At 40.5% G+C, this 71831-nt stretch overlaps 5 protein-coding genes across 6 annotated transcripts; 4 read left to right on the plus strand and 1 right to left on the minus strand.

Annotated features, from left to right (window-relative positions):
• Positions 1–1087: 1087 nt before the first annotated feature.
• LOC310946387 (chromodomain Y-like protein 2) lies at positions 1088–28782 on the plus strand. The gene is made up of 7 exons (XM_083912833.1): positions 1088–1193; positions 14364–14970; positions 18175–18392; positions 26921–27093; positions 27186–27396; positions 27536–27679; positions 27768–28782. Exons 1-7 carry the CDS (start codon positions 1170–1172, stop codon positions 27924–27926), a joined length of 1536 nt encoding a protein of 511 aa, XP_083768959.1. The 5' UTR covers positions 1088–1169; the 3' UTR covers positions 27927–28782.
• Positions 28783–34173: 5391 nt separating this feature from the next.
• cmc2 (C-x(9)-C motif containing 2) lies at positions 34174–35922 on the minus strand. 2 transcript variants are annotated; one of them, XM_083940563.1, is made up of 5 exons: positions 35649–35922; positions 35389–35453; positions 34624–34694; positions 34464–34535; positions 34174–34351 (listed from the first exon to the last, which is right to left on the minus strand). In XM_083940563.1, exons 2-5 carry the CDS (start codon positions 35423–35425, stop codon positions 34268–34270), a joined length of 264 nt encoding a protein of 87 aa, XP_083796689.1. In that variant the 5' UTR covers positions 35426–35453; positions 35649–35922; the 3' UTR covers positions 34174–34267. The 2 variants fall into 2 exon arrangements, with proteins under 2 accessions (XP_083796689.1, XP_083796690.1); XM_083940564.1 differs by lacking the exon at positions 35389–35453 and having other exon boundaries at positions 34624–34740.
• A 2091-nt stretch (positions 35923–38013) lies between these two features.
• cenpn (centromere protein N) lies at positions 38014–41533 on the plus strand (the record flags this gene model as incomplete). The annotated part of the gene is made up of 10 exons (XM_083920096.1): positions 38014–38184; positions 38906–38951; positions 39077–39136; positions 39428–39501; positions 39633–39806; positions 39908–40009; positions 40579–40633; positions 40785–40894; positions 41071–41194; positions 41421–41533. The coding sequence occupies 10 exons, from the start codon at positions 38014–38016 to the stop codon at positions 41531–41533; spliced, it is 1029 nt and encodes a 342-aa protein (XP_083776222.1).
• A 4121-nt stretch (positions 41534–45654) lies between these two features.
• On the plus strand, positions 45655–52135 carry atmin (ATM interactor). The gene is made up of 4 exons (XM_083912348.1): positions 45655–45859; positions 49217–49342; positions 49685–49884; positions 49981–52135. The coding sequence occupies exons 1-4, from the start codon at positions 45830–45832 to the stop codon at positions 51761–51763; spliced, it is 2139 nt and encodes a 712-aa protein (XP_083768474.1). The 5' UTR covers positions 45655–45829; the 3' UTR covers positions 51764–52135.
• A 6135-nt stretch (positions 52136–58270) lies between these two features.
• LOC310949207 (protein phosphatase 1 regulatory subunit 3E) lies at positions 58271–60749 on the plus strand. Its single transcript, XM_083916562.1, has one exon. It carries the CDS (start codon positions 58286–58288, stop codon positions 59207–59209), a length of 924 nt encoding a protein of 307 aa, XP_083772688.1. The 5' UTR covers positions 58271–58285; the 3' UTR covers positions 59210–60749.
• Positions 60750–71831: the final 11082 nt, after the last annotated feature.

Consider the following 71831-nt stretch of genomic DNA (forward strand, 5'->3'; position numbering starts at 1 on the left):
AGAGGCATGTGTGAATGACAGAAAGAAAAATAAGAATAATCATGAATTGTTTCCCACACTGCATAATTCAGTTGATCTTTTTAAATAATTATTTTGGTATTAAAAAATGTGTTTCTTTGAATATTCCAGACATTACTATCATCATTAAAAAATCATTTTATAGTGGGAACCAAATACAAAGATTAAGATACATGTCAGCTCATTATAATCCATAGTATGTTTACAGTAAGTGTCAATCTTTACTAAACCAATGAAGAGCTTCTTAACATTAAAGTTTGAGTCACATCGTTTAAAGCCACAAATAATCACGAGGTCATGATGAAGTCATTATGACATGCTGACACACGTGGTGCCTTACCACATGAATATAAATCTTTAAACTACAGCCTACCATAAAGCTTTGGTGCACAACTCTAATGATGTTATGATGAGCAGCCCAACTGTTGGGTGAGGTCATTTTTATTAGATGCAACAGGGTGATTGTAAAATTTGAATCATGTACTTTTGCCTGTCAGCACTTTAGGCCCTATATATTTTTAAATGATTAATACATTGTGGTTATGTCTATAAAAATATAGTCATGGTGGCAATTGGGTGGTGTCACGGGTCAATGAAAGGGGCGTAAACATCAACATCAATAAGCATTTTTTGTTGTTGTTGTTGCAGCTTCTAGTAAGTCACCGTTCATTATAGTGACAATGCATTTGTTCTGGATGTTTCCTCGTGACTCTAAGTTTACCAGTAAAGTGGACAGGTAGAGTGGTGGGTCATATAGGCTGGAAGGGAACTGTCTGGTCCGGTGTCTCTGGAAACAAGACACACAGCATACCATCTCCCGTTGAGTTGTTGGATTGCAACAGAGGGCGCATGCAGACCATCCGGCTGTGCATTCTTAGCTGGAGACTTAATTTTCAGTCCTCCACTTGGGTCTTTGGTAAACAGCACCGCCCCGATGGTTGTTTGTTTTAAGTGTGGAACGATCCATCGCAGAGCGCCGGGCTCGATTGACACTGTCTGCTGATCTGCTACTGCGGATTGCTCAGAATAACACGGCTGCTCGCTAATTCCCGTCTATCGGGGCTTTCGCCGAAACACCGAGAGAGTATAGGGTCCAAAAAAAGCCAACAAGGCAGGCAAGAACGCCGCGCCGCCGGAGTCCGCACCCCAGAATGGCTTCAGGAGACCTTTACGAGGTATGATAGCACCATGCCCATGGAAAATGCTCTGTAATATTGACGAATAATGGAATTAGGAAGTAAAGGGGAGGGCGTCGCGTATGTAAAAAGCGGTGTACTAAGCCCTTTAACAGGCGAAACTAACCCTCCTCATGCTTTTGCGAAGACAAGGTTGGTTAATGTATGCTTAACACTTTGCGTCGCTTCTGATGTACTTTGACTGAATTCTACACGACTGTAGTGGAAAGATAAGATGTCATTTAAGGGCTGAACTCCTCAGTGTGTCGCCGAGTTGAAAGTCGTGGTAAAGTGACAGCAGCGCTGAGCGGACATGGTGAAGAGCTACAGACGGGAGTGATGTTCTGAAGGTGCGCATACATGCCAAAATATATTTTGTCATCACAGTCTTTTACAGCGGTGTGTGACTGTTTCACAGGCTGTGTTTTTGGCACATATATGAAGTCACAGTAGTTCTATCGAGCGGTATGAGCAAGCATGTGTGAGCTTCTTCCACGGTTGATGTGCGAATTTGTGAAATTATGACTCCCTGAAAAAAGTTGCCCGAATCGGGTGGCAGGAAGGTCACGCTGCCCTCGTGCGCAACATCACTCTGGAACCGCTGCCAGAATTCGCATGAAGCTTAGTTTCACTGAATCCGGCACTTACTGTCATTATTAGCCTTTGTATGCTGACATGGTGTCATATGTTTCAGGTCATGGTGGTGACAGAGAGAAATGGGGGGTGGATGTCTGATGAATTTCAGTGACAAACAAATATAGTTAGACAAAACAGCCCCCTTTTAAAGTTCAGTAGACATTTTAAACATGCGACAAAAAATATTTATCTGGAAAACCAACAAAAACACTTGGATCCTCTCATGAGTGTTTTAAGGTAGATAACATTATCTGCTCAGAGCACTGACAAACTATACACAGTCAAGCAGGACATCTCTCCGAAGACAATAGATAAGTGAGACACACCAGGTTGGTAATTGCCTTTTCACAAACTGTTTTGTTGTGGTTAGCCTTGCCACATGTGTTATTTATTGTTATTGCTCTTTATCTAGGAAACATTTCATTTGGAAAATGATAACATAGTGCTGACAAAAGAGTATCCACATACTTAATTTGATATATTAATAAGTTCTTAGTAATGCATCCCATTATTTTACTTTGACAATACACTGTATTATCCAGTGTATTGGCACAGTACGATCCATCTTTCACCTATGAACATGTTGCTACAGTATTTGTGAGCACAAAATACATCATCTGGTAATGCTAACAATAGTTTTTGGAAGAGCCAAAATTAAGCTCAAAGTGTTTGACTCCGTCGCCATCTTGGTAGTGCCCGCCGCCACCCAACTCCAAAATCCAAAAATGGGCAAAGAGGTGGAGCGTGGATGGATCTGAAGTGAGCCAAGTGAAGCCTGCAGTTTATTGCTTATATAACTTTAATCCCTAATATAATTTTTTTTAAATTTTCATTTAACTACTACGGAGCTGTTGTTTTATGCTGCATTCAAGTAATATTATTCAGCAATTACAAGCGGTAAGTGGGAAAAACCATTCAGGTCAGCCTTTAACTTTGTGTTGGTGTTTGAATGTGGCATATATCAATGAAGCAGTACTTATCAATATAATACTTTTTAAATTATTTTATTTATGTACTAGTGGGCTTTGATGTGTAACCAAGCGGCAACTTACAGAGCTGAAAAATAATGCCAACATGGAAGTGCCAAAAATAACAAATTTGAGAAGTTTGCACACATTGGGAGTGACGGCACCAATAAACTAGATATCAATGTTATGTTGATGGAGCTGTAAGAGATTGTTTAAAAAGTTAGAAGATACATATTTAGGAAAGAATGTGTCAGGGAATCAAGATGGTGGGGCCTGGGCTGATGGGGTGAACATGCAGTGACCTCCAGGTCTGATTGAGACCATGGTTGGGTAAAATTCTGTGGGGAAAGTGGGTAAGGATTAATGATCTGTCCAAATACAATATTCAGCCTGTAAGCGGTCTAGTTGTGAGTGTCCCTCAAATGCACTGTCACTCTGGGGCCGTATACACAAAACATTTAATCTTAGTGGTAAGAGTACTCCTTAAGAGTAATTTCTTTAAACCTATTCCCAAAGCCTCTGAGACCAACTTTTACTAAGGAGTGGAAGGGACTCCTAAGCTAAGACTAGAGGGCAGGGTCAACCTCGTTTCTATGTATGACATCATATTCATACCTTCTACACCCACAGTGATTGGCTGAGAGGGAATGAGTCCCTAAGAGGGAATTTATCATAGAAAAACTTCAATCGGGAAGTGAATTAACTTAGACTTAGAATTAGACTTCTCTTTATTGATCCTTTGGATGACTCTGGCAAAGAAAATTAAGATTCCAGCAGCTTACAAAAACACAAGGGAGGTATAAAAAATACAGTAAAGGATAACCAGTAAACTCTTAGTAAATAAACACAGAAAGTATAAAAAAACAAACAGTAAGCAATACACTCTTAGTCAAATATATGTGAGTTAGATGTAAGAATACAGGTCAAATAAAATCATCACAGAAAGTTAAACCAGATAAGTTAAATGTAGAGGAAATGTTTAAGATAAAACATGTATGACTGTATATGACAGAAATTAGCAGCAAGATTAAATTATTGCACTTAAGTGATGGATAAAGTTTTTGCACAAAAAAGAATAAGATAAGTATCCAGGTGTGTAAGAGTAGATTATTAATTGCACAGTGAGTGGCTCCCACTCCTTCCCTTCTGTCCTCTTTATTTTCTGCTCCCCCCAAGTGAGGAGTTGTAGAGGATCATGGCCTGAGGGACAAAGGAGTTCTTGAGCCTGTTGGTCCTACACTTGGGCAGGAGCAGCCTTCCACTGAACCAGCTCCTCTGGTTGCTGATGACGGTGTGCAGGGGGTGGCTGTCATTGTCCATAATGTCCAGCAGTTTGTCCAGTGTCCTCCTCTCTGCCACCGTCACCAGCGAGTCCAGTTTTATGCCGACCCCAGAGCCAGCCCACAGTTTATCCAGTCTGAAGGTGTCCTTCTTGGATATGCTGCCCCCCCCCCCCCCCACAGCACACCACAGTGTAGAAGAGGACACTGGTGACCAAAAAACATCCACAGCAGTTTGCTACAGATGTTGAAGGGCCGCAGTCTCCTCAGGAAATACAACCTGCTTTGTGTCTTCCTGTACAGGTGGCTGGTGTGTGTTGTCCAGTCCAGTTTATTGTCCAGCCACAGCCCGAGGTATTTGTATGAGTCCACAGCCTCGACCTCAGCTCCCTCTAGCAGGACTGGTCGCGGTCTTGGTCTGGACCTCCCAAAATCAATGACCAGCTCCTTCGTCTTGGAGGTGTTGAGCTGTAGGTGGTTAGTGTGGCACCAGAGAGCAAAGTCCCCTACCAGACTCCAATACTCCTTCTCTCTGTCACCCCTGATACATCCCACAATGGCTGTGTCATCGGCGTACTTTTGTATGTGACACAGCTCCGAATTGTAGTGTCAGTCAGTGAGGCAGTCTCTGACCCAGTCCACCAGATAGGGGTCCACTCCCATCCTGTTCAGTTTGTCCTGAAGTATAGGGGGCTGGATGGTGTTAAAGGCACTGGAGAAGTCCAAGAAGAGAATCCTCGCTGTGCCGCTTCCCTTATTCAGATCTCCCTCATGTTGTTCTCCCTTAGCTTCTGCTCCACCATTCTCCTGTAGGTGTCCTTAGCTTCCCTCACACAGTGTTTCACCTCCTGCTGTGCTGCCTTCATGGCCTCCCTGTCCCTGCTCCTGAAGACAGCCTTCTTCTTGTTGAGGACAGCCTTAACTTCCTGCGTTACCCACTGCTTGTTATTAGGGTAACGGCAGACAGGTTTGACAGGGGAGACCACGTCTGCGCAGAAGTTCAGGTACTCCGTCCGATGGTGCGAGTGTCACAGGCTATTTTTGGACCAGGGGGGTGTACAGTGGCTGTAGGTGAACCAGGTTGTGATCAGACTTCCCCGTTGGGAGGAGGGTAGTTTCTCTGTATGCATCCCTTACATTAGCACTACGTGCGGCCTGTATTGTTCATTTATCGTCTGGTGCAAAATCCTACTGACTGACAGCTGAGAGATGCCAAGATCGTCTGCGTTGCACAGCTGCATTTTTCCCGTAGCCAAATAGCAGAGAGTTGTACCAACTTTAATTTGCGGAAATATTTGCTGTTTTTTATTCGTTGGTGATGCGATGGCATCCCTGACCACTTCTACCATGTTCATAATGCCATCTTAATTAAGGTGATTTTTAAAAGCTCACTATGATTTAATCTCTTCAAAATGTTGACTGCAGCAACCATGTTAGGTCGTTCCTGATTAACTCTTAGTGACTTAGGAGTCCTTGAGAGGACACTTATCTTAAAAAGTTAGGAGTCCTCAAATTAGGAGTGAAAAGCCCCTTATTTTTAAGAGTTACTCCTAAATCAGCAAGTTAGGACCTACTTTTAGCCTTAAGATGTTTTGTGAATACGGCCCCTGATCTATTGCATGCCTCATAGACCTATTAGTAACCTAGGCCATTGTTCTCTTTCTTAGTAGAATGGTAAACTAGCAAGTTGTGTTCAATAGCTATCATGACACCAAACCATCTACAATGTTTATGTGAAAACCTTTTCCCAAAAGGCTTTCTGCCAACTTTGTAAAATACATTTAGGCAGATGAAGCACCACGAATAAACGTGACACTGTCCATATCAACAATGTAGTTAAGAAAATAACAGTTACTGGGGTCAACTGCTGTTTAGAGATGCTCACTGCTAACACTTTATTTACTAAGTACATTCAACAATTAACCCTTGACCCACACATTAGAATGGTTTAAAATTCCTGTTAGAAAAACAACTTCACCCTCAAAATTACCATTTGTATATCAGTTACTGACTGAGTGTTGCCTTAAAGTCATGACAAAATGTTGTTATTGTAGCATGCAGGCACATTGTTAGACCTGGGCCCCGGATCTCTTGGGAATATCCCCGGACCTCTGTGCTATCTAATGAAAAAACCCAACATCTTGATAATGAAACTAGCCCAGTACAGTAGACTTTTATGTGGTTGGATTACCAGCCACATTGTAGCAGTGAAAACCACAAAATGTGATGTGATGTGTCCACACTGACAAGTGTCTGCAAAATCAAACTTAAAGCAGACTGACTTGCCTGTGTTTCGGTTTAATGACTGGGCCTGTTAACTGGAGACTTTCAGCTGAGTGCCTCTGCAGTCGCTGTAGTGACTGCAGATGATGAAAACACGATTATGTTTTTAAGAGAGATACTCAAAGACTGTATAAAAAGGAGATACTTTGACACCAGGGTGACCGGTACGTGGCTGGTGGTGCACCGGGTCACTCGTTAAACCTAAACACCGGTCGGGAGAGAAAACGTCTGCGGAGCAGTGATGTCTTCTAGTTTGCAAAGTTTCAGGAGACCAGCAGTGAATTCAACCTGGTCCACTTGAAATCGGGTTGGTGCATGTCAGTGTTTCTGAGGCTATAGACTGTTCTAATGTCTCATTCTGGCTGCTAGTGTCTGTGCTGACCTTTCCTATCCTTAACATAAACATTAACCTACTCAGGAGGCGTGCCCCGACAGGAGTCACACATGACCATTGGTCTTTCCTTTTCTTCTTAAACTACGTCACAATTGCATGTTCATCAGCCCAATTTAAAAAATGTCTTGGGGGAGAAACCCCCAAACCTTTGTCTGACAGGGGGTCTTACTTTGTTTTCACTAGCTAGTGACACACCTGGTAGCATGCCTCCACGGTAAAGAACACTTTAGCTACTCGCCCGTACTTGTCTCTTCAATACTACTGCCATCTACTAAAGGAACTAAATCTTTGAGTGAATCTCCGCCCAATAATTGATCAAAAGAACAAAAGATTGCAATACATGTAAAGGTGAAAAGTCTAAATCCATTTCTTCACTGTACTTGTTGGTGGTGGTTACAAACAGTCATGAATTTGACAGTGTTTCTCTGCTGCGGACACTGAAGCTCTATGTGATGGTGCGTCTTCTCCAGCCGTGCTGAAATTTGATACAAATATCCATGGTGCCAAGAGGATTAATCTTAGGGCGCACTCACACTGTCCTTCCGCACCGCGCCCCGGGCTTTAGGGTACTTGTCCCCCCTCCCCTCTCCCCCCGCGCCCCAGGCCCGTTTGTACTCACACTGCCTGGGCCTCGCGCAAATGCTTCTTGCTGTCCATACGTCATCACGCCGTAACACGCATTGATTGCCATCATCGCGATGCGTCGCTTTGTTTACAAATCTTTCCATAGACCTCAGAGTTTTTGTGCGTCTTGTCGACTTTTTTTGAATATTTTCATCCGACCAAATCTGCAGTAAACACTCCACCTCCGCATCAAACCAACGTGAACCTTTCGGCACCATTGTTGTTGTTGTTAAATGTCCGCGCATGGTCCCTGCTTCTTTTTTCTATGTCCGAACAGGCGCACATAAATTAAGTCAGAACCGTCGTAGGCCTCGTGCTCGTACATGTGCGCGCGCTCGTGCTCATACATGTGCAAACGGGCTCTACAAAAGCCCACCTCTCTCAGGCGGGCCGTGGACGGCCCGCTGACCGCAGTTATGCGCGGAGCAGGTGCACTCACACTGCTCAAACGCACTAGGCTTTAGCTGAAAAAACGGTTTTGGCCCGGTGCGGAAGGACAGTGTGAGTGCGCCCTTAATGACTTTAGTGATCCCCTGACTTTTCATCTATTGGTAAAGGCAGGTCAGAGTTTTCATTTATCTGCTCAACACTGATGGATTTATAATTCCCAAGGGATAAATCCTAATGATTTTGGTGATACCAGTGTAACTAACTTAGCATCCTTTTCCTCTAGATTTGTGGAGTTTTAGAACCCTTTAGGGACTTTTTTAGAGTCAATTAAATTCAATTCATTCAATTAATGTGTGTTCCTAACGATCAGAGCCCCATTGTTTGTCCGGGGGAATACCTTCTCCTTTGTTTATTTCATAATGATCCAACTTAACGATTAAAGTTTTTTTTTTTTTTTTTCAAAATACCCAGAGTTGCATAAAGTGACTTTATTCCACAGACTGGATCCTCTCTATTCATGATGCTTAAGTTCAGCAATCTATACAACAGTCTTCATACATTTTTTTTGTAATTAAAAGAAGAATTATTCTCATATTTCTGCAATGATAGCATCTTGAAAAATAACGATGGCTAATGAGAAAGTTGTTAGAGTCGAGAGCTTGACTTTCATTCTTTTATGAGCATAATAAGAGCGATGCCCATCAACAGCACTGCCCACCAGTGAGCCTGGACAACAGAGGATATATTACAGGATATCTAAATACAGGCTATACACAATAATCTAAAGAAGATTATTGCTGCAAGGACACTCACCACTATCCACTCTGCAATATTTTCATAGAGTTCTGCATTGAAGATGCTTTCTTCAGCCTGGCAAGAGGCTGTGGCGTCATCTAACGACAAAGCGACTTCTCAAGCAGACTTTAACTGCTTTTCATTGAAAATAGATTGCACTGGCCACTAGCATGTTGACATTTGTCGTTCAGAGGGAAATGAGGCAATAATCATGTTCACGGGGAATTAATAGAACATAAAGTGATAACACAAATCGGAGAAGAACAAAAAAGTTGATTGTCAAGTTCAATTTCAAGTTTGATGAACAGACGCCAAAACTCCACGTCAACTGTTTACTTGCGTTACAGTAATCAGATATTGGGTTCATTAATAGCCTAGTTGCTTAATTTTTCGTCCTAATGTGCTTTATTTTTCCCTACTGCAACCTTCCTTGTGGTTCTTGTAAATTCCACTAAATACAACTTTTTCAACTTTTATTTAGAGTTTAAACATTTTTCCATGCGAAGGACAGTCGCAAATTACATAACATTAATAAATCCAATGGAATATGTATTTATGTCTTCTCCTATTAGTTCCGCAATCATCCCTTAATATGCAGTGAGGAGCGAGGCACACCTTGCAGACACTCACTACAATGATACGCAGACTGTGACTGTAACCTGGTGTGTCTGTTTAATACTGAACTAGATGTGTGATAATTAATTTTGTAATTATTTTTACAGTGCATTGGAACAAAAGCATAAAGTCTTTTCTTTGTAATCTGATAACACACCGATGTCAACTGCCTTCGGCTGGATGTTTCCAGGGAATTTACTGTAGATGTTGGTTGTGCATGTAGCTTGGTTGTTACTTCCTGGTCTTGCTGCAGTTGAGTGATGCAAACTGGGCTCCTGTGCAGACCCAGCATGACTGATAGGTGTGGTCAGACGTGTGCTCTATTGCATATGTAACTGTTACCATAGGCAACAGTGATGTCACATATACCTTACACACCAGTCTTGACATCTCTGAAAGACCATTGTATGTTTTTCATACTATGCGTTGGGTTGGATGATTCTGAAAAGGCATTTGGCAGCTGAGGGAGGATATGCCCACCTCAGTTTTCCCAGCTCATACTGAAGGGTTACTAAAACCTCTTTGGCTCTTCTATCTGCCTCCTCTACTTTCCTTCTCCTTTTCTTTGCATGTGTCTCTGCTATGCTGTTATATGGTAACGTTTGACATTGTCAAATCGCCTGTTCATTTCAATGACACCCCTGAAGCTCACCAAAAGGCTGTTTACTCCTGTTACTATACTCAACACTTCAGAGGAAATGATGAGCAGTTATTACCACAGCTACATTAAACCCCTTTTAAAAAATTTACAACCATCCAGGGCTATCAGGTCCCCTCTGAGTTTTTTTGTTGTTACACAGAACCAGCTGGGAAGGCATTATCGGAAACTGATAGGGAAAGGGTATGCACTTTCTTAACATACATGGCAGGTGATTGGATGAACCATCTGTCTATCAAACTCTTGCCGAAGTCAGTCGGAAGAAGAGAGAATACATCTGCTCCACCAAAAAAAGTATTCAGTGCTGTTCTCTAATTAAAGAAAAACTCTCCAGTTCTGATAAAACTGACAGTATTTAAGCATCTAAGCTAACCTCTTTAAGAGCCACCATTGTTGTTTTGAATGAGTGGTTACCTCTCCTGTCATCATCACCCCCGCTCTCTCCTCCCCCCTTAACTGCCAGTAGCTTCACACAGGGCACTGATTGGCTTCTAGCCGAGTTAAAGACGCATTACTTGGAGCCTGACAAGATGGATTTCCATGTGTTATTTGAACATGATTCACACATGATCTTCTGTTATCGCGAGAATTCAGCTGCTGTGCAAGGTAATTAACAAGCACGCTTCTGATGGAATTTAGTTATCAGTAGGAAACAGACACTAAAGCAGGATATATTGTAGATACAAAGGGTTACAGGGAATCTCACTGTAGATGTGTTGGTTCAGTGTGAGCTGAAGGTTTGCACTTGGCATGTCTTTGCCCGCTGTGTGTCACTGAATAGGAGAAGAATAAGTTCTTGAAAATCCTTAATTTTGTACTTTGATCAATCTCTACTGGCATCAGAAACTTACGAGAGGAAAAAAATAGTATTTATATTTGCAACCAATACGAGGGCCAGCCCTTTGAAGACTTTGAGTCACTGAGTGATAGAGTTACACCATTGGTGGAAGTGAGTGTGTTGACGTTCCACAATTGAGAGTTTTCCTTAGATTGTGGTGGCATCTGGGTTGTGGTTGCTGTTATGAACAAATCAGAGACCCAGTGATCCTGGGGACCCCCTCCCATTTGTTCAAGGGGTTAGGGGCTGATCTCAGATGGCCACCTACCATAGAGCCTGGTCCAACCATTTCTTCCTCTCTGCCATCCATGACTCCTTATTGAAAGGGCAGCTCCCAGGCTCTGGAACTCCCTCCCCCAAGAGATCCGCACCTCTGAGTCCCTCACCATCTTCCAGTCTCGCCTTAAGACCCATCTCTTCACCTCTGCCTACCCATAGCCCCACGTCCTCTTTCCTTTCATTCGTGCCTGTATGTTGTTTTGTTTTGTTTTATTTTGTTTTGTTTTTGCTCTGTTTTGTAAAGCGATTTTGAGTCCAGGAAAGTGCTATATAATACTAAAGTTCTCAGCAGCATAGATTAATGAGTATAACGTCATTGAATTTGCAATGCGCAACTGTCAGAAAAACATGCTGGCATCAATAAAAGGAATTGATAAGCTCAGAGGCTTCCGATTCCAATTCCACTTTGTTACCGGTTCTCAACTGGAACAGGTTCTAGACCCCTTCCCAATGGGTGTTTCAGTGTGTACCAGAAAAACTGACCTTATGCAAAACATTGATGTCAGCCGCCCAGTGAGAGTTGGGGTGTTCATGGCAGTAAAGTTAAGAAGATAGTCTTTAGTTGCCTCTAACCATCTCTTGGTTATTTTAAGCAGGAATATAGCCAAACACACAGGTGACATCCCGACCATAAAACAACAATCTGTTAATTTGGTTTTTAAGTTTATTCCAGTTACAATTGGGTTTTCTGTCCCACCTACCATATAATAGCTGCAATGCTTGGTTTTGTTGATTGCCAATCAAAAAGAGAATGAAGAAGAAAATATTTTTCTGTTTGGTTGTTCAGGCATTTCACTGTGGGCAGAAGTCTAAATATGACTCAGAAGCACTAGTACTGAGTCATTTCACACAGAAATAGTGTATTAAAGAATGGAGCGCTTAATGTACACAGAGCCTTTTTTGTTTGATCCTTATGTCAGCATTGTTACGCTTTGTCGGACTTTATACACATAATGTGATGAAAACAGTACTGTATGGTTGGGGATGGAGGATACCAAAGCCCCACATTTACTCATCCTCTGCTAGCTCAAACTTAAGCATCAAGTGTTTTTAAACCTCTCCAGTTTGCCCCACACTTAGTCCTTCCTTCTCTTCTTTTCTCTGCATGCATCTCTCTGTAGTGCTGTGACATTGTTTGGGACTGTAAGCAACCTAATCGTCTGTTCATTTCTGTGACACCCCTGCAGCTCACCCATCAAAGGCTGTTTACTCCTCTTAATGTGCCCAGCACATCTGAGAACATGAGCAGTTATTACCACAGCTGTGCTAAAAGCTCGAATGAAACCTTCCAACCATTTTCCATCAGTATCATGGCCCAAGACCCTGTCTAAATGTCCTATTATTTAACATGGCCTTACAAAAACTTTGTGTGTGTGTGTGTGTGTGTGTGTGTGTGTGTGTGTGTGTGTGTGTGTGTGTGTGTGTGTGTGTGTGTGTGTGTGTGTGTGTGTGTGTGTGTGTGTGTGTGTGTGTGTGTGTGTGTGTGTGTGTGTGTGTGTGTGTGTGTGTGTGTGTGTGTGTGTGTGTGTGTGTGTGTGTGTGTGTGTGTGTGTGTGTGTGTGTGTGTGTGTGTGTGTGTGTGTGTGTGTGTGTGTGTGTGTGTATCAAGTTGAATTGCAAAGTAAGGATTCACACTGATTATTTGGGTGATTAGTTTGTCTATACTATTATGGCTAGTCATTTAGCAAATGATGACATATGTCATTGCCCCTTTGTTTATGGAACAACAACATATATTTGGAATGAGTCCTTACCCCAAGTGAAGGAGTTCAAGTACCTGGGGATCATGTTCACGAGTGAGGGGACGAGTTTTGCCGGAGAATCAGAAGGCGAGGGCGGTGTTGAAGTCGCTCTACCGCAACGTTGTGACGAAAAGAGAGCTGAGCCGGAAGGCAAATCTCTCGATCTACCGGTCAATCTTCGTTCCTACCCTCACCTATGGTCATGAAAGTTGGGTCATGACCGAAAGAACGAGGTCGCGAGTACAAGCGGCCGAAATGGGTTTTCTCAGGAGGGTGGCTGGAGTCTCCCTTAGAGATAGGGTGAGAAGTTCAGCCATCCGTGAGGAACTCGGAGTAGAGCCGCTGCTCCTTAGCGTTGAAAGGAGCCAGTTGAGGTGGTTCGGGCATCTAGTAAGGATGCCCCCTGAGCGCCTCCCTAGGGAGGTGTTCCAGGCACGTCCAGCTGGGAGGAGGCCTCGGGGAATACCCAGGACTAGGTGGAGAGATTATATCTCCACACTGGCCTGGGAACGCCTCGGGATCCCCCAGTTAGAGCTGGTTAATGTGGCCCGGGAAAGGGAAGTTTGGGGTCCCCTGCTAAAGCTGCTGCCCCCGTGACCCGACCCCGGATAAGCGGATGAAGATGAGATGAGATGAGATGAACATATATTTTGTGTTGTATATCCCATAATGTATCTAATTAAAGCCATTTCCCCAACTATGCTGACAGAACAGGACACCTATACAATAGTTTTCCCACTGAAGTAGAGATCTTGGTTTAATTTTCCCTCTACTTTTTATTTCATTCTGTACATTTAGCTAAGAATTTGTGTAGTTTTTGTGTCGCTTTTTACACTTTATTCCTTTACTGGGATTAATTACGGGCCTGTGTCAAATAGTTACATTTGCTAATGTGCCGTGGTCTGTAAAAAAAGCAGGAGTGTAAATTTTCTTCATGATCACAGCCTGCAGCTCATCTCAGCACAGCTCCGGTCTCTTATCTTTCTTTTGCAGGGAATTAGCCCTTATCTTAGACTTGACATATGTCACAAAATGTACCTTTTTTAAGATTTGACACTGCTTGGCAATGTCTCCATTTAATTCAACATTAAAACATGCATCATTATGAAGGGTTATCTCTCTGGGAAACATGGATTTGCCACTGTCATGGAAATCTGACCATTTCACCATTTCCATTTACTGTGTACAAAGTAAACATTTTGATGGTTTCAGCAAATTACAGCAAAAACAAGAGGATTCATCTTCATGAATATTCACAGCAATTTTCAATGTTGTGGCTGCTGGACCCACAATGCAGCTGTGTATGGTGCTTGGCAATAAAGTGCACCTACAAGGGGTCTACACTCCCATGAGGCCGTGCTTTTCAGCACCATATAAAATCCAAGGCACACTGTAGGGTTTGTACAAAATACCTTTATTTTACATAACAATGTGTTTTTGACCAATGCGTTCATCAGGGTCATTGTCAGCAGTAGCTTGACAAGTTGAAGGGTGGTTTTCTATCAGCGTGCAAGCCCATTGATGATCGGTTTATCAGTACATAGTTTTTTTTTTCCTAAAGACAAGCAGTATTTTGGGAGTGTTTAAACTGCTAAATCTGTGTATTAAACATGTTTTCTGTATTTTCAAATACTGTCTCATTTCATACCTTCTGTATGCTGTCTGTAGGTGGAGCGGATTGTGGACAAGAGGCGGAATAAGAAGGGTAAGTGGGAGTACCTGATAAGGTGGAAAGGTTATGGAAGTAAGGAGGACACATGGGAGCCAGAGCACCACCTCCTGCACTGCGAGGAATTCATCGACCAGTTCAACAGCCTGAGATTGCACTCACACAAACGGCCTAAAGTCCCAAAAAATCGTCAAGAGCCCCTCATCACCAGCCAGCCATCCGCTACAGAAACCTCCAGAGCTCGCTCAGAGGCCCGAAAGAAGAAAAGGACCTGTGGCCCGGCTGTCGGGGTTAGAGTAGGAGCTGTTCCAGGGATGGGAAGTGGAGGGTCAGCACCCACTCAGAAGCTGAGGAAGGCGGGTGTTGGATCTGGGAAACATGCTTTAGGGGACAGAATTAGCAAAGCCATGACATTCAAGGCTTCTCCACCAGGAGGGCCTCACTTTGTTCCTCCAGTGAGGGTTCCTCATAACGGACTCCAGAATGGAGAGATGGATCCTCTCATGTTCAGAACAGCAGCAAGGTCACATAGACTGCCCTTGGACAGAGTGGATGGAGAACTAGGAGACATGGATACCACTGGGCAGCAGTTCACCACTGAGCTAGGTAAGATGTTAAGAAATTGAATGCAATAGAAAAACATAAAGCTTGGCTGATGCTGATTAAGATGATCATTTAAACAACTTTCTAGTATTCCATTATCTATAACCGATTTTCGGGGTCAATTTAGACTCCTGCATGTCTTTGAACTGTGTGAGGAAGCTAAAAAAGACCCAGGCTGACACAGGGAGAACATGCAAACTCCACCCAAAAGGGCCCAAGCCATCCGGCGGGTTCGAAAACCTGGAACCACACAATCTAATATTGCATTTTTACTACAGGAGCAGCTGATAACACCTTTGAATTTCACTCCTGGGTCACAGTCCACGTCCTGTTAATCATTACATACATTTTCAAAAAGTCATCTCGACTTGTTTAACACAAATTGTTGGGTTTTCTATCTTATTTGAATAACAGCGCTCATGTGTAAGTGATTGGATTAATATGGGAGTTTGTCCATTCTGTCCACGATACCTTTCCCCTGTTGTGTGTGGTACCATTACTGTTGTGTTCAAATACACAGAACATGCAGAATGTGTGGATATTGGTATGCACATTATGTGCTTGTTGTGCTTTCTCAATCGTTACTGGTTTCACTGTTTGTTAGTGCACTTTTCCCATCAACCTCAATCATGTTTAACAATGTATTCAACTGATGGCTAGTGTACTTTTGGGGGCTACATCACCAATTCTAGGTTAGCAGACTCATTTCAAAGCACCACAACTTGATAGTCAGACATCAACTTCTCTACTTAAGAAAATTAGGGCTAGCAGCCTAACCTAAGAGGTCTGGCAGCCATTATGGATCCTAATTACCTAATCAAAAGTCAAAAGTCTACCTGCTCACCTCATTCAGCACCCTCAGTTCCACTGATAATTCTGCTGCACTGTCACAGGGTGTCTCTGTCATTGTCAACTAGCAGCGAAATGTGCACACAAGATTATGTAATTTTTCTTCTAAAGTATTGTTAGAAAAGGAGCGCCATATACTTGCTTGCATAGCAACATCAAGCCAGTGTCACGTAGTGGTGTTCGAGATGTTGGTTTGATTGACCTTTCTTCATGAAACATTCCCTTCAGGTTGCTGTTTCACCACAGAAAATGATAGCTGTAACCTAGGGTAGATATGAATTTGTGCTGCCATTACTGTATATCATTGCCTTTCTACAAATAAATTGTGGGCGCAAAGACAAGATGTTGCAAATATCAGTAATTTTACCACAAAAATCGAGATGCTGGCGTTTCCATGACAATCAGTAGCACTCAGCCTTTTGTCCTACAATCATTTTGAATCACTGCTGCCACAAGAGAAATCCCATGGATCCAGGCTGATCTCTGTTTATGGTCTTCCTCTGTAGAATTAAATTGAAACAGACTCTTCATCTGAAGATCACTGCTGATTAAAATTTTGTATTGCAGAGTCAAACTCCAGATAATTCTGTTTGTTAGAGGAACAAAGCCTTAATTTATTAGGTTTAACTGTAATTCAAATTGTAATGTCTGGTCTGGAGTTTGAGAAAGCCTTGGAGGGATGACACATTGTAAACCTTTAATTGAGAGTTTAAAAATCTAATGCCAATTTCTCGTATCTTCAGCCTAAATTACCTGAATTTGTTTTGTAATAGCCTAGAAAGTCACAACCTGCGTTTTCTCATTTAGTTTGCTATTACTGTTTGTTTTTAGTGACCAACTTAAAGGTCAAGTTTTACTGATTTTTGAAGCAAGGACTGGGTCTCACAGCTTCACGGCATTATTATTATTACCACCGCCAAGGAGGTTTTGTGTTCAACTTGGTCTGTCTTTTTGTTGGTCAGCAGGATTACAGAAAAACTACTGGCCCGTTGTTCATGAATCTTGATGGAAGGGTGTATCACGGGCCAAGGAAGAATTCCATTTTTGAGTGGATCGGAATCACTGGGATGATATGCATTTTTTTTTCTTCACTTTCGTTATCATTGTAAGATAGGGCATTTATGCTGTATTCATGTGGTGTTGAAATTAAAGAAAAAAATCACACTGAATTAGCATTGTGAGAGGTCTACGCTTTCCAAATGTCCTTCTAGTTCATCTTGAAATCACTCATGGTGAAAAACACAGACTGGAGTTCTCATTGAGAGCTTTTATTTATACGCCACTTGCTGTGGTGACAAAAACTGTGATTGTGTTCTTGAGTGATTTATGACTTATTTGTGAGTCATTGTTTCCTACTACACTGCATCACTTTATCTTAGATAAAGGACCCATACACTGCTCAACTTGTGTGTCTTTATTCTTTCATCAGTTCAGCAGATGATGGTATACAACTGAATACTCAGCTTTTAGTCAGCTTTTTATCAATTTACGTGTATCACAACAGTTTTTGCATTCATGACGATAGAGATTGCACTGCTCCCATGAGTCAAGGTTTCTCTGCAAGCAAACAAATTCAGCTGTTTGCGGTATTCAAGCTAGAAATGTTAATGCAATCAACAAAAGTTTGAATTGGATGAATCCCGCAGCGACAGCTCAGATATCATGCAGAGAGAGAGAAATTATTGTTGGCACAGAAATAGGTGATTGCTATCTGGGCACATTAGTGACCTGCATGCCAGCTGTGAATGTTAAGATAAAAGAAAATGTCATGCATCTGATCCAAACTTCATGTTTTTCTAATACGTTCAGAAGTTTTAGTATAAAGGTGCATATGTTTCATGCTGCAATAACAACAGAGACAGATTCTTCCTCCGCTGACAGTCAATGAGACATTACACAGACAGGCTGTCCACATTTCAATATCAGATATGCAATTGTTTTCTATACAAAGTCAAACCAAGCTCCATATAGTTCTTAATCAGAAGCCTATCTCAAAGAAAAACAAGTCACTCTCCCAGAGCTTTTAAAAGTTCTTCAGTTTAACTATATTATCTAATAATTTTACTGGTTGAAATGTCAGTGTTTAAACGTTTTCCCCAAAATGATCCTTATAAACATCTCTTGCATTTTTCAAAGCCATTTCTTGGTTCAGTGTTGACAAGCATGCATACAGATTTTCTTAGACATAATTATGTTGTCAACCAAAATCCATGTTCAAAAATTTCAATATATTTTATACACAGTCATTTTTAATTAATTTTTCATGTTTCTATAATGGTGTAGCAGGTGTATTAATTAATTATCAGTAAGTGATAAGAACTCACATTGACCTGTTTTGTCATCCCTCTTCTGTGTCAGGCTCCCCTTTGGCCAATGGCAAGATGCATCTACCCAGCTCAGTAAAGCGGAAGATGGCTGAGGAGAAAGGCTACGTGTTCGACAAGAGACTCAGGTACAACGTGCGACAGAACGAGAGCAACTGTCGATTCCGAGACATCGTGGTCAGGAAGGAGGAAGGCTTTACGCATGTCCTGCTTTCCAGCCAAACGACAGACAACAACGCTCTGACACCAGAGGTGAGAACGGGAATATACATGTGTCCCCTATGTTTTTGTGTTTCTCTGGTATATATCAATGTATCAAGACCTACGATTAATTTTGTAACTTCTTGATTGTATTCCAGTTGCCATGGAGCTCTGTTTGGGAAATATAAATGAGAAAAGTTTCCTCATTAGCTGCTGTAGAGAGGCCCTGGAGCTCCGCACTTACTCCCCAACTGCTCCAGGGGAGCTTTTCAAAAGACAACTTTAGAAAACAGTGGTTTTATTCGACAGCTGCCAGGTGTGAATGTGTTTAGCTGCATTAATCTGACACAGCGTGACACTGCGGAAACAGAGTGCGTATACTCAGAAAATAAGGTTAGAAAATAGCCTCTGGGCTCTGTCCTTAGTACTGACACAGAAAACGGTCTCCTGCCAAACAAGATTTCTACAAGTAATTAGGGGTACATATAATCCAGTGTTATGCCATCTGTTGTTATTGCAGCAAAATGTCAATTGAACTAGAGAGAAATTATGCAGCAGGTTCATGGAGGAGAGCATTATGTTATTATCCTTCAAGAGAACTGGAGACCCTAAAGATGGCCAGATTTCCAATGGTTTCCACTGCATGCTATATAGAAATAACACTGACATCTCTGCTAGAGATTGTTGACACTAACTTTCCTGTTCTGTCCAATTAGCATCAGAATATTTGGAGCACTTTTTATTAGGTCTGACGATATACCTGCTGAGTCTCCTCTAGTCTGCATCATTTTAGGGTGAATAATCTACAAGCTGTGTGTTCACTGGCTTTTGACGTATTTTCCTCAGTCTCCTCAGCAATTTGTCCATCACCTGCTAACTCTATGTAAATCAGACACCTGGTACCTGTGATTTATTATGAATGGTCCCAGTGATGGACAGGGATGCTCGAGTTATATCCAAGCCTATAATTTTAACATGGATCCAACACTGTGCCTATTTTTAGACTGTGTTTTTGTGTAGTCTTGTGATTGCCACTGTCATAATGTGCTGCTTTACATGAGCCAGTCTCAATGAAGAGGTTCAAATATGACAGCTTAATAATGCTAGGACGTCCGCAACATTGAATGCAGTTTAATGGCTCTCTGCTCTGATGCTGTATCTTCTTGCGTTGTGATGATCCACTTGTAGCACTTGCTGCCTGCAGGAAATTACCATCCTGTGATTGGTTGCTCATTTCCACACTCCAATCAACCACGAGCTGCTCCATTTTAAAATTTCCCCTGAAAGTATTCAGTAACTTTCTTTCACAGTTCAGTCGATGCTTTCACCAGTTTGTTCGCCTTTGGACTCTTGGTACTGATTATTGTGACTGTTTAATGTTTTATGCCTCCATGCCGACAGCCGCGGCTGAATTATGTTTTCGGGTTGTCCATCCATCCGTACGTCCAATACTTGTGAACGCAATATCTCAGGAACCCCTGGAGGGATTTTGTTCTCATGAATGCCTACGTTAATTATGACAACATTTCACACTAATGATCTTGATAAAAGGACAAAATGATGAAGTGCTGACATTTTATATCCAAAAGGACAACTTCACTGTGTCATTATGTTTTTATCCATTATTCAACGCCATAAATCTGGAACAGAACGATGCAGTGATGTCCTCAATAGAATCGTGTCTGTTTTTAATGCTGTGCCGTCTGAGGGCCTGAAGATGACGGTCCTACAATACTGGTTTTCAGCCTTGTCCCTCACATACAGAGATTTCTTCAGAACTGTAGATGATGAAATCCCCAAATTCTGTGCATTTTACATTGAGAAACATTATTGTTAAATTGTTGGATTTGCCATCACATCACATCATTTTGTACCTAAAAATGGTACTAATCCGTTGCCAGTTAACCCCATTCATTTTAAGATGTTCCCTTTGCGTATTTTCTTTTAGCATTTCACAACTTTTCCAGTCTTTTGTTGCCAAGTTTCTTTTTTGAAACATGTCACTGTCATCAAATTCAAAATGGAAATTACTCAGCCTCAACAGTCTTTGTGCTATTTTCAGTAAAATATGGGGTTTCAAAGGTTTGCAAATCATCGAAACTGGGTGGTGTCAATTCCCATATGTTAACTTAGGAAACATTTTAAAACTTAACCTCTTGACTGTCGACACTTAGAAAACATTTTAAAGAAATGAAAATATAGTTTTTAATGGTTTTTTTTCTTTACATATTGCTTAGAGGTCCATTAATATAATAGTGAGTTGAGCCACGGATAATAGCATGTGTCACGATCACCCACCTCTGGATCATAAACATAGGTAAACAGGATTTTCTCCCCCCTCAGATTGTAGGATCTTAGATCTTCAACAGAGGGTGGTTCTGGCTTTGATACAGCGCTGTGTGTACGGCAGCCTGTACTTCACAGGCACTGAAGTGGCCTAAACTGTGTGTGCACATGTGTGTGTGTACTTTCATGTGTGACAGTAAGCCCGTAAGCTGTGGGCTTATCAAACAGCTCTGATAGCTCTGTTGCACAGTCTTTGAAGCTACAGGAACAAGAGAGTCTGTGGATGTGCCTGCTGAATGGCTTTGGAAAATCTATAAAAATATCCCTGAGCATTTTTTTAACCAGACCCTCAGTGCTTGCTTTAAGTGAGAAAGTCCCCCATGCTGATAACTGGTACTCTTTCTGTCACCTTTCTCACTTCTGACACACAGTCACTTATAGTACATAACAGCTATACTGCTAATCAGGGCCACTACAGAAATGGTTAGGCCCCTGAAAGGGTCTAGTGATTAGGCCCTTCCCAAATCTGTTCTACTCATACTAATGCATTTGCATGCCCCGTTTCTCTCCTACAGAACTCAAACAGACTGAGATACGGTGCGTTCCTAAATCCAATCTGACATTCTACACTAAAATGAGAGCATTGTTGTTAGAGAGTTCTATTTATATGAATGAATGAATGAATGAATAGTTACATTAAAACATTCTTAGCGCTCTGTGTTCTGCTGCTCCCTCTCCTCAGACAGAGCTCCCAGAATACACTCTGCTGCTCTGAGAGTGTCTTGCTTTGAATAACCGAACGGTATATATTCCAACAGCGCTCAGAATTTACAAATGGTCCAGTTTGTGCCAGAGTGCACTCCAAAATGACTGTTTATGAACGCACCCAGAGACAAGCTAAAAACACACTGCCGTCGCAGCCATCATATGATGCAAGTAGGTAAAAAGTGGGGAAAAAAACACCAGAATTTGAAACCGAGTGAGACCTTTTCTTGCAGCGCTCCCTCTCTGTCAATAGGAGCACGCTCTGATTGGCCAAAGTCTCCTGTCACATGCTAGATTTTGTAACGCCTGTGCCAACAAATTCATTTTGGTTTAGATTATGGTTTACTGGTTTGCCACGGTATCACTTTTAACTAAATTAATCCTAAACCTCAAGATTTTCAGGCTCAAAACTGTGCAGAACTTGTGCTACTCGTGATTTCGCAGTTACTGCATTTAGGCATTGTAGGGCAGTATGGCACACCAGGCAATATGTTTTTTTCAGTTACCTTCATAAAAACAGAATCGCTGGTCATATAGCTCAGGATATTTCTCACCCTCATCAACTTGTCTTTACTTAGTGACAGAGGCTACACGGGTGTAGGTACACACTTTTATCCAACATTAACAAATAGTTAGTTTAGATGATTATATTTCTTAGGTCATGTGGCTGGTTGTCCACTTGTTTCTTTTTTTGCATTTTATTGATTTTTGTTCTAAACAAAATTTGCTTGTCATTGCTTATGAAGAATATGATACATTTGTAAGCAAATACTGTAAATGTAAGCCTAATTCCTGCACACCTGCCTTTGAATTAATGAATGAATGCTTTATTTCAAACATGTGAAAAATATATTATACTTGAAGCACTAGTCATTAAAACCCTTTGTATGTTTGAAAAGGAGTAGGAAGAAGCATTAGCTTATTCTAGCTTTTTGTTTTTGTTTTTTTAATACGCTCAAAACAAACAATAACCAATAAACAACACAATAACCGCTTGTGTAAAAATAAATAAATGACAAGTATGGCAAAATGTGAGAACCCTAGTGTTTGTCATACCCCTCTTTTCCCCGCAAAAGTATTGCCCCAAATCTCTGCACAGTAACTCAAATACGATAATATCAGTGAATAGTAAAGAATGTGGAGTAATTTGTGTTCCAGAAAGTGTTTAGCCTTACTTAGTACTGAGATGCTCCGTGACAGTTTGCTTCGAACATGCTTTATGGGAGGTTTCCATGTTATTTTTTCATCTATAATTACACCCAGACATTTATTTTTATGTACCCTTGCAATGTCCAGCCCGTCCATCTGTATTATTGCTTGAGTGTTAATTTTACAGTTCCCAAATAACATGAATTTGGTTTTGTTTAAATTTAAAGATAATTTGTTTCTATCAAACCACCTTTTTAATGTACACATTTCTTCTGTGATACACCCCAGAAGCTCCTGTAAATTCTCCCCTGAGCAAAACATGTTTGTGTCGTCAGCAAATAGTACCAATTTCAACATATTTGAGACGTTACATATATCATTTATATATAGAATAAACTATTTGGGACCCAGCACTGACCCCTGGGGGACGCCACAGGCAATGTCCAAGCAGGATGAGCTATAGTCTCCCAACTTAACAAATTGACTCCGGCCCTTTAAATAACTCTCAACCCAATGCAAAACTATCCCACTGATCCTGTGCCGTTCCAGTTTATTGATTAATATGTCATGATTGATTGTGTCAAAGGCTTTCTCAAAGAATGTTCCAATTAAATATTCCATATTCAAATTGGAATGCCTTTAATAAAGCCTTAATTAAGAGTCCCGGTTGGCCTTTTTCACAGCAGACATTTTGACTTGCCATAGCAGGAAAAGCACAGGTGATACTAATAACGTTAACGATGGCTATGTTGTATCTGAGTTTCCAAGTAAGCCATGACAGTGTGAAAGTGAGCCCGCCAAAATGAATGATTTTTAGGAATGGAAAAACAAAAAATAAAGAACTTTGGTATATTAAATGCAATTAGTCCTAAGTCATCGCCCGTTTAACATGTGGTGCATCCTATTCACTGTCCACAATGGTATTTGAGTTTAGGTACCAACGTGGCATTCTAGTGCTCCGAGTTTACCTTCTGTCTGTTCTACAGAGAGCAGTGAGGAAGTGAACGAGAGTTCACTGGTTTTGGATATAGCCCCAGAAAAAGGCAAGCTATTTCTGCTTTGAGGAATTAGGTATCTTTGGCTTACAATTTCAAAAGGCATCAGGAAACTGAAAGAACTGGGAAAAAGTCTGTCAGACCTATTCAAATTCAAATCACATGATTGATTAAATGCCCACCCCTAGAGGTGGTGATTTCATTTCTAGGGAGCTGATGCTTGCTGTTGAAAGTTTCTTTGTTGTGGATACCATCTTTTGTTCTACAAATGTCCTCGAGGCATCTGCTCATTGCACACAAATGGCACTTTGACTGCTCTCCCTTCCTCTCCGTTTCAACGACTGGAGCCAGCCTCTGCCTGACTCTGCCTCTTGTATCTGAGCATGATGTTGAATTCACTTTGCTAAAATAATGTTACTCATATTCACACACACACACACACACACACACACACACACACACACACACACACACACACACACACACACCACAACCAGTTAAAAATGGGGACAGATTATGTGCTTGGTCAGATAGAGAATTAAATTCACTTTGACGCTGAATGGTTAATATGGGTCAAGGGTGATAATCTGATTAAAATGTAGAAATAGAGTCGGCACATTGACTGGAGGCTGTGATGTGGTGGTGGTGTGGGTTTCCAGACGACTTCTTATTCGGTTGGCTGTCAGACAATAGGATTGCTCCTTTCTTCATCACATGAGACAAAGGCCAAAGACTTGTCTGTTGATGCTTAACGATGCACTGCTGATATTGACTGGTAGAGTGAAATCTGTCCCATTTGTTGAAGTATACTGCAAGTGTACTCAACTGGACGCTGACCATCAAATTTTTTTTTCTTTGATTATTTTCTTGAAATCAATTAAGAGAAAAATATACGTGAGTTATTATACAGTATTGCATGTGCACAAATAACTTTTCTCACAATTTCATGTTTTTAAATAAGTAGGAAGAAGCACTATTATTGTCTAGTCCTACTCATCCTAACCCTGTTGTTTACCTACCAAAACATCCAATAAATAAACCACTCTCTGCTCCAGCGTCCATCCCCACAACTAAATCACTATAATCCTCCTCTTTATGCTTAATCAACATCATTAAGAACCCAAGAATGTAAAAAACAAAACCAATAACAATATCACCATCTTTACATATTTACCATCACTTTACATTCCCCTCCTTCATTTCTGTTTTGTGTGATAAATAGTTTATCATACTTTTTTTTTAAACTAAGGTTGTTACTTTGTTTGATTTCTTTCTCCAGTCCATTCCACAAAATCACCTCACAAATGGAAACATATATATACAGATACTTGTGAATATATGTTTGGTAGTGACGAAAAACTAAAATGTACTGCATCTAAGAAATTAACCAGTGAATACTATTAATACAGCCATTACAACTAGCATTAGCAGTGCTGTATCTATGCATTATGCCGACAACATACAAGCCTCTAATACTTAAGTTTGTAAAAACAGACATGACTAAGATATCATAATGTTTTAGACAAACCCTCCTTCCTAATCCAATTGTGCTCTATAATTGTTGTTGAGTATGTTTTTATTATGGGCCCAAAGGGGGCTGGGAGCCACGCAATGCAAACAGTGTGGCTCCCAGTATCAGCGGTGGTATCCTGACCATCACAGACGACAAACCCTCGCCACAGACCTGTGACAGCAACAACGATCTGCTGAATGACCTCAACAGCTTCTTTGCCAGGTTTGAAGCACAGAACAACATGACAACATGGAGTGCTGACCCAAGTCTGCGCTGCATCCTTCAGCAGCAACCACAGTGAAGTTTGCGACCCACACAACCATGGTGGGTCTCATCTCCAACAATGATGAGACCCACTACAGGAAGGAGGTCAGCCAACTGTCCACATGGTGCAAAAATAACAACCTCTTTCTAAACATCGGAAAGACCAAGGAGGTTGTTATTGACTTCCGGAGAGGCCACACCTCTAAATCCCCACTGACCATCAACGGTGCTGCTGTAGAGAGAGTGAGCAGCACCACATTCCTGGGGGTGCACATCAGTGAGGACCTCTCCTAGACATACAACACCGCATCACTGGCCAAGAAGTCCCAGCGTCGCCTCTTCTTCCTCTGGAAACTAAAGAGAGCAAGAGCCCCCCCAACCATCATGTGCTCCCTTTACTAGGGCACCATCAAGAGCATCCTGACCAGCTGCATCAGTGTGTGGTACGGGAGCAGCACTGCCTCCAACCTCAGGACTCTGCAGGACATAGTGAAGGTTGCTGGTCGGATCATTGGTGTCCCGCTCCCCTCACTCCTGGATATTTATGGAACCCGCCTCAACCGCAAGGCAACCAACATTGTGGGTGATCCCAGCCACTCCTCACACAACCTCTTCAGCCTCCTGCAATTTGGGAGAAGGTACAGGAGCCTCCAAGCGAGTACAACCAGACTGATTGAACAGCTTCATCCACCAGGCTGTAAGGAGGCCACCTCTGGACATTGACACAGATTCCTCTGTATATCTGGCACATATTGCAGATTTGACAATAAAGCAGACTTTGAACTTCGAAGAGTAATTTTGCGTGCCGCACTGAGGGTCTGTGCAAAATATGACGTTAATCGGCCACAAGCTGGAGCTGTTATGCAAAATTGAGTAATATGTACATTATGTGAACAACTGCAATATCTACTTTTTCAAATACCAACACTTTCTTTTTTTTTTTACTATCCATGCTGTGTTCAAGCTGTGACTTGTGTCTTGCCCATGGACCTGCGGGTCCGAATTGCATCACATCCGTGGGTCTGCCGTCCCGAGTTGCGCTGGGGGCTTGGACCCCGTTGTTACCTGCTTGCAGGTCTAGTTTAAATATGAAGTTACTTGACACAATAACTATACACTCCCCTTTGCTGAAAGAATTTGTAGATTGTAGTCATGATAAAATAGTATATATTTTCTTTTGCAAAATGGCTGGAAGAATGTGATAGTTCTACGTAACAAGAGACTCAAAGCTTGCATTATGAGTTTCGCTTTAGTGGTATTTTATTATATAATTTATATATATATTATAATATTATATATTTATTTTAGTAATACCTTTTTTTTATTAGCAAAATAATTAAATTATTCTCCCAATGCTTACTGCTATATGTCTTTAACTGTTTTTTTTTTAATTAGATCCTGAAAAATCCTAGTTATGCCAGATAAATAGCACTACTGTAAATGCATTTTTCCATAAGCTGACAGTATTGTAGGAATGGAAAAAAAACCTATTCTTGCATTGCCTGTGTCCTCATTCATTAGGTCTATCTGTGTGCCATCCTTAGTGAATGTTGGGCCTTCCTCTAAGAACTGAATGTAAGTAATACGCACCTCCTATTTCCCTTCAGATCATGAACGAAGTGTGTCGAGCTCTGGGTAATGCAGCTGCTGATGACAGTAAATTATTATTGCTCAGCTCCGTGGGGACTGTTTTCTGCAGTGGCCTGGAGCCGTCATATCTGATAGGCCGCCTGTCCACTGACCGCAGAAAAGAGAGCAGCCGCATCGCAGATGCTGTACGGTAAGAAGAAATCTCTCCGCTGTAAACACACTCTTCTTACTTGCCAGTAGACTTGACACAGTCAATACTGATCATTCTGTGACCCCTTTTAGGGAGTTTGTGCTGGCATTCATCCACTTCAAGAAACCCATTGTGGCAGCAATAAACGGACCTGCTCTAGGCTTGGGTGCCTCCATCTTGCCCCTTTGTGATGTAGTGTGGGCTAGTGAGAGGGCATGGTTCCAAACTCCATGTGCAGCCCTTCACCTCACCCCCTCTGGATGCTCCTCTTACACCTTCCCCCAGATCTTGGGCGTAGCTCTGGTAAGTCTAAGGAATATCAAGGCTTTTGGCGCTTTGATCTAATTTGATTTCTCTTATAACATCCGTATTACCTGTTTTTACCCAGATCAAACATATCACCATATCATACCTATATCCCCCCTTCTGTTTTCAATGGCAGGCCAACGAGATGCTGTTCTGTGGAAGAAAACTCACAGCACAAGAAGCATGCAGTCGCGGTCTGGTGTCACAAGTTTTCTGGCCCACAACATTTAACCAAGAAGTGATGCTGCGTGTGAAGGAAATGGCATCCTGCAATGCAGTGGTAGGTCCTGATCTAGAGGCTCATGCATTGTTTTTTATCGATATAACCAAATGACCCTCTCCCCTTTCTGTGTGTGTTTTTTTAAAAGGTTTTAGAAGAATCCAAATGCCTGGTGAGGGGTATCCTTATGTCAGTCCTAGAGGAAGTGAATGAGAAAGAGTGTCGGATGCTGAAGCAGCTGTGGTGTTCAACCAAAGGACTAGAGGCGCTCTTCAGTTACCTGCAGAATAAGGCTTATGAGAAGTGATCATTAGATTACTGATTTGATGTGGATCAAAGGTTATCTACAGATTCAGGATAATATGGGCATGATCTCAAACTGAAGGAAATGTCTTTGATGCCGTCCATCAGCAGAGGAGGATTCTCTTGAGTTTTGTTTGCTTCCATATCTACCAACAACTACTTTATGATCTTTTTCTTCTGTAAATCAACTTCAACTTATATTTTATATTTATTGGACCCATAACTGTCCAGATTTGTATTCTTTATGAGTCAAAGAGCAAAGGGCCAAATGTGCATTGTTTAAATACTCACTGAAGTTAGGTTCTTCAGGGAGGTACAGAGTGTTTCTATACGTTGTGTATGTGTTTATGACATTATCAGGATGTATGTAATCAAGGTTTGCCCGATAGAACATGATAAATAGGTGATAATATATATTAATATATATTTATTTCAAGTGTGTAAAATATTTGCTTTCTGAATATAAGGATTTTCTTTAATCCCATAGTTTTGAGCTAAAGTGTAAATGTAGAAGTTTGAACGAGGACACTGTTTCCTCCTCATTCGATCCTCTCTGTACGGACAGAAGAAAACTGGCCACTGGTCAGTGGATCACATTCAGTGGCTGCTTGAAACTTCATAAAGCACTCTAGAACTGGATAATTCAAAGAAAATGTATGGGGTTTTTTTTCATTGCACTATTCAATGTTCATACTGTAAAGGTCTTCATTACACAGAACAGACATCCTGTTTGCCGGTAGATTCATTATCACAATCACCATAAATTTGCTTCGATTACATGAAGTCAAGATTAATGCTCACGTACTAATGAGACCGTCTGGTGATTAGTGCATAAGTATATACAATATCATCCTCGAATTGTCAACATCCATTTTTTTTTACCTGCGACAAAGATTGCAAGGGTTTAATTTCACTTTAATTTATACAAATAGTTTCATTGAGGTCAGGATTATTTTTTTTGAGGGAGAATGATATGTTGAAACGCGGAACACTGGAAGCTTTAAGGTAATGCTAGCCCTAAATATACAAATGTGTCCGTTCTTAATCAAATGGGATTTTGTGTTGAGTGCAAAATGACTTTGGGCGATTAAATTAATTGATGACACTTATCAACATGGGAGGATTATTTATGGGTTTCATCCCATTTAGTTTGAGCCACATATATTAACCGTTAATGCAGTACTATGTTGGTTCATATGTATAACATGGCTTCAAGTTATCAATGCAGATAGCTACTTTGTGAAATGCGTGATCATCATGTTGTTATTACCTGGCAGTTATTGCTTGGTAGTGTATATTTTTAGAGCACACAAAAAGAGATGATCGTTTCTTGGTCCTCATGTTATTCACATTGTGACTACACTACTTGTCAGTGATCTATAGTGTGGAAATGCAACCGTTGTGTAGCTGGAGTCGACTTTGTCCTTAACTGCATGTGATAAATTCAAGATTTCATGACGTTTTATATTGCGACGTGTATTATATTTAGGGATCTATTTTGTTTCACAAAAGAATGTAGGTCTCTGAAATGTTTCTTGTAAAACTGAAGATATTTGTCCATTTTTTGCAGTGGTACACTTGCAGTACAGACTTATGTATAATGTAGACTGTTCTGTGTAACTGATTGCATGTAATATACTGTACATAGAAATGTGTTGCCTGTCAGAATACCTTATATTTCAGGGTGTGTTGTGTTTTGTATAAACATTGTAAGTATTGTTAGAAATGGTAGTTTATTTTTGTATTTATTTGAGATAAATGTTTGGATGTGCAGTGCCATGTGGTTTCCTTTGCTCCAAAAGTCCCCCTGACTCTCTTAATCATCCTTTCTAAATGATCCTATAAAATCTTTGATGGATCAGATCATTTATCATTTGAAAACCAAAATGTGTAAACACTATTGTCACTTGATTGTTTACCTTTTCGGTTGACATGATCAGATAGAGTATTTTGTTGGAAATTCTCAGAGGCATGCCAGTTAATTTAATATATAATGTGTTTTCACTGAGCGTTATAAGAATGAACAGATGATTAAAAAGATTGTCTTTATTGTATTTCATATTTGTCAATTTGAAGCATATAATAGCATATTCAATGCTCAATAAGGTTGTTTTAATGGTTTTCAATCACAAGTTTTATTTGATTGCAGGGAATAATTCAACTTTTGATGAAGCATTTATATTAACAGTCTTAAGTCCTCATTCAGTACTCAACTAAAAAAAGGAAAGTACACTTTCACTTATGCTCATGAAAAATAAGTTTGCAGATGCATTATAGTGCACCTGGATGTATCATTTTATCCTAAAGATGTTTACAGAAAACAATAGGCAGTTTTGTGACCAAAGACTCCACTAGGCTTAAAAAATCAGTCTGTATTGTTTGGATATTTTTTCAACAAGAGGGTTCCCTACATTCTTGGCTTAAGGGTCCCAAAAAAAAGTAAGAAGGACGTGTGCCACTCATCACTCAGGTCCACTGAGCGTTAATCACACTCAGCCTTCAAGACATGGATTGTTAGGTATTTATTCATTTTAATTTGTAATATTTACAAATTATTTTCAATGTATCAACGAAAATATAAAAACACACTTATTTACTTGTTTTGAACTATTAGTTCCTCTTTTAAGCACTGGATGCAAAACCCCCCCTCAGCATGTGTTTGAAGTGTGCTTAATAGTAAAATATTTAAAAAATAAGTTGTAACTAAAAAATAAAAAAACTTCTCATACTTGCTCTATTATTTATTGCGAATGATTACGTTTTGACAGGTTTTCTGTGTGTTTGTCTTTTATAGCCACGATATCATGGTGTGTTTTATCATTCATGTTTTTCTTTTCCTCCTGTCCACATTGTCTCAAAGCAAACCTTGGGGTGCCTTCTAATTTAAACATCTGTCAAAGATTGATCCATACATTGTTATGGGTAGCATTAGCTGCTTCAAATAAAGAAACCCTGCATTCAGTGTGTTTTTGTTTTACATCTCACAAAATGCTTTCCAGGCATTTGTCGGTAGTTTCCTATTCATTTCTGGTGAGTTAACCCAACCCTACCCAACATTCAGCGACCCTCAACATGCCTGTGATTCAAAATGTCAACGTCACATATCAAACCCCCTGTGATACCCCTAGTAGTAATTATCAAGCTAATATTTACTAAAACAATAATTTGATTAAAAAGAGAATGATTGTCTCCTCTACTGGCTGTGATAAGGCAATATTTAACAAAAGATTATTCAGATATGAGCTTCATTCTGAACTGTTTTCTGGTCACATCTTACAGTGATGCTGTCTTGAGGAAGTAGTCCTGCATGCAGTCCTTCTTGTTGATTTAACAGGCCTGCTCAAATACATTTTTCAGTGTTGCGGCCTACTCTAAAATTAAAAACAAACAAAAAACACAGAACACCATGGGAACAATACCCTATATGGTTGAAATGCATCCAAGTTTAAAGGTTCAATTACTAATGATTCTGAGCCCTCAACAGTAGAGCCAAACCGATATATTGGTCAGCCGATATTGGCCTATCATAGACATATTTGTATCGGCATACCTGTGATCTCTGCGGATATGGAAATTAACTTTACAGAACATACAATGCATAAAATGATGCTTGGGATGATTTTGAAATTGTGTCATTACATATGTTTGTGGAGCAAAGTTTGGTCAGCAATTTACTGATAGTGAACATACAGTACTGATGTATAGTTTATTTTTATTTATTCTTTATTTTCTCCGTTCATCTCTACAATTGGTTGACAATGTAATACATTGTATATATAATGTATATTATGTTCAATATTGTTTAATAAAGTTATTTCTTTAGGAAAGCAGCCTTCTTAGTACCTTTTATAGAGTCCTATTTGCACAATCCACACAGAAAAGGTCTATTTTCCTTTCAGCTCAGAAATTCACTATATCGACCATCAAATCAGTCAGGCCCTTACTCAACAGCATCTCACTGTATTCACTCAGCAAACAGAGATGGCTCAGCTGTCATTTCGTGACCTAATTGTGAACTTTCAGTCACATGAGAACCGAGGTCATCTACCAAGAGCCAGCAGACAACCAATGAAAGATCGAGAAGACCAACCTTAGACAAAGAGAGGGGTCATATGACACGTGACTTAAGGTTCCCATTTAGGTACAATGGCTGGTATGGTATCTTTTATCAAAAGTTATGTACAATTGTTTTGTGTTCTACAAAGCAGCATTTTGAGAGCATACACTTAAAAACTCAAAAACATCATAGAATTGCAAGCATTATTGGTAATGTTTAAAGCTAGAAACAGAATTCTACCGAAGGACATACAAAGGTTGTTTATTTTTATATCAGAGGATGCAAATCATAGGAGAAAGTTTGACTTTAAACATCAGTGTGCACGGACAACATTAAAACAAATGTGCTTATCTGTTAAAGGTGTAAAACTGTGGAATTCCCAGGAGGATGAATTGAAAAGTTGTCAGAATATTTTTCAATATTGAATCGTATAAACTTGATGAGTAGCTGGACTTACGTATTGTATAAACCTTTATATATGTTTAGTATTTAATTTGGGTAGGAGACATCAGGGGAGGTCATCACACGTCTGTATTATGTTGAAAAGGAGCAGACAAATATAAGAATTGTATTCTTCTTATCTGCTCCTTTCCATTCATGTAAATGTTTAAATTTATTGTAATTGTGAATTGAATTCATCACTGTGTGGACAATGTAATGAATAAGCATTTTCCTGAAAGGAACAAATAAATACAAAAAAAAAAATCCTACAAATGTCCAGTGACACCAGCGATCAGTGCACCTGCACAACCCCCTGCAGTTCAGAACCTGTTTAAGCAAGTAACCTCATTGGGTTAGGTTTAGGAAAAAATTGTGTTTTGGGTTTAAAAAAATGTGTGAGTTAGGTAAGTAAGATAAGTCACAAAATAATTTAAAACAAGTCAATGTTGATTTTTGCCTTCACATGGTACTACACCACGATGCTTTTCTTTTTGCTTTGTTTTTTATACTAGCCTATGTCTCCTGACTTTGTCTTCAGAGGCAGCTCTGAACGTCCAGGCCCAAGATTATGAGTTATATACAAATTAAATACTACATTACTTTTCATAGGTATAAGTACGGACAGTGAACGAGAACAGCCTGTTAGGTGACATGACACCTTGTCCAGCTCCAGTTACTGAATGAAGACCTTGAGATGCAGCTGAAATCTCTAAAATATTAATAACTGGACCTTTGAGCTTCAACTCTATTTACACCTCAATCAGGGTTTCTGCAGGGTTCACCAAGTTAAATCTAAGACTTTTTAAGGCCTTTTTAATGCCATAGAATTCATTTCAATACCGAAAACAGGCCCTTTCCTATTATTAAGGCATGAGCTTTAGCTACTAGTAGCGACAGTGCTTGTGACATCAATCCTGATTGTAGTTTATAGATGTATAAGATCTTCCACAAAAACATTTAATACCCATTATTAAAAGAGAAAATACTTTGGACTCTTTTGATGAAACCGACTTTTCAAGGCCTGCAGGTCCTGATTGACACTTTGTTTTACGATTACGCACCCCATCGAAGAATGGACTCTTAAATCAACTGATAGTTTCGCTTTATTCAAAAGCAATTAAACTTGTAACGTATGATTCCCCATTCAAAAAAAATGTCTAAACAATGAATGTGTTGACATCGAGTGTCAAACCCAGGCACTGGTCACCATTGTGTGTTTTTTTTTGTTTTTTTTTATACATGCATCTCTAATACTCTAAAAGTGACTCTTCGTGTTTTCATCAATAGGAAACAGTACCCGAATATTCTTGAGGTGTCCTGACAACTTAAAAGGAATGTCCCTCAGCTCCACCAATCTCTAATCCTGACTCATCAGATGGTTTGTTACACAGAAACCATCTGAGCAGGCCTAATTGGAAACTGATTGGAAAAGGGCAGGAGCTTTCAAAACATACCTAGCAGTTGATTGGATGAAGATGAACAATCTATCAAACTCTCACCAAAGTCAATCAGGAGAAGAGAGCAGGCGTATTTCTTTCAAGAAAAGCCTTGCATCTTAACCATGCCATTGCTGGTATAAGGTCCCAACATTTAAATAACCTTGCCTCTCATCTAATATCACAATAACATAGAGTAACAACAACACATGACATTTTGACCTGTCAATGCTAATGTAATCCGCATTCATCCGAATGTACAAAGAGAGAGAGGTTATCTTCCTCTGTCTCGACGTATAGTAAGAACAGCAGGGAAGGCCTGTTGCACAATGCCATGTTTAATTCAATGTCCCATTATCAGAATACTTTAAAGTCGTAGTGCCGGTGGCAAAAATGCAGTAAAGTGTCCCTTCACAGCTGTTCTTTGGGACCTTCTTTCACTCTCCTTCTCATCTCTTGTGCATGCTGCTTGCTGCGTTCTCGCTTTTCCAGTCTCTGTTGAATGGTGAAGAAACAAGACAAAACATTGTTTAAAAAACAACAAAACTCAGCAGTCAAAGCACTTGTTGCATGTTATTCCCAAAGTGCATAAAAATAACTGACAGACCTCTTTCTTCAGGCACTGACGCATAGCGCGGTCCACATCATTACACGTGCCAAAGAACTTCATTACATTGTGCTAAGGGAGACATGAAACAAGATTTATATCGTTTTGTTTTCAGTGTATAAGAAGCAACACATCAATAAAAGTATTCAAAGTGACGTACCTCGGTGTGGCACTGCCTCAGATGAGTGATCAGTTCATTACACTCATCCGTGTGCAGGTGAGCCGACAGGTCAGGGTGCATGCTGAGTTAAGGGCTTACTTTAACACTGCGGCAATACTGAAAATCCACAAACAAGAGGAGGACTGAGTTGACAATTAACTGTTGAATATTACTGTAAGAGATGTTATTTGGTGGCAACTAATTTGAAATTTGCCTTTAAACCTTAATGCCTGAATTCAAAATTATATTATCTTATCACATCTTATACAGTTTTGCTTTCTGCTGTACTGTATTTTTCAATGACCTATGAATATGTTTAAAATATGGTTTATGACTTATTTGTGTATTAAGTCTATTAATTAATCGTGTCTATAAAATGTCAAACAATATAGTTAAATGCTTATCACAATTTCCCAGCGCCCTATGTGACATCTTTAAATTGCTTGTTGTCTAACAGGCCGAGAGATTAAAAACAAAGGAAAGCAGATACAGATTAAACAATGAATCAACTTGAACAAAAGTATGATTGACCACTTGTTTGAGCACTTTATCTTGCTATAGACCTTTCAAAGATGTAAACATAAACATTCCAAATGTGGCCGAATTTACTTCTTGATGCAGTGTATGTGAATGACATCGACTGGCAGGAAGTTAACAAGGACCAAGGCTGTTGCCTAGCAATGGAAATCCATTAAAAAGGTCTATACACTATGCCATCTCAGCATTGTTAGACATGTACAAAAGGGCATGTTTTCTAAAGGATACTAATGCCTCCCCATCCCTCTCCTTCCTGAGCTGTCATTGTGATGATGGGGTTTGTTTTTGTTTACCTGCACAGGGGCAGAAAGAGAGGCAAAGTATACAACAGTGTGACAAACCACCTGCATTTCCTTAACAACGCAGCCTTCACTAGAACACTCGAGATCAGGGTACATGCTAACATAGGGTTGTAGAATTGTACATCATGTATATTGTATATCTACTGGTTTATTATAAACTAGTTACTATTACGTTTCATAACTTACCAGTGGGAAGGCTGTGTCATCTGAGATTTTTTCCAGCAAACCTCGATAAAAAAATATCTCGTTAGCCAAGTTAACTGTCAGCTAAGGTTGACGTTAAACGTTGTAACAGCGTAAATCCATACACTCAAGCACTACGCAGCAGGGTTTGGTCTTTTTTCCAGGAGAATAAAGGCTCAGGTTACTATATCTGCTTTTCAATTTCGAATAAACCTGCTGGTGTTGTACTAGCATGAATGTCACCCACTAAAACAGCAAGGACCCGGAGGACATGTTGCCTGCTACAACACATGAAGCTTTCGTAACCAATTGAGTGACAATGGGAAACAGCGAATCGGCGTCCGCCTTCTTTCTCAACTCACCAATGGAATGTGTTCTTTTCAAAAAAAGGCGGGACATTTGATGACGGAAGTTTGAAGGAGATAACAGATGTTTCCCTGTAACGTACTTCCGTTTTTGCTCATGGATGCATTTGGGATGCTTTTTATTTTATTTTATTCTTTTGTTGATTTTTTTTTTTTTTGATTTGTCTCAAACACTCAACATACTTTGACAGGGAAAAAAATCAGATCAAAACATACAATAAGAAACACAAACAGATTAATCAATTCAATTCAATTTCAATTTCAATTTCAGTTCAATTTTATTTACAGTGCCAAATCATAACAAAAGTTATCCCAAGACACTATAGAGTAGGTAAAGACCACACTCAATGACTTATTTATGGTTTACATAGACCTAACAATTCCCAATTGAGTAGCAACAGCAATCTTGTGTATACAGTGGAAATGAAAACCTTCCCTATAACAGGCAGGAACGTCGGACAGACCTAGCTCTATGCAGGACGGACATCTGTCTTGACAGGATGGGGAGGAAGAAAAGGAGAGAGAAAGAGAGAAAAGACAGACAGATGGACAGAGAGAGACAAAGACAGACACAAAGACAGACAGAGAGACAGTTCAAGAGATGCAAACAACCACAATAGTAACAGTAACTATAATAATATCTATAGTCATGTGAATATGACTTACATGTTGTGGCAGTTAATATAGTAGAATAATAGAAACAAGCACAGAAGGTGACAGAATATGACAATGATAATAATTATGGTGGTAAATATGATCAATGATGAGTAGTGTTAATAACAGCTGTGATACAATCAGATATATTACTGATGATATTTATATGGTTTTAAATATTATAATTTATAAAACTAATGATATGAATAATAGTAATAATAGCAGCAGGGAGCGTCATGCAGGACCACGGCAGCAGGCACCACCACAATCAGCAGAGACCTGCGAGAGGACAAAGCACACACAAACAACTCTGGGGGAAAGGTTGAATTAGTATTCTGATTGATTCCATCAAAGAAAACAACAACAACAACACAAAGTATGCTGTGAGAAGGAGCAGGTCTATTGTCAGTTATGGACAACAATGCTTAATTAGCATGATTCCATTTAACAATGTTGTGTCTCAAAAGCATTTGATAGATTTCTGCACAGCACTGTTCATTGCTAGTGGACAGAGTTTCATTACTTGTTTCATGATGACTGGACTGGGATGTGAACAAACTAAACAGTTTACAATGAGCACCAGAGAAAAAGAGAATCAGCAGAGTAATATTTTCAAATGTACTTTGACAATGCAAATATATAAAAGGTACCGTATCTTCCAGAGGAAAATATTCTTACTTTTATTCTTATTTTTACTGCACTACATTTATTTGAAATCCATATAGTAACGTTCCGCTAAGACTGGTAAAGAAGAGTGATTTCCCCTCGAAACTTGTCTTTAAATCGAAGGTTACCAAAAAATAAAATAAAAATTACACACTATTTCCCCTCCCATTAATTATCTCACACTACGATAGGAACTTGATCCTAAGTTTGAGAACCACTTAACTTTAATACTTAACTGAAAAAAAAAAACATAAAACTAGCTCAACCTTGACCAGCTACAGCAGTAAAATGCTGCATCAATGCGCAGACAGATGTATGACACTCGGGCCATTTTTCTTTTACTTTTGACAACTTCTGTACTTTTACTTGAGTAGGATTTGGAATGTTTTACTAGTAATTGAATATATTCCTTTTTTTATACAGTCTATGATACTCTCACATTACTGTAGTGGTGCTGACGTACTACCACCCCGAAGCAACAGAGGGCGCTAGATGACGCGCATAAGCTTTTCGGGCATCATCTGATTGGTCGATGCGTGAGTTCTTTTGTCGGCGGTTTGTTTGTAATTCTGCTGCAGTCTGTGTCCCGCGGTTGCCACCGTCAAGCTTTACAAAGACATCAGTTAAATAGAGCTCTTCCAGGACAACTGTTAATTTGAGATATCATTACTGTCTGAGAAGGAATGGATGCATCTACGAAATGCTTACTGCAGCGACTCGTGAGACTGATACCGACTCAAATGCTGAGAACAACGCTGGACAAGTGGGGTCGTTTGACACGGGAACAGCAGCGGTCCCTGGATTGTACTCGGTCGAAATGGGCGTTAACGGAAAAACTGCTCGCCATTTGCGAGGTAAGAGGCGCCTTTCCTGAAATATAAGATGTTGTGTTAAATATACAGTGTAAAAAAAACTGGCCGCCTGATAGTTAACCAAGCTAACAGCGACGGGCGTGTCCAGACTTTTGTGACTGGGGTGGCACGAGTGGGGCACTGATTTGTGCTGGGCTGGCATGTAGTATGTGCGTGCACACACACGTCGGCATCCCATTCAACTATATAAGCCCTCCGACTATTTGTCTTTGAGACTGTAGTGAGCTCAGTTTAGTCTAGAGTGAAGGTGCTTGTTGAATGTCCTAGGTCTCTAGGTTGTGGTTGTTAAGTTTCATGAGGCTTTGAGTGCTGACTGAAAATGCTCTAACTACAATTAGATGGTTACTATGGGGACTAACATCATCACACATGAATACAACTGGGCCCACTGAATCCACAACGGTCTCAGCTTTCCAGTCAGACCCAATTTATGTCATTCAAGACTGTGTATGGACCCCAGTATGCAGAAATATTCAAATGGTCCATTTTAGAGGCCAAAATACCACATTTGTTCTGCATAACAATAAAATGCATGTCCCCCCCCCCACCCCCGAAACACCCATGCTAACAGTATGTTGTGTAACTAGGTAACTACTATATACTTCTCAATACACTTTAATTGAAATCAATCTGTACGTTATGTAGCTAACGATGGTGTGGGTTTGCTGTCTTTTTAACACCACTTTTTTTTTAATCTGTACAGGAAAATGAGTTTGCAGTCAAACACCTCACAGAACTTGAGATGATATGTAAGTCACATGCAGTTATTTTATTATTTGGACTAGAACGCCAGGGGTAACCTAGCTAATTTAATGTATACCATGCCAACTCAATAACGCCCCTTGTGTCCCTTTTTGGCGTCATTGTCTCTCAGATATCATTGACAATCCAAACCAAAGAATGTGGTATGCCTTCCAGCTCATGGACCCTGAAGGTATGTTAAAACACTATACCCTTCTAGTATGGAGGGCTTAACTCTGCAGCTTTTCATTCTAGGATCAGGGCTTTCTTTCTGGTTAAAGTTTGGTAACTTTAATCAGCCATCCTGCTGTTGTCTGGGTCATCGTGTGTTTTACAGTATAAAGCCAGGTTAACATTTTTGAACATTGTATGGTCCTGTCACGTATATGTTTCATTGTGTTTGTTCCAGGGAATTAAAGCTATTATCATAAAGTTAAGTTTACTAATCAAATCCTTATTGTCCCTTTATTGTTTTGTTTGCCAGATGATGCTCACTCTGTAGATCTGCTGCAGTTCAAGGAACAATTTAAATCTCACCTCAGAGAGCTCATAAAACATGTAAGCCAGATATTTTCCTCCGCACATAAGTTACAAAATCTTATTATATAGTTGCCTAATTCAAAGACATTGAATGTGCTTCTCTGTGTTTAACATCCTATATTAAGTCTTCTTCTGACATTGCATTCAAGGTGTCTGTCAAAATAAAGAAGCACACAGATGAAGCTGTATGGATTCGGATTGCATGGGGAGACACCTTCTCTCTGCCCAACCACCTAAAACCAACATACGTTGTTCACCATCTTCAGACCCCTTATGTCTTCGTGACCAGTCTGACTTCAAAGCATAAGCCCATGTTGTCCCAGGTGAGGATTTAGTTTTCCATTCAATCCATGACCGTGTTTGTACAGTTGCCAGGGTTGTGTTTGTTTCCCATTCCCCTCTAAGAGAGTGATGTACTTTGCAGGCCATGGCTCTGTCCACCAGACATCAAGCTTTCAAGGACGCTAACCTCAGTGGACAGAAACTCACTGCCATTAGGGACCTGTTGATGGGGCAATACCAACAGGTAAGCCATTTTTAACTACACACCATACAAAGCTTGGCCTTCCCCACACAATCATACATTGGTGATAAGAATTGTTTATAATATTCCAGTCTCTGAACTCTGCAGGTACTGAAAGATTTTCTTTAATCATATTGACGTAAATGGACCCCTGATTACATTATATTTTCAAAACTATGTAAAAATATCTATCTTACGTATTGTTCTATATCATTTCTATCCCAAAAAATAGTGCGTGAACTGCTTAACGGCAGTACTCGCGTCATTTGGGCGACATTATACGCTCTGATCTTTGCACGTTATGTTCATGTTGCAATAATCGTCTTAATAAAATGAGCAAAGATTTTGACCGTATCACCCTTTTTGTAGTAGAAGCTTGATTTATCCCTATGTTTAGTATTGATAAGACAAAACTTTATAGTGTCACTGTTTGTGTCTAGGGAGCCACTGAACAAAGAGGAAAATGTTCATTTATTATAAGGCCTGAAGATTTGAAGTTTCTTTGGAAAAGCTCAACTGTACAAAACGTTTGAACTGATGGTTACTATGACTTTTGTTTTGTTTGTTTCTAGGTGTTTCCAACCATGTATCCCAGTCCCCTTGCAGAAAATAATCAAACTGTCTCAAGTATGTTTATCAAATAATTTGAACCGAACAACCCTACTGAATTTTTTTTTATAAACATTGTTAGCTTAGCGTATTGGATTTGGCCTTAATGTGTACGTCTGGTAGAATTCAACATTGTGTTTTTTTAATTTGGCTTTCTTTCTATTTACAGACCCACAAATAGAAAGAGAACAAGCTGAGACTGCAGCAAACAGACTTCAGAAGGCTTGTGAGACCTTCGGTTGTGGGATGTTACCTCAACTAGAGTCTGCAGTTTACAAGGTGTCCTACTGTGATATGCTTGTGTTTAAAATTCTAAGTTTAAGTTTGAATAGTTGGTTGTCAAAGAAACAAAAGGCATAACTTGCTGTCTCACTACATCAGTTCAAAGAAGAAAAAGGCCAGTATCTGTTTGTGCTGTGATCATCTAAATTATGTCATGTGTGTTCTTTCCTCAGCTGCAAACAAAATTCAGAGACCGCACCAACAAGACCATGACGGAGCGAGAGGAGCCCTTCAAATGTGTTGTCAAATTTGCAAGCACCAACCTCCTGGAGTCACTAAGACACTGTGCATCTTCAGGTACTGATCCAAGAATTTGCTATCCATAGCCATGTGTGTTTGCAACACTGCAACTCAGTAAAACTTTAAACAATTTTGGATGTTTCCTAATTCTGGCAATTCCATAAATTACCACAAGAGGGCGAAAAAACATACACATACCAAAAATATGTCATAGTTAGTGCATTCAAATAGTTAACCCCTCTGTCCCTGAATTATTTGACATTTTAGTTTTTATATTTTACAGGAATTGCCTCCACTCCTGTCACACCTCTGCTCTCATCTATCCCCCAAAAAGAAAAGAATTATTTTGTCATCACAGACAATGTCCCTGGTCCCCCATCACAACAGCAGAAATGATGGGTGAAGGATTCCCAGTGTGGATGGCCATGTCAAGTCCACCTGTGGTGTGTTTTTACCATTCTGTCATTGCTCTCCTTGTTCAACAGACATGGCTCCCAGGATTAATTTTATTGCTGTTTATGTGGCAGAATGTTACTGCCACTGATTTTTTTTTTTGTGAGTCCAAATTGAATATAAAAGCAGGATTTTTAATTATTCTCCAAGTGTGTAACTTGTATTCTCTTCATGTCATTTCAGCAGTGTTACTTTAAAAAAGTAATAAGTTATAGTTACTTCTCCTAAAAAGTAACTGAATTAGTTAAATTTTAAAAGTAACTAGTCACTACGGAAAGTAACTGTTGCATTACTTTCAAGTACATTTTTTTAAATTCTAACGGAACTTAGAATACATGTGTATGTTGAATTATTTATGATAAGTCAGAATATTCTAATGACATGGACACCATCTGTGTCTTTTCTCTCTTTCTCTCTCCTTTTCTCTTAATACAATAAATTATTAACAGAAACAGCGTACACAAATCTAAACTATTTTAATGTTGCTGAGGGACAAAGTGAGACTAGCCTCAATCAAATTTCATGTATAATTGTAGATATTATAATTACTATGTTTATATCCTTTAAAACACACAAAAATCCCCATTCTTAAAAAGTTTTCCAGTCACACAGCCTCGGCTCAAGAAATATTTGCGTCCACACCATTGAAACTGAGCCAACACACTGTAGTACACATGCCAGGCCTATATGTGGTGCTGTATCCCTGCCACAGAGATACACCAACAACGGTGAAGAAGAGACACTTCTCATTGTGATTGCCATAGGCACATATACATAGACGCCACATCGACTGTTGAGGGACGTGCCCATAGAGTGTATAATGAATTGTTTCTTCAAACGTTGCACCGATTATTTTCTTCAAGTTGTGAATCTGTTATTATTATATTTGATATATTATCATTATTGCTGTTATGATTAAATTAGTGTTATTATTGCAATTGTTATCATATTAATGTCATTAATAATGTAATTAAATAATGAATCATTTAATAACAACAATAATAATTATTATTAATATAGCCATGGGATCTGTTGTCTCGATGTCTGCTGTCTTTACAAATCTTCTGTCAGAAGCTCCTCTGTTGATAACATTAAGTATAATTTGTATCTGGGTAGTAAAATCAGCGTTTTCAAAATATCCAAACACACTATCATAGCTACATGTGTGATGTTTTTAACAAATCAATATATTTGGAAATCGGTCCAAATTTCAGTGAATAATTCTACTATGCGATTGAGGTGTACCTCTTTCCTTAGTAGTTTGATGCACCGCTGCCTCTGCTAACCTTGTTCCAAAATGGCGCTTTAGGCACATCCCTCCGCAGTCGATGCGGTGTCTATGTATCGAGGGCCGTTCTCTCAACTTGATCAAATCGTACTCTCCTACAGGAGCATCCATCTTGTCAAACTGAAATTAAACACACCTGCCCTCGTTCACTTCTGCACAAACTATCATAGATCCACCAACAGCTGTAGGTTTAGCGCTGTACTGCTTCTTAATAATAATCAAAAATATCTTGTGATGAAGTTGATTTCTACGGATGATTGTAATCGCCTGCACCATCAGCACTTTGTAAACACCTGCATCATATTTGATTCAGAAACTTCTATTTGTGATCTGTATCATTATTTTGATGATTAATATTGCAAAATAACATTCCATGAGTTTAAACAGAAGAAACCACACAAGTCAAGTATACTGTAGATATACAAACTTAAATGATTAGACCAAATATTGACTGCAAGTACTAATTTTTTAGTAACTAAGCTATCAATGAGCTATCTGCTAAATAGACAAACAGCCCACACATTTAAGAATACAGACCTATAATAAGATATTATTTATAGAAAACCGAAACTGAAAAGCATGTCAGAGAGTGAAGTTTTTTAATGATGAGAAAAAAGTTTATTTATGCATATTGTTCTTTAGTGGTGAGCAATCGCAGAGTTTTAAAGCCCCTGAACACTCTCACAGTCCTGAGAAGAGGTCTAATCAACTAGTTAACTGAAAACACCTGTGTGGGTGTGGCTTTAGGTCCATTACAGCCACCTACTCGAGGATGTATTCTCTTCCAACAAATCCATAACTACAATGCATTGGGGTTGATATCCACCACTGGAGGGACCACCATTGTTCACTCGATCACTCAGCCCTCTGAGGGTCAGTCTGACCAAGTTCACCTCAGTTTTTCAGACTATTGGGACAACCCTCAAGATGGCGGTGGGGATTCCCCCAAGGGGAAGTGAACATGGGCATGTTAAACCACTATTGGAACGCAGCATATGCATGCTTTCGATTTTGTCAACACCACCAATCCAACTCTACCTCTGATTGGCTTACCATGAAATTATACTGTACCCCAGCCAGTCATCATCATTTATGCGGTTGTCCCCCCCCCCCCCCCCCCCCCTCACCAAGGAAAAACTCTTTTTGCTGCTGGGCTAAGAGATCTAGTTGATCTGTTGAAAAACAGCTTAAGTGAGCTTATAATTATAGTAATGCGCCACATTTTTTGGCAGTAATGGCGTTATGACAACGGGAAGTAGTGCTAGTGTAGTGCTTTTCTTTTTTTACTACCGTAGAGCAGAAAATTATCTGTGCACATGCATCTTTGCATCAATTGTTAAAATAAGTGCTGCAGCGGGCAGGCTGGCTTCCAACCTGCGGCCCATTGCTGCATGTGGGCAGTAGGGAGAACTGTCTGTTGTGTGGATGAGTTTGGTTGTTGGTAATGGACTTGTACTTGTATAGCGCCTTTCTAGTCTCCTGACTACTCAAGGCGCTCTCACAGTGTTTGTCACATTCACCCATTCACACAGACATTCACACTGATGGCAGTGGACATCTACATATCTAATCTATCATCTAATCTAATGTAACCATTCAAACCATGCGCAGCACGGGGAGCAATTCGGGGTTCAGTGTCTTGCCCAAGGACACTTTGACATGTGGACCGGGCGAGGTGGGATCGAACTGCCAATCTCTCGAATGGAGGACAAACCATGTTACTGAGCCACAGTCGCCCCGTCGTTGATGACCACCAGGGACCTCTCTATGTACAGTTCCTGCAACTCGATCAATTGACTACCTTCAAAAGTTAGTGGAGTCAGTAGTCCCTCTTTTCAGTGCCCAATTCTACGGCAAATAAGCCTATGTAGACCCTAACCTTACAAACCCTAATAAAATGCTAAATTGAATCAGCAAAGGGATAGGCTTGTGCCACCGGGGAACATAGGGATGACCCCGACCCCGACAGATTATCCAGTAGATAGGGATACCTATTTCTACAACTTTGTACATGACGTACCACCTCAGTAAATATCAGGCTCTCTCAAGTCCCACCACTAAGACCAATTTTCAAATAGAGCAGCGTTGGCCGACACTATTAAGCTATGGACATGAAGGTTTATTCCTAATCAGAATCTTCAGCCACAGACACGCTGTAGGAAGGGGTAGCATCAGAACTGACATGTCAGTGTTTTCAAACCAATCATTTTACCTATGCTTACTTTTTTCCATCAAACTTAGCTCGTAATTTGGCTCTTATTACATGACTGAACTATGTGATCGAACGTACCAAGAGGTGTCATTGATTTCCTACCTTCCAGTTACCTTGCATTCTTAAAATGTGGTTGAGACACTGTAGGTAACCTATCACAGCTAGGATTGCAAGGGGTGTACATTTTTGGTAAATTGCTGGAAACTTTCCCAAAACAAAAATATGACAGGAAATGCTAAACTTACATTTCAAGGATCCTAAAAGTCTAAGTATTTTTCTTAGTATTATTTTTATCTAGTAATTAATGTTTCCTTTTTTATTTTGGAGAGTCCTTCAAGTACCACAGTTTGAGTACCAGTGGGCTATGGGATAAATAAATACTAGCTAATAATACGAAGTACGACTAGAGCGGATGTGACGTAGGCTCAGCGGAAAGTGAATACGCAGCCTTTCAGGCAAAGCTGAGGGACGGGTTTCCACTACTCACTCAATGCTGCTGCTGGGGCTCTGTCAAAAAATTGACTGTCAACACTGAAACATGGCTGCCTCTGTGACGAGCGAGGCATACAACAGAGATAACGCACATACAGACAGTTCGACATGTCCTGAAGAGTCTCTGTCGCAGTCACGGGAAATAATAAGACCTACCATCACGGAGCTGACCAAAGGAGTGAGGACAAACATCCTCTGCACCGTGAAAGGATGTGGCAAGATTCTCCCCAACACACCTGCACTGAACATGCATCTTGTTAAGTCACACAGAATAGAGGTAAATGCCTTCTTATCCCGGTTAATGCTCATAATGTTATGGTTAGACGTTCACGTAGCTGCAACGCTAACTTGGCTATGTCATTAACGTGAAAGCGTTGTCATAAAGACGCAAGTCAACCATTACAACTTGGTTATAGCTAACGTAACATAATGGTGATGCTTAGCAGTCACGACGGTGTAGTTGCCGCTGGGTTGACATTAAAAGTTCAATGTTATTTATTTGAGTGAAGCTTCGCAACGGTGCTGAGTTTATTTAGTCACATATATCGTTAGCGAGCTAACATTAGCTACATGGTAACGTAACTAGCTAACGTCACTTATGTTTTCAATTAATCATTTAAATTGCAAGTGATGATTGGTGCATTTCTCGATACAGGTCTAACCTCACGTGTAGCCGTTAGATAGTTTGTAGTTGTGGATAGGGATGTGGGAAGTAACGCAACGGTGTGCTAGTCTCGTGCCTGTGTTCCCTAAACTCTGTGTTCATTCAACCCTGTGTTCCCTAAACTCTTTGTTCCTTCAACTGTGTTCCCTAAACTCTGTGTTCATTCAACCCTGTGTTCCCTAAACTCTTTGTTCCTTCAACTGTGTTCCCTAAACTCTGTGTTCATTCAACCCTGTGTTCCCTAAACTCTGTGTTCCTTCAACTGTGTTCCCTAAACTCTGTGTTCCTTCAACTTTGTTCCCTAAACTCTGTGTTCCCTAAACTCTGCGTTCCCTAAACTCTGCGTTCCCTCTGCCCTGTGTTCCCTCTGCCCTGTGTTCCCTAAACCTTGTGTTCCCTCAGCCCTGTGTTCCCTAAACTGTGTTCCCTAAACTCTTTGTGTCCTTAAACTTTGTGTTCCCTAAACTCTTTGTTCCTTAAACTTTGTGTTCCCTTAGCCCTGTGTTCCCTAAACTGTGTTCCCACAGCACTGTGTTCCTTTTTTCCCACAGAAGAACAATGAAAAAGTTAGAAATATTAGGGACTAGAAAGAGTATTCTGGACTTTTCCCCTTCACTCATTTTTAATTCTTAAACTTAGGAGAGAAAACAATTTGACTCAGACTTAACCTTTTTTTCTCCTCACTTACACTCTCAGGTCTTGAGTAAAATTATGTGTGTGGAGTATGTCTAAACTAAATTTAATCCAGCAAAGTGCACAAATATAGACAAAATGAACGCTGAGTGTCCAATAGTCTCCATCTGTATACGTAATTTAGCCTTAACTGTGCTCTACCAACAAACACAATGTTGTGAGCTGAGGGAACATAGGGATCACCCTGTCTGTGAATGGATACATCTGTCTATCATTTTAAGGTAATGGTAAGGGTCTCTTCACCGCTTAAAAATATGCCCACTATTGATTGAGTCTATATCTAATATATAGTCTGCTACCAATGCAAATCAGTCAGCTAAGTAGAGGCAGTCAAAACATTTAGACCAAAGTCTGCTTTTGACCCTGCGTGGTTTTTATGTCCTCACTGGACTGGGCTTTTCGTCGGAGGCAGTAATTCACTGTTTCCCCTCCATGAATGAAGTTGTTTGCTGGGAAAGGCTGCCTTTTGTGTTTGCAATAGACTAAAAGCTCTTTGTTTGAAATAGGTGAATGTGAGAATTTGAATTAGGTCTTAGAAGTAGTTCATGTGACCCAACCAGAAGAGTTAAAAGGCCCAATCAGTGCATCTACTATATACATTGAAGGTACATCCAGGTATATTTGAAGTGTCAGTTACAGTCATTGTTTAAAAATAGGCCCTTTTCCCTCCAATGCCTAAATATCAAACAGACAGAGCTAAAGGAAACTTTGATAATCTATTTTTAGTTGCTATTCATGTCCATTAAGCCTTGTACTTAAACATTTCAGCCACTTTGAGAGTAACAACAAATTCCAATCCTGTGTTCTAGTTTTTCAGTACTTAGCCACACTTCCACCACAGATTGTGTTTCAAGTTGTAAAGAGGGAAAAGGAAGGGTGTGGCATGTTATTTTTAACCTACAGCTATGTAAAACTGTCAGCAGTGTAAATGGTATTCTGTTTGACATGATGGAAAAAAGTTCTTAAATGCAGGGGAAGCTCACTGTATGCTTCCTCTGCAATATTCATGAAGTCCGACTGCAAGGAGGGAGCGTGGTGTTCGACACCATATCCGTTTTATTTACAGTCCACGCTCTACTGCATCATTGCACAGAATTAATGTATTTGCTGATCACTCACTACCTGCTTCTTACTGGTCGTGAAGACTGATGTGTTTCTTTTGATCTTGTTAATTCAGCCCAGTTCTGACTCTTTTCATTAGTTTAATGTGACTGTTTTTGGCTTGGCTTTTACTTTCTATCATATCACTGACCTCAGCAGCAGAGAGAAGCAGAATTAGCCTATTATTCTGACTTCAGTCTCCCAGCAAAAGGAAATAACCTCAGTAATGGCCCCTCAAAAGGCTGTGGACTGACCCTGGTATGGCAAAGACAGCCAATCTTGACTTGCTCCCTCTTTTGAGCCTGCCAGCCACTAACCGATGACTAATAATATTTTGATATGACTCAGGCTTAAGCATACGACTAGATGATGTAGCTGAAGCCAACTGCAAGAACATTCATCGTTAGCAAAATGAGTGTTTATGCTAACTCCTTATGATGAACTAGAGGGGATTTACCAACTGTAGCTGTTCTGCTCCTTCCAGTGTTACATCAGATAGAGGTGACCTTGACCACTGGAAGGCTGCAGTATTAATGGCTGTTATGGGATTTGGTGGTTTTATCTGTTTTTAGCATGCAATATACATTTAATGCAGGTGCTTTCTTGTGTAATAACTGCTGTGCTGTCCATTGAATTTAAATGTACTATGTGCTGACAGCTGCTCCAGTTATGGAAAGCCTACTGTATATACAGGAATGCCATTTCTTGAATAAGGTTACATGTTTAATGTACATGTCAAACAAGGCAATGTACAACCATCACTCTTAATTTCTGCAGCCATAATGATGCCTCTGAAATATGAATTAAAAGTGGTAGGAAAAGACAACATTAGTAGTAGTTTGTGTAGAGTGTAGTTTACATTATGCACCTTTTTATAGCAGTTATATTTTGTTGGTCAAGTAAAACAACAGTTAATCAGCCAAAATATTTCTCATTTACAAGGTAAACCCATTTGATTGCTTACTTTGCTTTACTTGCCTAAACTTGTCCAATCTCTTAAAATGACTGGCAAGCATCACAGCATTCCTGTTGGTTGTTTTGTTATAGTAATAAGGGAATGCACTGTATTCTTAAACACTCACGTTGCCATGTTGTGTAAGGTATAAATATCCAAAATTTAATATTTCTCTGCTTTGCCCTTTTCTCCATATCTTTTGCTGGCATCGTCACCCCCAGGACGGTATTGTCAATCCCACGGTCAGAAAGGACATGAAGGGCTCTCAGAAGCTTTACTGCTGTCCCATTGAGGGTTGTCCCAGGGGGCCAAAGAGACCCTTCTCCCAGTTCTCCCTGGTTAAACAAGTAAGCCTTTCCTCCAATGATCTGGATGCAATCAGTGGAGTAAAATGATGAAGTCTCAGTTCTGTTGAATAGCTCCGAAAGTGTTACTCAGCATCACATGTTACAAAAATCAGTTTGGCATGAATAATGCAATACAGGTTGTTTGACTATAACCCAATCACCATACTGTTTGCATTAAATATTAGCGTACTTGTACTTAAATCATTTTAGATATTTAACCTCATCTGCAATGCAGAGACCAATTATTTGAAGAAAAAAAAACATGCTTTATACTTAAAAAGTAAAACTAAAAAGTTTAAAGCAATTGAATGATTCTGTACTATCTGATCTATTTCATTCTAGCACTTCATGAAGATGCACGCAGAGAAGAAACACAAGTGCTTCAAGTGCAACAATGGCTACAGCACAGAGTGTGACTTAAAGAGGCACACAGAAGACTGTGGGAAAACCTACCACTGTACATGTGGCTGCCCCTATGCTAGTAGGGCTGCTCTACTCTCGCATATCTACAGGACAGGTCACGAGATTCCCACAGAACACAGGCATGTACCTGCATAGCCCAGAATGACTTGTATTGGCACTTTGCCTTAGGTTTGGCTAAATATTAATTTGGCTTTCTCTGTATTGTTTCTTTGCAGAATTCCTCCAGTAAAAAAACGAAAGATGGAGAAACTGTTAAGTAGCTCTGAAAAGGCTAAGACCAACGAGTCAACCTGCCAGATCATACCTGCTATTAAAGAGCTGACAGAGACCTCTCTCCCTTCTGATACAGCTGTTCATATCCCAGATTTAGTGAATCAGAACTCCAACCCCCGTCAGAGCCTCCAGAAGTTGCTCCTACCAAAGCCCAAGATGGCTTTGGTCAGTGTTCCTGTGATGCAGCTGGCCCACCTGCCTGTCCTCCTTCCATCTACAGAAAGTGGGGCCCTGAGATCTGTTGTGCTGGCAGTAGACAGCCAAGGCTCCGTCAGCACCTTACATTTCCTGCCACAAGCCACAGGAACTGTGGTACCCCAACTTGACGCTAAGAGTTTGTGTTTCAAGGATAGCATGCCTACTTCCCGGTCTAGCCTGGGGCCCATTAGTACTGGGGTGCAGGTCAGTCTGGACACTGGAGGCACAGATGACTCAGCCAGCCTGGCAGAACAGCGGGGAAGAAGCACCTCCACCAACATTCAGACGGACAAATCGTACTTGTCCAAAATGCCAACAGGAGTCGGGGTTGGGGAGGGAATGGGGTTGTGCTCTGTGGTTGAGACTTCAGTGTCGTCCTGCTCCCAAACAGACATCAGTGTAAGTGCCCAAGTCCTACTGCCAGTCAGTGTTGAAACCCAGACATTCTCCTCCTGTGTAAAAGCCACCTTCTCTATTGGAGCTCAGACAGACAGTCAGTGCATAAGTCAAATTCCTTGCGCCCCCTCATCTGTCCCCCCTTACAAAACCAGGCAGACACAGACATATTTTGCAGTGCCACAATCAGAGGAGAAGGCTCAGGACCAGGTTATCATGTGCTCTGATTTATTCTGCAATGACTCCCTCAGTGTCTCCACGCAGACCGCTCTGGAGATAGATGACACCCTTACTGCTGCAGGAAGCAGTATATATGAGGACTCAAAGTCAGCTCGTGGTATGTGTTTTGGGGTGCAGACAGATGAGCTCAACTCAAACAACATGGCAGATAACCAGACCCAAACAATGACCTTGTTAAATGACCTAGAAAATATTCTGTCCGACAGCATGTCAGGCCACCAGGTGCTCACAGAGGCCTCTTCAGGCTGTGGGTCAGGTCTGGGATCTGTTCAGGAGCAACACAATGGCATTGACTTTGACTTTGAAGAATTTCTCAATGCTGTTCACATCCAGACACAGACAGAGGAGAGTGAGCTGGGAGTACTAGGTGGAGACACACCGCCAGAGTCTCTGGACATCCAGACCCAGACAGACTTCCTCCTGATGGATGAACTGGACCAAAGTGAGGGACCAAGTCGAGCCCAAGCCAGCGATCTGGAGTTATTTGATACTCAAACTCAGACTGACCTCAATTTCCTGCTGAATGCAGGAAGCCACATGCCCCTGAGCAGCATCCTACGACATTCAAGCTTTTCTATGAGCACCGAGTCTTCAGATACAGAAACACAGACAGATCTTCCTTCATTTTCCACAGGTCTCTCTGCTCAGACTCCTGTGAGTCAGGGTGAGCATGCAAGGCTGCTGAGCAGCACAGAGACACAGACTGTGACCAGCCATGCAGAAGGCCTGGGACACCTCTTTCTAACGAGCAACGAAACACAAACTGTCATGGATGACTTTTTGTCAGCAGACCTGGCGTGGAATATGGAATCCCATTTCAGCTCTGTGGAAACCCAGACATGTGAGGAGCTCTGCGCTCTCTTTCATCACCCCGAAAAACCCAACAGCTGAAGCCCTCTTAGTGAAGCTACCTAAGCTTTTGCAACACAAGTTTCTCATGTCTGCCTGTTCCTGTAGATGGAATCAGTCTATGCTGTCCTCCAGAAGACCACAGTCTTAGCAGTAAGAAGTGTTTGAAAATGTCTTTGAACATTCCACTGGAGGCATCATGTCCAGAGCTTTTCCAGTCATATTATCCTGACAGCTCTGCTGCACTTTATTAGCTCAACGGGCATGATTAATCACTTCCTTTGACAGTTTACATATTTATTTGCACATAAAGTAACATTGTACGTGTCTTGTCTAAAATGCCAATTTACTTCTATATTTCAGTGTATAACTGGTTTTCATTGTTTGGTCTTACTAGCAGCTTAAACTGACTCAAAATTTCCTCAGTGTTAGATCTGAACTTAAAAGGGATGGCATAGCTGTGTGTGGCTGTATGACAGCTTTCAGATATGCATATACTGCATGAAAACAATTTAATCTCAGCTGAACAACAAACAACATTAAGCATTTTGTGTAAGTATATGTTTGAAAATGTGCATGAAGCCTTTACTTGGTCAGCAGCACAGAAACCTCAAATACTCTCAGCCTTTGCATCTAATGGCTGCCTCGTTGATGTTGCCTTGTCAGCGTGCAGCATTTCTATACACTCTGAATTACATCCTGCAAGCTTTGCAGCCAGTGGAAAACTTGACCAGTGAGAACCTTTCAGCTTTTATGTTTTCCAAAATAAAACCCCATAAAGCTTGGAAGCGTGAACTAGGCACCGCTCAAAGCCGTGAAGATGTATCTCTGAAACATACCGCTACTCGTACAGATGTGTTCCAAGTAATAAGGAATTGTCTTGTCAGTTGTTGCACACCTTTCATTGAAATGTGATTGTGTAGTTTGATGTTGTGTAAACTTTTTTGGGGGCGGGGCCTTGATAGCTAAGCAGTCCAAGTCAGTAAGCAGACTGGGCTGTCATTGTCTTTGACTTTGTATGCAGTAGCAGTACTATCCAGTGATGTTACTGTACAGAAACACATAGTGGATTAGAGCGAGGACTATTGTACGTACTCATCACCTGATTTTGACTGAAAGGGGTCCTATTCAATATCTCCTCTAAAATCAAAAAAACTTTCCACTCTTAGCAATCAGACATTATTATTATTATTATTATTATTACATTAGACAGTATTTTAATTTATTCATTTTCTTTCATTTCTTCTCCAAGTGACTAAACTTAATGTTTTGATTTTGTTATACTGTTGCACTGAGTTACCTCATTAATCACAGGCACCACTCACAGACTGAGTTCTACTGTTACGTTGGTGCCTTAACCCAAGTATTTGCTTTAGTTTTGTCACAGACAATTTGCTGCTTTAAAATAATTAATAGTTGACAGAGTTACACTACAATATATGGAATATTGGAAAGTGAACAAACACTGGAAAGTTCTCATAATCTCATAAATAATAGTCTTTGTTTTGCATGTGAAATCCATTCTGTATTGGTATTTTCATGTTTGCATGTCCCTATATGTTCTCCATTTTGTGGAAAGATCTATGTTCTGTCACATGAAAATAATTATTTTCCGCATTTTATTGAAGATAGTTACTTGTTTGACGCCATCTCATTGTTTTTATTGACGAGTGGGTCATGCTGTTACAGTTTATAGATATTTGTAGAAACGGACGAATGTACAGACACTGTGCCCAAGTATAACATGCTCTATTTTTTGTTTGCACCATATCCCTAAAGTTTTAAGATCATTTTCCTGTATTTTGACTTAAATTATATTTTCGTCATTTTCTTGTATTGAGGTTATCCTTTTAGTTTTTGGTTCTTAAAAATTCAAATGCATCATTATAGCTTCTCCCTGCTGGTTTAGAGAAATGCCTTGCTTTAAACACTTACGTAAAAGCCTTGTCAGTCTGAAGTGTCAGTTACAGTGCTTTATTCCATCTCTGTAGGCAGTGCATGCAGATATTTTCCCAGCACAAAGCATTTCTTTAAGCAGAATTTGAGTTTCTGTTGCCTGTATGTGTAGAGTTAATGGTTGCCTTGATTAATTGTTGAAGCTACACTACAGATGTTCCTAATAAACTCCTGAAAAGTGTATATTGTGCTGCTTGTCACTTATAGAACAACGGTGGAAGAAGGAAACATTTGTGCTACTCAAATTGGATATGTGAATTTCTACAGGGTAGCGCACAGTCGGTATGTACTTAATGGAAATAATGGTTGCAAAATTTGACCGCTTCTTCTTTTTCTTTTTGACGGGGAATTGCAACCTGGTAGATCATTCCCACCAAAACATCTGCCAGCTTGTTTTCCCACTTTGATTGAAAATGAATGTCTTTTTACGGTTTCTTGCTTGTGTGTGGCCCCGGTTTCTTACAAGGGGGTGAGAGTTGTCCATTTTTCCACACTCTTTTTGAACGTTATGAGTGCAGGATACTAGTAATGCACTGCATTTTTCCATACTTCATAATGAGAACGCACCTAATTCCGATCAACCAATACCAAAAAAAACCCAATTGTTGTCAGAAATGGTCTCCTTCAATTCAATCAGTTCAGCGTGGTAGAATAAATGCACACATGTTTTGGAGTTTCCTCCTTTAATGTGCATTACGTTCTGCTGTACTAAACTTAGAAACTGACTGCTGAATTCAATGAGACTTTGGTTGTGCAGACCCTCTGTACTTTTATTATAGAACAACATAAAACTTTACAATATTGTCTTATCTTTTCCCTTTGATGCAGTGACATATAACTAAATATAGACCTACTGAATCCTGGCTTGTGCTGGATATAGCAACTGTTTACAAATCGGTTTTGAGTAGCCATTTTATTCTGCATGCACATTCAGGTAAAGTTGTGTCTAATTAGGTTAACACTGCAGCTTTTCTGATTATAGAACAGTTCCAATAAGTAAATCATTTCATTTTACAGGGCAGATAAACAGAAAAGAGGTAGTATGATAAAGCAAAGTAACAAGATTACCCCAGTTGTTAAAAAAAAAAAGAAAATCGATAGTTGTAAGTAATGTTGCAGTACGTCGCTTGCGTTTGGAGATTACTATGAGATAGTATTGATCTCAGCATAATGCTACACTGATAACCCTTGTGCATTGCATAAACAATATCCCATTCACAATCACCTGCTGACCTTATAAAACTAAAGATGTTTACATTTAAATTAAATTTGACAGAGCAGATGCTGTTTGGCTACGGTTTAAATCATCATCATCACAAAGTCGCAGGCCACTGACAGCTGTAGCCTGTGGCTGAGGCGCACTGCCATGCTTCTTACGAGGTAGTTGCACCGTTGCTAGGTAACTAGAAGAGCTGAAAAAGCACTTGTGGGAACTGGTCAGAACTTTAAAAAAGGCCCAAATGACATAAAGAGTTTAACATTTCAATGTACTGTTCTCTTCACTGTAAGAGTAGCATGATCTGAAATGTTACACCAGACTGAACACTAAACCAAATATATTACTTCTGCAATGAGTCACTTTTATGTGCATGTCTCATACCGTGATTTATTCTTTCAACTAACTATTTCGATGGAAACATTGTATGATGTAATGAGGTTGCGGCATGCATCACACAAAACAACATAAAACAGGTGTTTTTTTTTGTTTTGTTTTTACTCGGTTGAACCTGAGAGTTTAAATTGATCGCATACTACAAACACACAGTCTTGCTGGGGTGCATGTGGGCTTGTGCACCTGCTGCAGCGCTGGAGTGGAGGGCCTGCGTGAGGCTCTTTCCCAATGAGTATGTGGTGCGGTGCACTGTGTCGGGTTTGGAAGACATAGGTACTTGATACCTCTTGGGGATAGAAAGGCTCACAGCAGAGAACAAGTGGGGGTTATGCTGACATGTCCTGTACTTTGAGGTCAGGGCTGCAGCAGAGTAAGCGGGAAGCTCTGGGTTAGCAATAGGGTCCGCTCTTGTTCCTCTTGTCCCGCTCTTCTTATCAAACAAACCGTTTTCCTCTGTTTTAATTGGTGGTAAAAATGTGAAATTTTTAATGGGAATCACTATATTATTGGGTCTATGCCTGTGTTTCTGAGGCTTAGTGGGCTTGTTCTCTGAGTATTTTGAGGGAAGGTGGTGAGGCTGCAGAGGGGTCTCTCCTTCATCCTCTCTGAGTAGGAGATTTGACATGGTTTTCTGCATTGCACCGAGGACAGGCCATTCTGAGGTGTCTCTCTGCAGAGCTGTCACAGCAGTGTTACTTGAGGATCTTGTGTGCTGGTTTAATGGCACGGTTTTCTCAAAGCTGTTATGTGGGCCAACGTGAGACTCACAGCGGTGCTCTGTGATGCTGGCTGAGCTGGAGGCATCGCGGGTTGTCGGATCAACAGGCAAAGGGGTCGGGTTGTCAGCCTCCTTATGCTTCGGTTTTCTGTACCTCTTCTGAGTCAAAAGTATGCAGCTCAGTGGAGCAGCTCGGGCCCAACCGTGAACCTGTTTTCAAATTGAAATATAGTGTTTAATATGAAAACAAATGTTTTGATATGTTTAAACTGAAAATGCATCTGAAAAATTATTTAATGTGCCATGTCAAAGTTCAAAGTAAGGCAGTTGGAATCATGCTCATATAGCCTTAATGTATTTTATACCATCATGAAAAGTACTATGGACCTTTTCAAATATGTGAACAAAAACATTCTAAATGTGTCCTAGTTTATTTCCTGTTGCAGTGTATGTGAATGACATCAGCTGACAGGAAGTTAACAAGGACCAAGGCTGTTGCCTAGCAATGGAATTCCATTTAAAAGGGTCTTTAGCAGGCATCTCCAATCCTGCTCCTGGAGGGCTCCTGTCCTGCATGTTTTCGGTTTCTCCCTGCTGAAACACACCTGCGTTTAATGTATATCAAACCTGTGACATGCTTCAGCTGCTTGATAGCGAGCAGATCATTAGACTCAGGAGTGTTGGCGCAGGGAGAAACCTAAAATATGCAGGGCAGTAGCTCTCCAGGAGCGGGGTTGGAGATGCCTGGTCTATAGCCTAGAGAAGGATTATACCAACACATGGAAATATAATGAATCATAATTTGCAGAAAATATTTCATACCTTTTCTCTCTTTTTGTAAAATTATAACTGACTCCAACTGATAGAAGACACATGCACTGTTGGTACAACCAATTAATCGGATAAAACCAGACAGTAAGAAGATATCAATTCACTTACAGCTTCTTCCCAACCAGAGTAACAATGATACTCATATGGCTCCAGTTCTTGTGTGAAGCCCTCCTCACTAATATCTAGAAGGGCATCAACATGTCTCCTCTCTGGTGCCTGCTCCTCAGCTGCGTCCTCCTCTGTTGGAGGCTCCTTGTTGTCTGATCCATTCCCAGCTGTGGGATCCACTTCTTTTAGGGTTGCCATTATGTAGGCTTAGTTAGCTCATTTGCTTCAAAGAGAGAAAAAAAACATATACCAAAATGATCTGTAACAGTAGTAATATTATTGAATTCTGCAAGTCAAGTTACACACAAAAAAGTTTTCTTTTAAACGTCAAAACACTGACAGACTTCACTCACCAAAAGGCAGCACTCTGAGTCCCTGTAGCATGTCAAACGGGGTTTGTATCACTGTCCCCATATCAGTGAGCACCATTCACAAACTGCTGCCGCTGCCTTTCTGCTCGACTGAGTTTTCCCAAACACAAGTGTAGAAGCGGCGAATGCCTTTAGAGACGAGCTGCGACGCCGTCGTCATAGCAACCCTTAGAGGCTGCGCAGGGAAGGCGTGACGTCATGAAAAACGAGGAAGGGGGCTGAGTTCGCCGCTGCTACAGCTGTCTGTTCCAGATGAATTATTACATCTCTATTACGCATTACGTCTTAATCTACACGCCCCCCAACCTCCCTCCGCGGCGGTTCACGTAGCAGTGTAAGGTAAAAATCATACAGTAAAACGAGAGAATAGACTTGGAAACTGCTGGAATGAATAAACTGAATAACAGAAAATGCTCCAAATTTTTTTTAATCTAAAATGCGTATTTAGTCTCTGTGGGCTATCGAGGAGTCATTTTGATAATGTCATACATGTGAACAGGGGGGAAGTTAACCGTCTGTGAAGGAGGAAACCATTTTGGTCAGTTGCAACGTTCAGTTCTGCACGTAGCACTACAGCATAGGCGTTAAACTCGGCTCCACGCAGGTTCACGTCAGCTGTGAGAGGACACCGTCTTCAACCACACCACGTGAAAATGGAAAAGAGCGACGGTCGCCTCCAAGAGGAAAGTATTATTTTTTTTTTTTTTTTTTGAATGAACAGACTGAGGGACTATCTTTCACACACACTGACATTTAAAGTGACTGTTCCGCAGGAGCCAACGCGCACTTTGCTTGCTCACATCAAAAGGTTTATTGGTCCAGAGCTGCACAGTGTCAGCCTCTGACGCAGCAGGAGCACCTATCCGCGAGGGGGACCCCGGACACCTGACGGCTCCATCTCCCGACACGCTGTTTTTTTATTCCATCACGACCACATCGGCTCTGCAGTGCAGGAACTGCTGCGTTTTATGGAAGCAGAGTCTGTGCGTCCTGTCGTGGTCATGCTGCCCCCAAAGAACTGCCTGCCGAGGAACTACAGCTGCATAGCTGGACTGTTCGGAAGCCTGGCGGCGGCAAACCCGCGACTCGATGATGGGGAAGAGTTTGACGTGGTTAACGACACTTGTGAAACCGCCGAGTGCCCCGTGGTGGAGGAGAGACCGCGGGGCAGAGAGGTCTTCCTGAAGCCTCCGCAGAGTCCGAATCTGCGTCGGAGGTGCAAGTCGCTGCCCACGCCCACCGAGAGAGCGAAGTTGGAGATATCGCGCAGCAGAAGTCCGACCAATCAGAAAAAGGTCCGGTTCGCCGACTCCTTGGGCCTGGAGCTCATCTCGGTGAAGCACTTCGATGATACAGATGAGCCGGAGGTGCCGGAGCGCATATTAGCCAAACTACCCAAAGGACCCCTTCACCTTAATCATTTGGACACAAAGTTCCCCCGCGCTCCCACACAGTCTGTGTTCATGGAGTTGCAGTTCACCAACCCAGGCACACTACCCGGCTTTAAGCAGAAAGTGAGGGAGGTGAAAGTCCTGTTAGAGGCCGTGGAGGCGAACGAGTTCAGCCTCTCCGGGTTCGTGCGCGTGTTGAATCTGGCTTTCGAAAAGAGCGTCTCTTTGCGGTACTCTCTCAACAACTGGATAACATTTATGGACAGCCTGGCGTCCTATGTTCCCGATTCGAGCGAAGGTGACACTGATAAGTTCTGTTTTAAGATCGTCATGCCCACTTACCTCGACAACGGAGGCACGTTTCAGTTCGCGATTAAATACTGTGTTGGTGGGCAAGAGTTCTGGGACAATAACAACGGGAACAACTACAAAGTGCGACGTCACCGGTTCAAGATGTCACCACCTCGAGAATGGGAGAATGGATGGATTCATTTTATCTGAGCGTTGTTCGTCTGCTGTAGCACACTGTGTGCGTAATTTCCGCGTAATTGATCCCCGGGTACCTTAAGTATGACTGTAACTTGTTTGAGGTTTTTTTTCTGTCATTGCCAGCTACGCACATGGTGTCACACGGGAAACAATTTATCACAAGTATTAAAATATTATGCCCCGCTGTGTTGTTAACAGATTGGGAGTAAAGGCTACGTTATTAAGCCTTTGATATAGGTGCCCGATGAGGGATGCTGTGAGATAATTTGCCTTGATGTCAGGGCTCTGTACAGCTTGGTGCCCTTTGGGAGGGCATGGTCACATTATGTAATGTAGAAACACGTGCCACGGAAAACGTGCTGGGCAATGCAGACTCCAGGCATCATTGTTCCTCTCAGGAGATGCTGTCAAACGATTTGGTGGCTCAGAGATGTTGATTACCAGGTTTCTAAAAAAAAAAAATTCGGCTTGATAGGAAGCAGAAAGCATCGCATCTTGGCTGATATGGATTGCCAAGGGAACCTATGGTAGCATACTCATCTAGTAGTCTCCTGCAGGCTGGGAGAAACGTCCACACATTGTCTTACTAAGTTGACACAGAAATATGTGGCAGGTTATGTTGTAAATTAAATGCATAATTTCCCACTGTCATGCCATTGAAAAAGGCCTTATTTTAAGCCATGATGTTAGGAAGTTGTGCGTTGGATGTTGTAAAGTATTCTCTTCATTAGGCTTGAATGGACTAAATGCATTAGATGGTTATCCATATACCTGTAGCTTTCAATCAAGGGACAACATACTAGGTCATAAACCAGCCATATAATGTATCTACACCCCTTCAACACCCATTGTATATTTTTGCTGAATTAGTAGAAAATTACTAAATCTTTCATCAAATTCTATAATCAAGGGGCCCTAACCAGAGTGCAAAGATGAAAAAAGTTTTCTCCGGAAAAATAATCCCCATAATTTGAATTGCCTCATGCATATTCCATTAAATCATAAAGGCTATGCCTATGAATTAAATGAACCCCCAGAGCGTGGTTGTCGTGCCACCAAGAAAAATACATTCGGTAGCAATGTTTGCAAAGTTAAATTGACCTCAGATTACTTGTTGACCTTTTCTCTTCTTGTTCAGGTTGATAGTTATAGAACAGATGCTATTTTCACAGTCGTTATTTTCTAACTGATACATTCAAACAGAAAAAAACTTTATGGTACATTTAAAGAGTCAAAACACACTGCACATTTATTTGTAATGTTTTTGATTGCACTGTTTGAATCTGTTTTACATGTTGTCTATAGAGAAAGTAGCTATTACATGGGCAGCCTCTAAAGGTACATAATAATAACCTCAGTCACCGCTGTGCGAGAATAGAGCTGCTCCTTACACCCTACATAACCTAAATAGTTTGAACTATCTGATATTCCCATCTTAGATGGCAAACTGTTGTCTGATGACTTAATTTCTACACCATACGCCTTTATTGATATTATACGACTAGTCTGCTCTCTCCAGACAACAGCTGACTTTAAATCCATAAGTTTTAGTTAAACCACAGAGGGGTAGTCTTCCAAACCTGCTCCCCACCATTTGCGATCATGTACTTTGTGGTAAACAGGCTTGCATGTGGTAAAGGCAAATTAGTTTTCTTAAAAAACAAATATTCATCATGCTGTTTTTTTCTTTTCTTTTTTTGGCGTATCATATTATCAATGTTTTTGGCCATGCAGAAAGATGAGACTGGGGAACAACAGTCAGGTTGTTTTTGAATTCCAGTGCTCTGACTACCATCTGAACATCACTTTCTCCTTTGTTTACATCATCACAGCATCAGAGGGAGGCTCTCCATTTAATGAGGCCATCAGGTTGGAATAAGGCTAAAGACTATTCCTGTAACCACTTAGTTTTTTGGAGCAGTCCCACTGTGAATCCATCAGTAATGTTTGTCTGTAAGCATGACATGGTTGTCAATGCTGTACCTGATGTTGTTAGAAATAGTTTTGCTTACGTGTGTGCTAGTCAGCTTTTTTCTACATTAATCACATACAGAAATGCATTTCTCGCCTGTTTTTTCAAATTCACTGTGGTATATAAAAGTTCTGAGCACATCAGAGCTTTACTGTGTTATGTTTTTATATCAGTGGGTATTTGCATCTGCTTTGGTCTGTGTAAACTTTGTTTAAGCATTCAGGCTGTATAATACCAGAAAGCATTAATTATCCAGGCTGATGTGGGCACTGAGAGATGCACCAATAGCAATTAATCGCTGCCAACACAGATTATGTTTATTTGATTCTGATATTTGGTTTTAACAGATCCTGAGTCCAAAAAGTGTGGAAACTGTGATACCAGTGTTTACTTTTAGCCTGGAATCTCCCCCCGCACTGCTGTTGTTATTGGTGCATCCCTACCTTAAAGAAAATGAAGGGCTTCTGGTCTGATTAGATTTTCACCTCGTTGTATACATTCATAACATTTTGCATCATAACTCACTGATATATAGATATGTAAATGTGTTAATGTTTCATATTGAATGTCTTCCTGTTACTGTTCTATGTCGTGTGTGTTTTGAAGCATTTTTTAAAGCAGTATGGAGAGATGTGAATGGTAAGAGATTATCTGATGATCCTGTGGAAGTTGGAAAATATCATGAGCCCAATCCTAATGAATTTCTAAAGCACACTTACTATTAAATTTAATTATCAAACCTTTCTACATTTAAAATAAGGCTGCTTGATAAATTGGTGATACCACTAAGTGTGACAATTTGTCTCAAAATGATGTTTAATATATTGGTGAGTAATTGCAGGATTTTGCCTGAAATATGTACCACATTGGAAACTCCATGTGCACAACTCTAGGTGTACACTGCCTTACTAAAATATGGGTTTACTTAGAGAGGCATGAAGCAAAGATGGAAGAATGCATGTGAACACTGGTGGAAGAAAACGTGGACTCAAGACAATGACAAAGGGAAATGTCTGAGCAAGATAGGCAACATGAGATGCACTTTGGAGTTTGATAACTTTTAGCATGAGCGACTTATGATTGTAGCTTATCCTGAGCAGTCAAAGCAGGTTTAATGCACTTTGAGTGAGAAGAGGGAAGGCTGCAAGTCACTATATATGAAAACTTCTCCTGTGAATAGCTACTAATCAAGATGTTTTCCGTTCTTTGTCCTATTTTACTGCTCATTTCTCCCACCGCTGAAAGCCGAAATCACATTTGTCTTATTTACAGCCATTGTATGGCACTACATTTATTGCGGTGAGTTTTTTTTGGTTTTGTAAATCCTATGCAACCCCTTCTGTTGTAACATCTGCAGTCATCTGACTGTGTTAAGCTGTATGGTGTGCTGTCTTTTGTTTTCTCCTTTGCAGTGAACCATGTTTGCATGTACAGCTGTAACATATTTTTTGCTTAGTTCGCAATGTAACCTATATTTTGTTAAAACAATGGTTAATAAACTCTGTCAGTACTTATCTCTGTACCGTAGCCTTTTCTTACTGTATATCTGCATACATGAATAGTGAATTTGATCTGTTGCAATGGAGTAATAACTGAAATCACATTGCTTCAAATCTAACAAACTCCGGGGTTTCTGTTATTATCATATGCTATAAGATATTACTGTGATTAATGTGCAGAGCTGTTCGTGTGTTTGTTCCCAGGGTGTCTTACTATTCAGTCAGTTGAGCATCTCATTTTTCCAAGGGCTGCTGCTGGTCCCCATTCATAAAGGAGCACACTGCAGTAAGCTGTTAGCCATAGCCATTGTAGGCAAGGCTGCGGACATGTCCTTGAATTGATTACAGTCTGACACCACGCCCCCTTTCTGTTCATCCAGGGAGGGGTTGGAGCTTGAAGCAGGAAGAAGAGCAGGAGAGCTGAGCAAAGGTGCAAAAAGCAGCATCATGTAAAATACTGTGTAAAAAGCTAATGAAAACAACGTTTGACTTTTTTCACCCCTCAGAAACATATGTCTTTATGGTTTAAGGGGTAATTGCAGCAATTTAACTAGACTCAATGCAGCTGCTTGTTTAGCATTTAATCTATTCAGCTGTTTAAGGCTTGGCAGAGGCTTAAAGTGAACAGAACGTTTTTTTCTTTAAACCGTAATAGATCTAAAAAATGTAAAACATCCCCACGCCTCAACATCATGTCATGCAAACTAACACATACATAGCCTACAGTATACCGGTATCTCCCATACCTAAGATTCATATCTTATAAATGGTATTGTTCTAAAGAGATCCCATGGTATATGTTCCCAGGGCATGTGTGTCTCTGTATATAAATTAATATCGTAATTTACCAAGATTCAAGATTCAAGAAGCTTTATTTATCCCGAGGGAAATTATTGTGCAACAGTTTCAATACAAAGGTGGGAAAGGATCAGAGTGACAATAAACTAACATAATCAAATCAAATAAAGCTAACATCAAATAAATCGAACAATAACTAAGTGTGACAGTGCAACAGACATTGTGGTTATGCGTAGGTATATAGGTATATACAATATACAACAATACGCAGCGTGCAGTTTAGCAGCATGTAGAAATAAAATAAGTACAAACTAAATAAGTGATAAGGAGCGAAAAGTGAAACAGTGTTAAAAATGTAGCAGCATTTCTGACAGAACTAAGTTACAGTAAAGTACAGTGAAGTGTAGCAGCATTTCTCACTGAAGTAAGTTAGTTACAGTAAAGTACAGTGAAGTGTAGCAGCCTTTCTGACTGAAGTAAGTTAGTTACAGTAAAGTACAGTGAAGTGTAGCAGCATTTCTCACTGAAGTAAGTTAGTTACAGTAAAGTACAGTGAAGTGTAGCAGCATTTCTCACTGAAGTAAGTTAGTTACAGTAAAGTACAGTGAAGTGTAGCAGCCTTTCTTACTGAAGTAAGTTAGTTACAGTAAAGTGCAGTGAAGTGTAGCAGCATTTCTGACTGAAGTAAGTTACAGTACAACTAAATTAAGTGATGTAGTGATGATATAACGTGACAAAGTGACATTAGCTCAGGACACAGTGTCTCCACTGTTCCTTATCTGACCGGGGGGAGATGAATTATAGAGTTTGATGGCCCCCGGAAGAAAAGACTTCCTCCGGCGTTCAGTGTTACGCAGGGGGAGAATGAGTCTATGACTGAAGGTGCTTCTGCTGGAGGTCAGCAGCTGGTGGAGAGGGTGAGAGTTGTTGCCCAGGATGCTGTCCAGTTTAGACAGCACCCTCCTCTCAGACACCGCCACCAAAGAGTCCAGTTTGACCCCCAGGACGGAGCCAGCCTTCCTGATGATCTTACTGATTCTCTTGGCGTCTGCTGCCCTCAGTCTGCTGCCACAGCAGACAACAGCAAAGAAGATGGCACTGGCTACCACCAACTGGTAGAACATCCTCAGCATGGTTTTACATACATTGAATGACCGGAGCCTCCTCAGGAAATAGAGACGACTCTGGCCCTTCTTGTAGACAGCCTCAGTGTTCTTGGACCAGTCCAGTTTGTTATCCAGGTATACGTGCGCCGCGTTTGCAGTCGGAGGAATGTAAACAACCAGGACGATCACGTGTGTAAACTACCTCGGCAGATAGTATGGCCGCAGACTCACGGCAAGCACCTCAATGTCCGGGCTGCACACACGCTCCTTTACAGTAACGTGTCCAGGATGACACCACTTGTTGTTAATAAGAATAGCATCCTCTTGCAACTCTCACGGTGACTCCTGTCCGCCCGAACAGTCTGAAAGCCGTCCAAAGTTACGTTAGAGTCCGGGATGTCCTCGTGGAGCCACGTCTCCGTGAAACACAGCACACTGCTCACACGATACATCCACTGAGTCTTCACGAGGCCCGCCAGCTCGTCCATCTTATTAGCCAGCGACCTTACGTTCCCCATGGTGATGGAAGGGAGAGATGGTTTATATCTCCTCTTCTTTTCCCGTTGTTTACGTCCAGCCTTACATCCCCTGTACTTTCTCCTCAGTTCTGAGGGGATTTCAGGCCTCTCCCGCATTAGCGCCGTTAGCAACAGCTTTCTCTCTAAATAGCATAGGTACTTACCAAGAATAATCCAACTGGCCTGCAATTAAATAAAGCCACTAGAGTCCATCGACAAGATGTATAGACAAATCTTGGCAAAACTCTCTCATTAAAGGAATTAAATGGTCGATAATGGCCTTTAATGCGGTCTTGACTGATTGAAAGTAAAGTCCGATAATTGAGTTCGTTATTTATGTATGTTGTGTACGTTGTTTAAATGGGGTTTTGGGGAGCCTCTGTGTCAGATTAGCAACATGATCCAGCTTAATCTTCATGTAAACCTAAAGCTGTGATGGCAGAGCTGTGTTGAACCACAGCCAGAGGAAGTTGTGTTAAACTTTGCTTACTTATAGTTGTGTTGAAGGCATCCATACAGTTTGTAGTTGCTCTGCATGCCAGCTCAATTCTTTCAACAACCAGTCAGTGTGAACCCATGGCTAGTCGATAAAAACCTCCCATGAGATTCCAATTACGTTCTATGTTTAGAGTTACTCAGAACAGAAGGTTGCCTGAAGTGGAAAATTGCAGTTCTCCAAAAGACAGATAAAGAGAGATTCAGATACCTGACGTCAGTAAGTGGTGAAACAGGAAATGAAGACATGCACAGTTTGATTTGACTGCAGCGTGGCACATTTGTCAATCGCCTCATATACAGTGGAGATCCAAATAAGAAAGGTAATTATTAATACTTGATTTATTCTGAAATACTGTTATTTTTTGAAAAATTGGAATCTAGATTTAAACCCCATAAATAATCTCTGGAAAATCCTTGGCAACAAAGTAATGGCTAAGAAACCCACTACAGTTACTGAACTATGGAAGAGATTGTGAGAAGAACAGACCAAGATCAAACCACAACAGAGTGAGAAACTAGTGATGTCCTGTGGGCACAGATGTGCTAAATTCATTCAAAGCAAGGTCCTCTACACGTCCTATTCCTTTTTTAATCTTATAGCCCTAAGAAAACATTGTTTAAATCTTCTCTTCTGAGACAATGGTTACAATATTCCAATTTTGCTCACTGTGTTTTAACATAAAATAAAGGTTTTTGATGAAGTGCCTCGGTTATTTAAACAAAACATGCTGGTACAGCATTGGTATAGCCACAGCTGATATTCTCTGAAATTTGGAACAATAAAAAATTCAATGTCTCAGAATCAATCAAGTATTAATACTTCAGGAAAGTGTACGTGTTGTATGCTTGTCTGGGTTATTACCAAACTGTGCTAATCAGGAAAAGTTATCATGCTGTGTTACAGCAGCTGCCAATATAGATGCTGTGTTCATTTGATAATGACATCTTGATTGTTCTCTCCCTCGGGGGTCTGGTTTTATTAGACTGCAACCAAAGAGTCATTTCTATCCAACCTGCGTAGCTTCTCTTGCCTCATCTAAAGTGTGTCCTACGGCTCTAATAATGTGGTCAAAACGACACAGATAGGTGTCAGGATTTCTAGTTTGAAAATTTAATGTGACGCGTCCAAAGAAATGCTGTGCTGTGAGATCAATCCTGACTCAGCAACCTATACGGTACAGCCACAATCTCATCTCAGTGAGCACTGGACCTTAATAATTAATTATCTAAATGGTATTTTACAACATTGGGAAATGAACTCTGTTGTTTTGAAGTGTCCACTCACACAGATAACCAAGATGTTTATTTTGCATTCTTCCTCTGTATACTCTCCCATCATGTTGCTTTCCCCAAAACCTAAAACAGAGCTTTCTCCCATGTCTCAAAACACATCCCACACATATACACATTCACTCACAAATAGGTGAAAATCAGATGTGGCAGGTGTTGGACTGAGTCTCTGTCAAACAGTCTGCTTGCCTACTTTTCTCATCGTCTTTCCCTCTTTCTAGCACATTTCTTATCTTTTCCCACTGACTCTCTCTTGCTTACTCGTATGATTTTTCTTTTTTTTTCAATTCATATTGTCTTATTCATTTAATCCTCTGAGTGTGTATCGACTCATTCAAGTTTTACTTTTTTTATGTGCTTAATTTAATACATTTTGCCGGAATTGCGTTTTATAACAGCTCACAAAGAGATACAGTACACAATATTAAATATTGATGGAGGTGGCAACCCAAGATGCAGGAGGAAGTGCAGTAGACTGAAGAAGATTCAAGTTTAGCTTTTTTCCCATTCATGTAAAACTCTAGGTCAACTGTACACAGTCACATCCACTACAACACTGTTTAAACTTTACACACACAAATTAACAAAAAATAATAATAATTATATGACAGTGGGTTCGTCTATTGTGTGGAAAGCTTTTTTTACTTCAAGCTCTCAGTGGAAGTTTCCACTGTCATGAAAAGGTTTGTTCATGAGACAGAAAGATAAGTTGTTTCCTCCCACACCATATTTAGACACGGTTAAAGGAACTAGGCTGGAGAGGAGCTTCGTAGGAAATACTTTCCCAACAAAACAATGGCCATGTGCCAAAGCTGCATACCACACTTTAGTCAGATAAGCTTATATGTGATTTATAACAGCAGAGAAACAAAGAATTGATTAATATGGAGTTGCTGTTGTATTTTGCTATTGCTATGGATATTTTCTTAATGTTACAGCAATACACAGGAAACTGCACAGAATACTGCAATACTACTTATGCTTGAAATTAGGTAGGCATGTATAATCACTATTTATATAGTTATAAAATCAAATTAAATGTGAAAACAATGCGACTGTGTGAAAATATTTTTTTGAAGTGATGAACCTACAGAGAATTATTAACCCATATCATTGTTTTTCTATGTAGGCCACAACTAATTGTTGTGGTTCATTCTCACCACTCTTGCAGCGCCATTTTTGACTATAGGAGGAAGCTGTTATTCGCAAAAAAGCTCTAAAAACTTTACACTACCTGTTCAGCACCAGCAGCGGACAGACACATTTACGCCTAGTTTGTGAACATATGTGGAGCGTTTAGTAGCTAAAGAGCCAAATATTTCCTCAGGAGTTGGTAGAGACCAAAAATGAAGCTAAAGAGATTGAATGTTGGACCCACATTCATTAGGTGGCCAGAAACACAAATCCAAATGAATGGATTAGTTGTTCTGTAACGACTGGATGTCTAAAAAAAGCAACTGTTTGCCATATAAATGTAAAAAGTGACGATATGTCCGGGCTGTGTTGAAAACTTAACAATACTTGTGCTCCCCAGTGGCCAAAACAAAAAAGAAACTGTTTGCTGAAGCATTAACTATTACAACCTACTGTATATTTTAATATTATTTCACCAAATGCTTGCACAGTTGATGTTTAAGTGATGCATGTGTGTATTTTGGGCCTGTGTGTGTGCAATATATTAAAAAAACAGAGTGAAAATATTGAATTTCCCCTCAGGGATTATATGTCTTCTTGTTATTCTTTCTCTTCTTATCATGCTATCATTATGCAGCAAATGGAAAATGTCTGACACTGAAAAACTGAAATGAATTATCCTGAAAAGTAGGCATCCTGTCCTCTGCATTTATTTAGTATTTATTGTATCTTAAGCTCTGGATCTTATTTACTTTATCATATTCTTATTGCAAAGCACTTTGTAACTTTGTTTTTGAAAGGTTATATTAATAAAGTTATTATTGTGTGTGAATCTAAAGAGCTGTATAGGCAATCCTCTCCACCATCAGTGACTGTTTAGTATGTGGATGATCTCCTTCTCGACCTCCAAGGTCTACGAGACCTTGTGTAATATAACCAACGTTCTGTTTCATATGAGCACAGCAGGAGTTATTGCACCAAGGAATATTACTCTGAATAAAACAAAAGGGTTACATCAGAATTACATTTCCTTCCTCATTTTAAATTTTTTATCCCTTTTTTTCTCTTCCTTTCCTTTCGCTACTCCGAAGTGATTTTACATGCACTTTAGTTTCTTATCTGCTTCTGATCCTATGCATTCGCTCATGCTCTCTAATAAATTAAATGTGTCTTTGTCCATTCTATTCATTGCTCCCTTCGCCTTATCCCCCTCTCCTGACTTTTTTCACTGTCCTTCATCTCTCTCTACTCTCACTGTCCTTTTGGACTCGATCTTGTATTCGCTATGAACATTCAGACCAGACGCAATCAATTTCCTGCACCGGCACCAGGGCAGAACTTTGGGCAAGAGTTACACTCATAAATAATCTACTATTCCACACTCTCATCAGCTCTGCATCTTGCCAGTCTGACCTAAGATGGATAAACAGAAAGCATCACGCTGACAACCAGGTGAACAGACCAACTTAGTAAGCACTTATTGAAAAGCACACACAAACGTTCGTGCACACACGTATACTGAAGGACCATGTGGTGAGATGAGATAATCAGCGGAACATTCAGCATCATCAGTTCCCAGCTGACAGGCCTGCTTTTGCCACACTATAAATAACCTGCCTGTCACACCAAGATAGGTAACTTATTGAGGACATTGGAAGAATTTTCATCTCAGTCAATACTGGAGACAAATGCAGGTGTGACACAAGGCCCATAAGATATGCCATGGTGGTTGAAGTGTATAAACCAATAAGTACCCACATTGGTATAGAAAAAAGAATGAATGGAGAGCAGTTTTTGGATATAAGTCATTAATAATAATGCAATAAGTATACATACACTAAATGGCCAGACGTGTGTGGATATTGGATTGAAGTAGGTGATCGCAGAAATATTACCCACATCATCATATGTGATTATTGAACATTTCATTCCCAAACCATTTAATCTGCTGCCATATCAACATATTTTACAAGAATCTGGATGCAGGAGTTTGCACCTATTCAGGCACAAGAGCATTGGTGATTTGGGACACTGGGGTTGAGTGATATGGCCTGGCTCATAGGCAGTGTTCCTGTTCCTTCCAGAGGTGTTGGATGGGGTTGCGGTCAGGGCAGTCAAGGTCTTTCACACTAAAAACAGACAGCAATTTATTTATGGACCTGGTGTGCAGGGCTATTGTCATGTTGAAACAGGACAGGACCTTTCCTTAACCATTGCCACAAAATTTAAACCACAATATTGTCAAAATAATATCGTAAGCTGTAGCATTAAGATTTTTTTCATTTGGATCTAAAGGGCTGAGACCCTGAAAAACAGCCATAGATCAAAAGTACACAAAAGTATGTGGACAGGGGCGGAAGGTTGTGGTTGGATGTTGGCTATTAAGTAAGAGAAGCAGGTAACACCGGGCTTACTTGATTGGATAATGTAAACCTTGAAGGAGATGCTCCTTAGATTTAAACACACAAAAATAAATGAATGGACAGGAGCCAAGAGATGTGGCTGAGATGGTGCCATGAATGAAGAAATACAGTAGAGTGAATGAAATAGTCTTGACTGAACTTTTACGAAGCTTTACAGAATATTAAAATGTTGAGCTGTGTACTGATTTGTCGGGCATGATATTTTTCCTTTTTCCGGTGGTGGTAGTTGTGCCCAATGAATTCCCTGGGACTTTCAATTAGATTAGCTATTTGCTTCACAAAATTGTGAGTAGGGGTCTGCCAGACAGAGAGATAGAAATACACTCAGCAGCGAATGGAGAAGGTCACTCTGAACAAGACTCAACAGTGCAAAGAGACAATATATCAGCCTAGTGTGTACTTCCAGTGTGTCTGTGACAGGAGCCAAAGATTCCAGCCTGTCTCTCACTGTGTGTCCCTGTATTTGCTCAGTGGGGTGACTTAGCACCCCAATCCTCTCTTCTCACCATCGTCATCCCTGCAGGAGTGCCTTGGGAAGTTTATCACCAGGAATGATGCCACTCACTCTTATCCACACCCTCAAATAAAAATTCTGCCTGCTGTTTGGGAGCAGGGCCGGGCGCGTGAGTGATTCAGTAAAAACGTGACTGCTGTCAGAACAAATATTTGTTAGCTTGTTAGGGGGCGTCTCTTCCTGCAGATGGGTGCTGGAGATGTATCCAGCACAAAGCAGTCATGTATGAACATGAAAATACTGCAAGCTTATTAATGTATTCACTTCTGTGTGTGTATGTGTGTGTGTGTGTGTGTGTGTGTGTGTGTGTGTGTGTGTGTGTGTGTGTGTGTGTGTGTGTGTGTGTGTGTGTGTGTGTGTGTGTGTGTGTGTGTGTGTGTGTGTGTGTGTGTGTGTGTGTGTGTGTGTGGGTGTGCGGGTGTGTGTTTGAACGCTGAGGCTTAGTGTATATTTAGATTGTCCTCACTCTGCGTGTCTTCTTATGGTAACCTGAATCGTATCATTTTCACCCTGGTGGCTACATCTCTGCAAGCCCTATTGCCTCTGGGTGAGGCAGAGCACTCACAACAGGTCTCATGAAATAATTATGGTGCTGCACTCTCACACACCTCTCTGTGTGTCTGGCTTCTATCCCAAAGCACTCTCCTATGCCTCTCTGACTCTCTCCTTCAGACAGTGGCAGGTCACATGAAGTGAATGTGTGACTGGACCTGCTGTAGTCTTCCTTTGCCAGTGACCCTAAGCTCAGCCGCTGATACCAACTCCTGAACACCCACCCATCCATCTCCATACATGCCTTGGTGTAGTTTGTGTGTAGGGGTCTAGTATGAATGTAGTTCTATCTGGTCCATTAGCTTATACTGACTAAGTTAAAGACAGTCC

This window comes from Echiichthys vipera (assembly GCF_963691815.1).
Source record: "Echiichthys vipera genome assembly, chromosome: 1".
NCBI classification, from domain to species: domain Eukaryota; kingdom Metazoa; phylum Chordata; class Actinopteri; order Perciformes; family Trachinidae; genus Echiichthys; species Echiichthys vipera.

Coding starts and splice junctions, on each gene's coding strand:
- LOC310946387 (XM_083912833.1), top strand. CDS start 1,170: ATGGCTTCAGGAGACCTTTACGAG. Junction 14,971..18,174: donor GCAGTTCACCACTGAGCTAG/GTAAGATGTTAA, acceptor CTTCTGTGTCAG/GCTCCCCTTTGGCCAATGGC. Junction 27,397..27,535: donor AGATCTTGGGCGTAGCTCTG/GTAAGTCTAAGG, acceptor TTTCAATGGCAG/GCCAACGAGATGCTGTTCTG.
- cmc2 (XM_083940563.1), bottom strand. CDS start 35,425: ATGACAGCTCAGGAAGGAGAGGGATGGGGAGGCATTA. Junction 34,695..35,388: donor AGAGGGATGGGGAGGCATTA/GTATCCTTTAGA, acceptor GCATGCACCCTG/ACCTGTCGGCTCACCTGCAC. Junction 34,352..34,463: donor GTCAGTGCCTGAAGAAAGAG/GTCTGTCAGTTA, acceptor ACCATTCAACAG/AGACTGGAAAAGCGAGAACG.
- atmin (XM_083912348.1), top strand. CDS start 45,830: ATGCATCTTGTTAAGTCACACAGAATAGAG. Junction 45,860..49,216: donor TTAAGTCACACAGAATAGAG/GTAAATGCCTTC, acceptor CGTCACCCCCAG/GACGGTATTGTCAATCCCAC. Junction 49,885..49,980: donor GAGATTCCCACAGAACACAG/GCATGTACCTGC, acceptor GTTTCTTTGCAG/AATTCCTCCAGTAAAAAAAC.
- LOC310949207 (XM_083916562.1), top strand. CDS start 58,286: ATGGAAGCAGAGTCTGTGCGTCCTGTCGTGGTCATGCTGCCCCCAAAG.